This window comes from Peromyscus leucopus, chromosome 6 (genome assembly GCF_004664715.2).
Source record: "Peromyscus leucopus breed LL Stock chromosome 6, UCI_PerLeu_2.1, whole genome shotgun sequence".
NCBI classification, from domain to species: domain Eukaryota; kingdom Metazoa; phylum Chordata; class Mammalia; order Rodentia; family Cricetidae; genus Peromyscus; species Peromyscus leucopus.
Window position 1 is genome coordinate 37,850,950 of NC_051068.1, and position 72,089 is coordinate 37,923,038.

The 72,089-nt window shown below is 37.9% G+C and overlaps 1 protein-coding gene across 3 annotated transcripts; it reads left to right on the forward strand.

Moving 5' to 3' along the window:
• The first annotated feature begins 5,463 nt into the window (after window positions 1-5,463).
• Window positions 5,464-56,790, forward strand: Tsc22d2 (TSC22 domain family member 2). 3 transcript variants are annotated; one of them, XM_028882161.2, is made up of 4 exons: window positions 5,470-7,703; window positions 19,508-19,579; window positions 49,223-49,274; window positions 49,902-56,790. In XM_028882161.2, exons 1-4 carry the CDS (start codon window positions 5,746-5,748, stop codon window positions 50,160-50,162), a joined length of 2,343 nt encoding a protein of 780 aa, XP_028737994.1. In that variant the 5' UTR covers window positions 5,470-5,745; the 3' UTR covers window positions 50,163-56,790. The 3 variants fall into 3 exon arrangements, with proteins under 3 accessions (XP_028737997.1, XP_028737994.1, XP_028737995.1); XM_028882162.2 differs by lacking the exon at window positions 19,508-19,579; XM_028882164.2 differs by lacking the exons at window positions 19,508-19,579; window positions 49,223-49,274; window positions 49,902-56,790 and adding an exon at window positions 28,559-28,686 and having other exon boundaries at window positions 5,464-7,703.
• The last annotated feature ends 15,299 nt before the right edge of the window (window positions 56,791-72,089 follow it).

The window sequence follows — 72,089 nt, forward strand, 5'->3', positions numbered from 1 at the left end:
TTCTTTCTTTTGTTAGTGTGTATGAATATATGTAAGTCTGTGCATCCTGTGCATGCAGTGCCCAAAGCAGCCAGAAGCGGGTGTCCAATGCCCTGGGACTTGGAGTTACAGAAGTTTGTGGGTCACCATGTGGGTGCTGGGAATGGAACCTGGGTCATCTGGAAGAGCAGAAAGTGCTCTTATCCACTGAGCTACCTCCCTACCCCTACTGCTTTCTTCTTCTTAATTATTATTATTATTAATTATTATTATTGTTGTTGTTGATATTGAAAATGCTACTGCCAATAGCAGCCTTCCGAGATGGTGCTGTCATTTCTTCCAGTGTGTCCAAGCATTGTCTTGTTGTCTTATTCTATACATTCTTTTATTGTTTTCTGTAGTGTATGTAACTCTTTGCTCCTAGGCTATTTCTCCTCAGAATAGGGAAACTAAGTGATTAAGAGGTTTATCAGCAATAATAAAATAATTTCATAGCAAAACTGAACTTATTCCTGGTCTCTCAATCAGGTAATGTGGCTGTTATTCATGTTATGGCCTGTGGCCACATGTATCATAAAAGAATAAAGTAATCTAGTCATTAATAACTCTTTCTCCTCATGCTGCTTCTCTGGAGTATTTAAGCTAAATGGTAGAGCCATAGAAATAACATTTTAATTCATTAAGATCATACATAAAATTCAGTAATGAACTAAAGCATGCTAGGACTAGAACATTACATTTATTAATTCAAAATACAAACCGCTACATTTTACCTTAACTTCGAAGATATTTGGAGTTTTTCAAGGAGCTTTTTACCATTACAAAATGAATAGAGATCATCATTATTTCACAGTGTATCACATCCTAGGCAAGTCTAAGAGTAACTTTAAGTAAGAATTTGTATACTTCAGTAAGAATGAGTTTTTCTTTACAATAGGAGCCAGGGATTTCCATTAGCCTTAGCCTTCTCTCGCTGTATTTTTTCCTCCTTTTGGGATATTTTCACACAATGGACTCACTCTGCAGATATATTAATGTGATACTGCTTCAGAAATGCAGCACCAGGATAACCAGAGTAATGAACCAATGACTGCTTGTTTAGACAACTGTTTATTTTTTGATGAATTGCTTTTTTTTTTTTTTTTTTTTTTTTGGTTTTTCGAGACAGGGTTTCTCTGTGTAGCTTTGTGCCTTTCCTGGGACTCACTTGGTAGTCCAGGCTGGCCTGGAACTCACAGAGATCCGCCTGTCTCTGCCTCCCGAGTGCTGGGATTAAAGGCATGCGCCACTACCGCCCGGCGATGGATTGCTTTTAAAAAGCCGAAAAACAGTCCTTTGTTTTGTATTTTTTAATAATTTTGTGATTAAAAGCATAGAAGACAAATATGAGCATCTTCTTAATCCCAGAATAACTTTGATGGCTGGAATATAGGCTATCCAATGTACAATAGATGTCACTAGTTTAGGCATCATTACTAATCAGTTATTTTCCTTAGCTACAGTTGCTTAATCTCTACTGACAGTATTATACTTTTTCTGAGTCTCTAATGTGTCATTATTCACTGGGGGATGAAGATGTCAAGTTTTCTTGAGAACCTGTTGCTCATATTCTATTGCCTGATGATTATGAAATGATTTGTCATTGCACTGATATATAAGACAACGGCCTAACAGAAGTGTGCTGTTTGCAAATAATGAAAAGCTCGTGTTGAAAAGCTCATGTTGAAGCAGTTTTTTTCATCAGTGAAAGGGGGCCTTAGTTTTTAGGGTTGCTATTCCCTTACATTGTTCTTTCTAAATGTACTTCCCATACACAGCTGAAAATTGAAGTCTTTGGGGGAAGTACCAGATGTAAGGCAAATGGTCAAGTTGGGGGCTAAGAAAGCAGTAATCAAGGACTCCCACAACCTCCACTGCATGGTTTGTGGGTACGGGCATGAAGCCAGGATAACTGCATTAAAGCCTTTAAGTCTGGCTCTCCAGGGACCTCTCCAGTTCCAATGAACTAGGGCTGCCATGTTATTTATTAACAACTTTCTACACACTAGCGAAGGTACTGGCATGCATACACTGCATTCTGTCTTTTGTTTGTTTGTTACTTGTAGACTTTTTTGTTTGTTTTGTTTTGTTTTTTGAGACAGGGTTTCTCTGTGCAGCTTTGGAGGATATCATGGATCTTGCTCTGTAGACCAGGCTGGCCTTGAACTCACAGAGATATGCCTGGCTCTGCCTCCCAAGTGCTGGGATTAAAGGCGTGTACCACCACCACCACCACCACCACCACCACCACCACCACCACCACCACCAGACATACTTGTAGACTTGTAATTCTTTGTGGATCAACTATGAATTACATACTTTTTTGTAGTTTGGGGATAGTTTATTTTTTCCTCTGTTGAGTGATTTAAAAATTCCTTAAAACAACTAGAATTCTTTTCATTTGTTTCTAATCTCTCTCAACCTAGGGATTGCTTGTTTGTTAAAAGACAGGAATTTGATGAGGTAGTGAGGAGACTGGCCTGAAACTCCTGAGCTCAAGTGATCCACCTGTCTCAGCTTCATGAGTTCTACATTTTTTTTTTTTTTTTTTTTTTTTTTTTTTTTTTTTTTGGTTTTTCGAGACAGGGTTTCTCTGTGTAGCTTTGCACCTTTCCTGAATCTCGCTCTGTAGACTAGGCTGGCCTTGAACTCACAAAGATCCGCCTGGCTCTGCCTCCTGAGTGCTGGGATTAAAGGCGTGCGCCACCACCGCCCATCTGGCATGGGCTTTTAATCCCAGCACTCCAGAGGCAGAGGCAGGAGGATCTCTGTGAGTTCGAGGCCAGCCTGGTCTACAGAGTGAGTTCCAGGACAGCCAGAACTACACAAAGTAACTCTGTCTCAAAAAAAAAGAAAAGAAAGAATCCTAATTTTTTTTTAACATCTTCTACTCTCTTTGTACCAGAAATGTTATCATTTCTTCAAAATAATTTTATCTTTACTTTCATTTTATAGTAAATAGGAAGGAATACTTACAGATTACTTTTTCCTCTTTAAATATGTGCCTGAAGAATATCATAACTAATAACTAAGAAGTTTATACAATAAGATAATGTGATGGCATGATCAGGCATATGCTTTTTATTTTTCCAAAAGTCATATGGTTAACAATACCCACTGATAACTAATTTTAATATCAAAATTAAAATAAGCTATTATAAATTCACATTGGATTTAATAATTCAATTCTTTCTACCTTATCGATAGAAACTGTCTTGAGAAATCACTGAAATTATAGATCTAGAAATGAAGCATTCCATCAGCTATCTTTGCCACAATACCAACATAACACTTTCTTTACTCTCCTGCCCCGTCAAGGAACAGGGATGTTATTATGAGGTATTGGTTCATATACTGACCTCCATGAAGGACAGTTTCTACTGAGTTTAAAAGAGCTATCTCCATGAACTACAGCTAAGTACCTTAAAAAGTTCTATACAAATTGTAATTCTCAACCCATTTTTGGATAAAAGAGTACTTATGTTCTTTGAAGTTTAGAGAACTGAGTAAACTAATTTAAATATGTCACCCTGATATGATCTCTAAAAGCAGCAATAAATCTGGTCTCTTCATTTCCAGCAAAACTTCTCAGATTTTAGCTAACTGAGGGTTGTTTTCGTATGTCAGAGCTCAAGAGTGGCCAGTGTTTAAAAATAACATCCTTGTCCTCCCAAAGAGGTAGCACATGCCCAGCACTTGGGAGGCAGAGGCAGGAAGCTCTGCCTCAAGGCCTCTTTGGTTCAAGAGAACAAGTTCAAGGCCACTTTGGTTTAAGCAGGGAGCTGGGGCTATACTGGTCTTAAAGAAAAAAAAAAAGAATGATCTTATGATTTTTGGTTGTAAAGTAGCTACAAGATGGTAAATTCAATGGCACTTTCAGAGCCACTGACCTACTCCAGGAAGAGGTATTTACTCACTCACTGTACATGGTCCAAAGCAAACCAAGTAACAGCATGGCTCTAATAAGAGCCTTAGAACACTCAAAAGAGCTACACATATTTAACACAGTAGGCTCTACATCTTCGGAACCCATCAGCTGATTTCACGTTCCATGTCTCAAAAGTTTAAATGAACTCTTCCAGCCTTGAACCACAGCAAATTCAGGACAACTTGGAGTATGTTATTAATTCCTAACCTCGTCTAAAAACCGACTTTACTCTGGACAAGTAACCATCCCTGATGCTGCTGTTGAAGACAGAATTTCCGTCTTAAAGATCATCTTTCTAATTCAATCTGGCTTGCTGTCCAGTGTTAGTCAGTCACTCTCGTTTCTCTTAAATTTCACTGTTGTGACTATAGTGGCCAACATGTATTTTCAAGGCTTTTAACGTGATTCGTTTTCTCCAGTCACACACCTCTTCTGACGCTGGATCGCCCTAGTTTTCTCCCCTATCGCCCTGGTTCCATTAAGACTCTGCTAAACGTTAGACACAGCACATGACCTCCAGTCATCCAGGATTTCCACACACCGGTACTGAACCGTGCGAATTCTCCAGGCTTGCGATTGAAAACCGTCCTTTGGCTTCTCAACTCCTACCGAACCTGCAGCGTGAAATTTAAATTTGAAAAAAATTTTGAAATCCAGAACCCGCTCCCCTTTCTCTCACCCGTAGCCCCGCCCACGAACCCTCTTCCCCCCCCCACCCCTTCAAGCCTCCACGCGAAACTGCAGGAAACCGGAGGGGGCGGGGCCGGGCGGGCGGTGACGTCACGACGCCGGCGCGTCACGGAACGGCGGCGGCTGCGGCGCTGGCGGTGGCTGCGGCAGCGGCGGCATTTTAGTCTGCGGCGGCGGCGGCTGCGGGGCTGCTGCTCCTCCTCCCAGCATCCCTGGCGCGGCCATTTCAGCCCCATCTTGGCCGAGGGGAGGGAGCTGCAGCCGCTGCTTCAGCAGTTTGAATTTCAGTTTCTCCGGGCTGGACGGAGCCGGCCGCGCCGAGGAGAAGCGGAAGGCGCCGCCACCGGTCCCCCCCACGCCGCCGAGCGCCTCCGCCCGCCCGCCGTTCCTTCACGCCGCCGCCGCCCCTCACACGCCTGAGCTGCGAGGAGGCCGGGCCCGCCGCCGCGGGTGGCTCCCCGAGGGAGGCCAGACGGCCGGCCTTCCCCGCCCCCGAGCGGGCTTCCGCTGCCACCGCCGGCATGGCCCCCGGGCTGCGCTCTGGCTAGAGCCGGGGACGGAGGGCTGCCTCCCACCGCGGACCTCCTCCAGCCCCGTCCGTCGGGAAGCGCCGCTCCCGGCCTCGCCGCTCCGCCTTCTTCCTCCGCGTCGCCGCGCGGGAGCAGCCGCGGGCCCCGGCCAGAGGAGCCCGAGCGGGGCAGGCAGAACCGCCCCTCACGCCGCCGCCGCCGCCGCCTCCTGCGCCCTGCGCTCCACCCCCAGCCGGGCCTGCTGACCGCGCCGAGCGCCGGGCTGAACTGACCGCGGCGGCTGAGCCTGGCGAGCAGCCGGCCCGCCCCTGAACCACGCTCGAGCAGTCGCGGACGGCTTGAATTGATTGAGGCGCCGCGGCCGCGGGAGGTGAGAGGAAGGAGGAGGAGAAGGAGGAGGAGGATGTCGCGCCGAGAGGCCGGCGCCCAGAGCAGCCCGTGACTTGGCGGCGCGGGCCGTGGTAGACCCAGGCGCGAACTCGGACTTTGTCTTTGGGGGCCCCGTGCTCCGGCCGGCCCTTCTTCCCGGTTTCCGGTGGGGATCCCAGAGGAGCCTCTGTCCCTCCAGCCTTCTCCACCATGTCCAAGATGCCGGCCAAGAAGAAGAGCTGCTTCCAGATCACCAGTGTCACCACGGCTCAGGTGGCCACGAGCATCACCGAGGACACAGAGAGCTTGGACGACCCGGACGAGTCGCGCACGGAGGACGTGTCCTCCGAGATCTTCGACGTCTCCCGGGCCACGGATTACGGCCCCGAGGAGGTGTGCGAGCGCAGCTCCTCGGAAGAGACGCTCAACAATGTCGGGGATGCGGAAACCCCCGGGACCGTGTCCCCGAACCTCATCCTCGATGGGCAGCTGGCAGCCGCCTCGGCTGCGCCCGCCAACGGAGGCGGCGGCGGCGGCGGCGGCGGCGTGTCGGCCCGGAGCGTGGCGGGGGCGCTCGCCCAGACCTTGGCGGCGGCGGCGGCCGCGGCCACCACGTCGGTGCCCACTCCGGGGCCGAGTAGTGCCACTCCACCTCAGCCCCCCGCCACTTGTAGTTCCCGTTTCCGCGTGATCAAGCTCGACCACGGGAGCGGAGAGCCGTATCGGCGCGGCCGATGGACGTGTATGGAATACTACGAGAGGGATTCGGATAGCAGCGTCCTCACTCGGTCCGGGGATTGCATTAGGCACAGCAATACTTTGGAGCAGACTGCGGAGCGGGACAGCGGCCTGGGCGCCACCGGAGGGTCTGTGGTGGTGGTGGTGGCCTCCATGCAGGGGGCGCACGGGCTGGACTCGGGCACTGACAGCTCCTTGACTGCTGTGTCACAGCTACCCCCGTCGGAGAAAATGAGCCAGCCCACTCTCGCCCAGCCGCAGAGTTTCAGCGTTGGGCAGCCGCAGCCTCCGCCGCCCGTAGGTGGGGCTGTGGCTCCGAGTTCGGCGTCGCTGCCGCCGTTCCCGGGAGCCGCGACCGGGCCGCAGCCCATGACGGCAGCCGCTCAGCCAGCCCAGCTCCAGGGAGCCGTGGCCGGCGGCGGCGCCCTCCCGGGGCCTATTGGCCAGGGTCTGCCACCGACGAATGTCAACCTGGCGCAGCCTGTGGCCCTGGGGACTCAGCCGGGCCCGGCGGTCGGCACTTCGCTGCCGCAGCATCCCCAGCAGTTCGCGTATCCCCAGCCTCAGCTACCACCCGGGCATTTGTTGCCCGTTCAGCCCTCCGGCCAGAGTGAGTACCTGCAGCCGCACGTGGCCCTGCAGCCGCCAAGCCCTGCGCAGCCCTTGGCCACCAGCGCTGGCGCGACCTCTGCTTCTGCGGCCAGCTTTCCTTTGGGCTCTGGCCAGAGCGTCTCCTCCTTGGGTGCGCAGATGATGGGCCCCTCTTCCCAGCCCAGTGAAGCTGTGGCTCCGGGTCCGGTTCCTGGCGTCCAGGCCGCTCCTTGTCAGCCGGCGGGAGTGGCTCCAGCTGCTATAGGAGGCGTGGTGCAGCCAGGCTCGGGGCTTACCGGAGCTGGGCAGCCCCAGACCGTGCAGCCTCCTCCGCAGATGGGTGGCAGTGGTCAGCTGTCAGCCGTGCCTGGTGGTCCTCACACCGTGGTGCCCGGAGTTCCAAACGTGCCTGCAGCGGTACCCGCTCCAAGCGTGCCTAGTGTGCCCACCACTTCTGTTACTATGCCAAATGTACCCGCGTCTCTGGGCCAGTCTCAGCAGCTGAGCAGCCATACGCCAGTCAGCAGGAGCAGCAGCATCATCCAACAAGTTGGGCCGCCCTTAGCGCAAGGCACACACAGTGCACCAACAAGTCTACCACAGTCTGACCTAAGCCAGTTTCAGACTCAGACCCAGCCTTTAGTCGGGCCAGTTGACGATACTAGAAGAAAATCAGAACCCCTACCTCAGCCACCGCTCTCTCTCATTGCTGAAAATAAGCCTGTTGTGAAGCCTCCAGTTGCAGATGCCCTGGCAAACCCCCTTCAGTTAACACCTATGAACAGTTTGGCCACCTCTGTATTCAGCATAGCTATTCCTGTTGATGGGGATGAAGACAGGTATGGAAATTTTTATTTTAAATATCTGCTAGGATTGCTTGGCCCAAATAGCCTAGGATACAGTTTTGGAAGATTTTTTTCATTTGAGGCCTTTATTTTTCTTTTCAGTCTAGTAAAGTCAATACAGAGTTTTGAAGTAGAGGTGTAAGGAGACATGGTCAACGTTTTGGGGGGGTTTGTTTGTTTTTAAGCATTTAAATGAATAGTGATTTCGTTGATGTATTTCAGCTTAACAGTTTAAAGATGAGAGCTTTTATGCCCCCCATCAGTACTTTTGTCCCTTTCTAAGGTACTAATTACTTTTGAGTGCTTATGGCAGAGTTTGCCAGAGTTAGTTTTGAAACTGAGACTGAAAAACCAGAATTCTAGGTGGGGCAGGGGAATAGGGAATAGAAGCAGTCTCCATCAGTAGATTTGGGAAGACTGGAGAGAGAATGGTAAAATAAAATGAAATCTAGCTTTGACTATCTTAAGTCAGACTTTTAACAAAAGGGAGTCTTGAGGGTTCCCAATAATACTGGAAAGATAGTTGTTCTCTTATCATCAATCTTTAGGGAAGGGAAGTGTGAAGTGCTTACCCAGTAGTAAAAACTATAGTTTTTGCAATGTATAAATGTCAGTAACCAATGCCCTCTACCTAGAGTGTAAGGAATGCTTTTTTTAATAGTTTAGATAAAAGTCAGTGTATTGCTATACTGTTCTATAGCAATTTATGTTTGGCTATGGCCTAATTAGGAATTTTAGTCTTTTTTAGGAGCTGTCGTGTAGACCTTTGACATTATATAATTCCAACCTTATTAAAAACTTTAATTGCAACATTTTAACACTACATTAAAAATTACAGAAAAGGAGTGGGGTATCGTCTTACACTTGAAGATATTTGAGAGAGGTTAATTTTAGTTGCTAAAAGGATCAAAACGTGGTATGAGTTTGTAGAATCATTGGATATATAGAAGACTACCATGAAATAGTAATGCTTTTTTATACATTAATCCCTCGCAGTCTTAGCTTTTTACTTCTAATTATCCCTGTTTTATTTTATATATTATTCTGCTAGTTTAAAAATGTTTATTGGAATTCATTCATCTCTGTTTTTCTAATTCAAAGTTCATGATTTTTGTAGCCAGGTTGTGGGAAGTCTTTGTTGCATTTGAGAACTCAGTGTCCATAGTGAGGTAGTCAGCTAGCTAGTCATTGACAAATTTAATTTGGGTTGGATTACTAAGTTTAAAAACAAAATTTAAAAAAAGATTTCTGAAGCAACTGTAAAAGCAAAAATCCTCTGTTTTTTTAGTTGCTCCTGTTTTCACTGGTAAGGCCACATTTGAGAAGCAGATGGAGTTTCCCTAAGTTGGATGGTGACTAGTACCTTACCTTTTCTAGCAGCCAAGAACCTCTATTTTCTAAGTTGGTAAATTACCTTTTACTTACCCTCTCTGATCTATGCACTGCCCTATATCTCCTCGATAAATGACTTTTTCCCAACTTATTTCACACATAAAACCTATGATTGAAGAATACATCTTCTTTCCTCTTCACACACTTTGCAGTTTATAACATATGCCTCAGAAATAAAAGGATAATAATATATTATTGAAACAGAAATCTGTTGACAGATGGAAACTCTGAAACATACTCCTTTTGAATATGTGCTACAGATGCATATATTTTACCTTACTATAGTAAAAGTAATCTCAGAAATCGTATTTCCTAATATGAGTGTTTTAACTACGGATGGTGCTATATCATTGTTCTTAGCTGCATCAGTCAATCCTTTCCAGGGTTTGATTGTGTGTAGCCCCACTTTAAAGGTGCCACTTCTTTCCTTTACAAACCCAGTCTTCAATTCTGCATTGCAGACAATCAGTTTTACCATTGATTTTTAACATGCTGGTTTCCAAGATGTAATCTTACACATTTGATATTTTGTCACTGGACCAACACACCTGGTGAAGGAATGAATCCATTAATTAGAAATAGGGTTTTGTTTTATTTCTTATTTTTTGTTTTTTTAAAAGGAAAGTCTTTATAAAAGAGGGCATTCTAAAGTTTTGCACTTGAGAATAACGGTTTTCCAGGCACACAAATTCAAATTAACCAGATGAATATCTTTTAAGGAATAGTACTTACTAGAAATATTACTTTTAGTATGATTTGAGGTTACTTTCTCAAAATCTGCAGTATTATTTATGATCCATTAAATATGATATAAATTGGGAAGGTCTTGAAGAATTATGTCTTAAACTTCGTGAATAGGTTAATGCATTTATATCATAAGGAAATACTTGTAAATATTCATTCTTTTGTTTAAATTCCAAATTTAGTAAACAATTTTTGTTCTTTTGTTTTTAAACAAAAGAAGGGAATTTGGAGGTTAACAAAATGTGGGTTTTAGGTTCATATATTTGAAGCCCTGTCATGGTTTTGGTTCCATACAAGGTCCTATATTGAATCAATTTTGAGATCATTTATATTACACAACTACTATGACACCTTTGAAAGGGCTGATACAAAGTGTTCTCAGTTACCTGCCTGCTGACCTTACATTATTAAGTATTAAGTTGTGAGATTCTTCCAGCCATTTTGAGTAGAAAAAATTATGATTACACATTGACTTGTCAGATTGAATTAATATAAAGTGGTGGTTATAATGATGATTGATAAAGAATTGTATAGCCACTTTTACAGTGAACATTACAAAATTTGCTTAAACTGCCTGTACATTTAACAGACCCCTTTACTGTAAATGAGAGGAGATATAAACTATTACTGGCCCTAAATGGAGCACAGTACAGATTGTTTTCCCAAAATAACTGACCAGTGTGAACTCTGAAGGTAGCATTCCAGGAACTCATGAATGGCTATAATTGTGAACTGTCAACTGTCACTGACAGTTGAAAACCTGATTATTGTAAGGATCCCTTAGTAGTGTATACCTCTGTGTCTTGTTTAATTTGAATAATTTGCTAATGACTAGTAATGCTAACTGGCATGTTTTGGTATGTGCTATAAATACAAATTTGTTCATATATATATTTAATGGATTTTATGTATATTTAATGTCCATATCTATACATATATGTATGTACTTTTTAATGGACTTCTCCCTTTTTTAACTTGAAGTTTAAGTGAGAGGATTTATTTAAATACATACCAGGAACAACATTATCCTCTTCTCTTGGTGTAAAACCTACAGACCCCTTTTTTTAAGAGTTATGTTACAGAAAGGCCTCACTGGGCTCCCTGCACATGAGTTTAAAAATATGAAAGCTCCTTACTTGAATCCTTTTCTTTGTACTTTTCTTTTTAATCTATTGCATCATGGAGGAAATTTTGATCTTCCAACTTTACAATTAATGAGTAAATCACGAGCAAGATACTGTCTTATTCCTAAGACTTGGGGAATGCATTCCTACCAAGGAATAGGTAGTCAAAGTGTAAATAAAATCAGTGAGGGTGGCACACACCTTTAATCCCAGCAGTTGGGAGGCAGAGGCAGGCCGATCTCTGAGTAACAAGGACAGCCAGGGCTATACAGAGAAACCTTGTCTCAAAAAAATAAAACAAACAAAAAAAGTATAAAATCAAATGTATACATGACATTATTTAGTATAAAAACTGATGATATATTCATTAGAAATATCTAACTACTAAAATATACATTAGTTGTAAACATGGATCTAAATAAAAGAAATTCTGAATTAACAGAAAGGCTGATTTTCCAAAGAAGCTGAAATTCCTATAGCTATATCAATAAGAGTTTGACCTTTTATAGTCACAGGGACACCTTTTTTTAAATCGAGAACTAATTAATTTGGGCCAAATGTTTATTATTAAAGAAAATAAACGTGTATAGGGATGAAACATATTTCAAGTAACTTTTTTTTTAAGATTTATTTATATTTATTATGTATACAGAAGAGGGCGCCAGATCTCATTACAGATGGTTGTGAGCCACCATGTGGGTACTGGGAATTGAACTCAGGACCTCTGGAAGAGCAAGCGGTGCTCTTAGCCTCTGAGCCATTTCTCCAGCCCCCAAGTAACTATTTTATTACAGATTTTTTTCATGTAGGTGAAAGAAGCATATGGGATCATAAATCTATGAGATCATCTTTGTGATAAGTCATTTTACATAATTATTTAATAAGTACCCCTGAGAATAAATGCATTATCAATACATTTGTTCTTTAAGGCTCTGACAGAATTTACTTGGAAATGGTATGATACTAGGATTATGCATCTGATTCTTGAGACTGTGGACTAGGGTATCATTTTTGTGCTGGGGGGGGAAGTTAGATGAAGTAAGTGTCCTTCGATGACAAATAGCAATCCATTAAGCAGATGCTCCCACCTCCCAATATTATTCTTAATAGAGAGAATGAATGTTAGCAGAGTAGGAAAGAGATTTTGATTTTTTATTTTTCATGATGGCCTGAGTCTCAGGGTAGGGAAGTATTGTACTGAGTGATGGCAGATAACAAAGATGAAAGAAAATATAGTAGAATAACATCTGTTTTGTCTTAGAAGAAGTAAACTTGACAATAAAGAGGACTAGTTGTCTCGTTTTTTGTAACTTTTTACTTTTGGATAATTGTTTTAGACCATTTTGTATCTACTTTTCAGAAGAGATACTGTTTACTAATTGTATTACTCTTTAATAAATATAAAGAGGGGCTTTATAAAAGCCAGTCTGTCTAGTTAAGTGTACCCTAAATGTTGACCCCTTACTAGATGCTTATGAAAAAAAGGCCAGATTTTTAAAAAATCTTAATTTTTAGTATTGTTTGTGGGGTATTATGCAGCAAAGCTCGTGTATTGGAATAAACCTTTAAGCTTGTGGGTTTTTTCTTTATACTCAACCAGTGGTTTAAGCTATTATTTTAGATAGCATAATACTGGTGGGTAAATCTACAAAGAATGTGCATACATAAATTATTGATCTTTCCCACAGCAAATGAAGAACATACTAATTATTCAATATTATATTCTTAGCCTGGCATTGTTTAAAGCAAAAGTTAGTTAGTTGCCTTTTTGGGAGGCAGGGGCAGATTGGTCTCTGAGTTCAAGGCCAACCTGATTTGCATAATGAATTCCAGGCTAGCCAGGGCTACATAAGAGACACTGTCTCAAAAAACAAAATTATATGCCTCCCATAAAGATTTACCAGCTTGCCTTATCATTCCATGTCACTAATAAATACACTTCAGTGTGTATACTTCAAACTTGAATGGTAATATTGAAGAAAGATATATAAATTGAAGGTACATATAAAAATATTTATCCCTATAAATATTTGCTTAACGAGTCAGATGGATGAAATTTCATGTATGTCGCTCTGAATTTTTCAAATTAAACAAATTTAGATTAGCTTTATATGTATGAATGCCTTGCCTACATGTATGTATGTGCACCATGTATGTGTTTGCTGGGTGCCATTGGAGACCAGAAGAGGGCATTGAATGCCTTGGAAGTGGAGTAACAAATAGTATGAACTGCTAAGTGGGTTCTGGGAGTCAAACCCACTCCTCTGCTAAATTAATACTGAACCACTGGGTCATCTCTCCAGCCCCCTTATCTTTCAAATTTAAAACTCCAAATCAGACTTAAATAACCTTATTTCTGTAAGTTGTGCTAATTGTTTTTAAAGAGATACAGCTATATTTCTTACACTCTAAGAAAACGTTATATATATAGTTTATATGTGTATGTGTGTATGAAGTGAAAATTCTGCAGATAATTAAGTTACTAATTTTATTGCTGTCTACCTCAGATATTTACTATTTGTCAGAGTAGGCAGAGTAAACAAGTGAAATCTGAATGTTCGTTTAAGTTACCTCAATCTCTTTTTCTGTAAGTATTCACTAAAATTTGGCTGGAGTTTCACACTATAGAAGATAAATTTTCTGGCACATATGTCAGTTATAAAGAACATAAAAGAATATTTTATTTTAAGTTTTTTTTGGGGGGGGGCTGAGGATCGAACCCAGGGCCTTGCGCTTGCTAGGCAAGCGCTCTACCACTGAGCTAAATCCCCAACCCTGTAATGGACTTTAAACCAGTAACTTAGCTCTGTAAATTTTGTTTCTTTATGTGAAAAATGAGGATACCTACCTTTGATAGTTCTCAACCTTCCCAATGCTGCAACCTTTTAAAACAGTTCCTCGTGTTGTGGCAACCCCCAACCATAAAAATTATTTTCTTTGCTGCTTCATAGCTGTAATTTTGCTACTGTTATCAATCATCTGATATATCTGTAATATATCTGACATGCAACCCACCCCAAAGGGGTCTTGACCCACATGTTGAGAAGTACTGGTTAAAAGTATTAAATTTTATGTGAGTAATTTATAACATAAAATAGTATGGTGGCAAGTATACATTACAGAAATTGGAGCAAATATTTCCAGCTCCAAACTCTGCAGATTATCCCTTGAAATGGTACAAATTTTACAAGTCCGACTCTCCTCAGTTTTGATGTGCAAGCAAACGACTGATATGGATGGGTGTTTTGCCTGTGTTTGTGTGCCTGCTGGTGCCCATGGAAAAGGAGAATAATACTACTTTAGTCCTGATATAGTAAGGATTATAGCAAATTGTGTCCTAATCTTGATTCTTCCAGCTACTCTGCTGATTTAATTGATCAAGTCATTTAATTCCCCTTAGTTCTCCCCACCTCTCCCCCCACATTGGTAAAGTTAGCATTTTGGACTTGGTCATATTTTAAGGTTGTATCTGGTCCTATTGAACCCATACTTTTAGATGAGGTTGGGACAAACCTTTCTTTGGTCACAATCCCCCCTTTTTTGCCACTACCACTGTATGACTGATTGATTGATTGATTGATTGATTGATAGGAAGAAAGAAAATGAAGCTTACTTCTTTACTTAAATACTCAAATACTCGACAAGTAAATTGAATGCAAAGTAAACAGCTAAAGGAACAACACACCAGACATTCAGTTGTTGTAGTGTTTGTTCTCCAAGTAGTTTAGGGTACAGAAATGAGATTCTCTTTCTTCCGAGGTGGTAGTCTACATGATTAGGTTATAGTTGTTATATGTGTTAGTCTTTGATGGAGTAGATAGTAAGTGCTCGTGGGAAACAGTCTTTAAGAAATTTGACTTCATAATGTAGACTGACTTCTGTTCAGACACTGTCTTTGCATATGCATGGATGTATATAGTTCAGAACTCAGAATGTCCAACCTGGACAAATTGAAGACTTCTTACCTCTGCTCTCCAGCCACCCAGTTCCTGTCTTCAGATCAATCCATTATTTGTGCATTCCTCTGAGGCTGACTTTTTTTTTTTTAATTTTATTTATTTTATTTTACAATACCATTCAGTTCTACATATCAGCCACGGGTTCCCCTATTCTCCCCCTCCCCTTACCCCCAGCCCACCCCCCATTCCCACCTCCTCCAGGGCAAATCCTCCCCCGAGGACTGCCATCAACCTGGTAGACTCAGTCCAGGCAGGTCCAGTCCCTTCCTTCCAGACTGAGAGGCTGACTTTTGAACTGGGTTTTAATTAAAAGGGCCATTCACATTAGATCACTGATAGGAGAAATACCTTGCTAAGTTCAGAGAAGTGGCAGCTTGTATAATGAAACTGAAGAGGGAGACTCTGTCATACTTGGGAAATTATTTGATTAACTTGACAGGAAGCAGAGTGAAGGGCTTAATACCACAGTAAATTTAAATTCTTACATTAACTTTATAGTTGCTACTTAAAAGCTTTTCTTGAAGCTCTTATTGCTAAAGTAGTGTGTGTCTTACAACTTACTTCAGTACTCATTTTGGTGATTATTGTATTATACATTAAAGTGTGATCAAGTTGTATTTTGAGTTGGGGTTGCACTGAGGCCCAAAAGTCAGAATTGCTACTTGGTAGAATGTACTAAAAGATTTGGTACACCTAGCTCTAAATTTAAGTATTCCCTTTGCTTCAACAGTACCGTGGTGGCAATGAGATACTTGATACATGTTAAGATTCTCTACCAAAAGTTGGATTTTGTACAACATAAAATTAAGCTTAATTATGTCAAAGCCTATATAAACATAATCCCATTTGTGTACTGTACACAAGTATTTTATTCTCTTTTATGGATTGAGGAAACATGACAAAACAGACACTTAGGTCTGCCACTCCAAAGTACTCTTTTACTTTATTACTTAGCAAACATTGAATGGTGTGGAAAGAAAGGAAAATTACTGTAAGCTCTGATAGGTTATGTTGTGACCTTTTGCCTGAAGGATACTCACAAATACTTAAAATCCACACATAAATTTGGAATGGCCCTTGTTGAGTTTTTGTCTGATTTCTATTTAAATCTTAAAAGTTGCGTTTTGACATATAGGAAAGAGAAGGTTTTTGTTGAGTTGAGGGTCACATACCTTTCCCTTTAAACTTCACCAGCATTTTAGCTTTATTTTGAGATGTAGAATATGCATATGTGTTTTGTCTTCCTACTATAGTTACCCTACAAATAGAATGTCTCGCTAAAGCAAGTGGATATGTGTTATATATCTGGTATACTGTTTTCATGTCCTGGGAATTAATGTGACAGACTAGTATATGAAGCCAGGGAATAGAGAAGGAAAAAGCCATTTGTAAATACCAGTGCACACAGTTAACAATTACTTTAGAATGACATAAAAATTGAAAGTACTAAGGTCTCAGGGAAACCTCTGTTAATAAGATCATTTCAATGCTAAATGAAACTTGATAGCACAAAATTGTAACTGACATAATATTAAACTTTTGTACATTTTGACCATATATTCTTTTCTGCAAGAAAGTACATTTGAAACCAGTTTTCAGACAACTTACTTGAAGTGAATATAAACTACTACTCTAAGTAAAGCAATTCTTAGAAGAATAAAATGTAGTTTATTTTGAATTTATTGCAACCATCTAAATTAAAATGCTCTTTTCTTGTTCGTAGACATTTTTCAAAACCACTAAATAAAATATATCCTTTTCTCCCCTTATTGTACTTTATTTCATACATCTTTTTTTAAGATTTATTTATTTATTATGTATGCAGTGTTCTGTCTGCACATATTCCTGCAGGCCAGAAGAGGGCACCAGATCTCATTACAGGTGGTGGTAAGCCACCATGTGGTTGCTGGGAATTGAACTCAGGACCTTTGGAAGAGCGAGCGGTGCTCTTAACCTCTGAGCCATCATAGATCCTTTTCATACCCTGAGGTTTACTATTAACTGTAGATAATTTTTATTTTATATTTGATTTATAAGGAACATTGTATCATTACATTGAAAAAAATGGTGCATTTCATAACATAAGACTTCATTATGAGCCAATTTGTTTAGCAGATGAATTTGCTTCAAATTAAATATAGATATTTCCAAATTCAAAATATCTGAAGTTCTTTTTATAATGTCATCCCTCTGAATATATTTAATTTTAAATGCTCTTTATAAAGAATTTGTAATTCCAAACTGGAGACTAACTTCTAAGTTTACTCTACTAGTCTCCTCCTCCTGTCTTCTTTGAGTCATTCCATTAAAGTTGAAGTTTCTAAACAATATAAGGAATAGCAATCCAGTTCTCATATGGTCCTGGGCAATCCTAATTTGGTGGGAGGATCCAAATTAGGGTTTCAGTTCATTTGCCTTTTATCTTACTTGGCTGGGATGAAGTACAGTGGAAAAAAGAGCCTAACAAGTTAGATGTTAGTATCCTCTTAAACTTTGTTGTTGGCAGATGCACTCTGTGCTTTTGATTGCCTTAGACCTAGTTAAGAAAAGGGCTCAGAGAATAGAAAGGAAATAGAATAAGGAAAGCAGTAAAAACTACACATTGTTAAAAAGTCCTAATTAATCCAACAGCTACTTTGGTGATTCTCTGTTATGCAGTATCTGTGCTTTTTCTGCTTTATCAAAAGTGGTATCTACTGGTTAAAATCTAAAATGCCATATAAAAAATGGTTGTGCTTACAACATAGCTTGATTCAATTGAGGTTTTTGAAGTCAGGATTCTATTGTTTTTATTTGATTGTTGATATTTGGTTGCTGTTGCAGTCAACTTTGTAAATAGTGTTAAGGTTTTGTTTTTTGCTTTTTCATTTACTTGTATACACATGTGTTTTATGTGAATCTTTGCTATGTGTCTGCCAGTGCTGGTGGAGGCCACAAGAGAGTGTTGGATCTCCTGGTGCTGGAGTTCAGTGAGTTGTGAGCCTGACATCTGTGCTAGGAATTGAATTTGAGTGTTCTTCAGGAACAAGAAGTGTTCTTAACTGCTGAGCCAATCATCTCTCCAGCCCCAGAAACAGTTTTCTTACTTCACTGTAATCCAGAAACCTTGCACTTACCTACTAAGGTTTCAGAAAAGCATCTGAAGATTATTGTTTAGTAACATAATAGCAATTGAGCATTGGCTGTACCCAGAAGATTTATTTAGATATGGTCACAGGTCTTCAACTATTGGACAAGGTTCAATAAAACAATAGTATTATTTAATCATAATGTTTAATTATTTAATAACAATGTTATTTAAAAGAAGATAGAGCTAGAGAAGTCAGGTTTTAACTCTGATTGATATGCTTAATATAGTGGTTAAAAGCATAAAATTAGGCCACCTACTCTGACATTTGGGAAGTTACCTTTTACCCCTTTAGGTAGGGCTGTTGTAGAAATTGAGTCAATAAGTATAAAGTAGTTTGAATAGCACTGGGTATAAGTATGTTCTTTGCTGCTGTTCTTATACTATAGCATGAATCAAAAGATTTGATTTTTTTTTTTCTTGTGGCCTCAGAGAAGAAAGATTGATTGAGTGAGTGGATGATTGATTTGGCATCAGATTCCGTGGAGTTGGAGTCCTAGGCAGTTATAAGTGAGTACTAGGAACTAAACTTGGGTCCTCAGCAAGAGTAGATGTGCTCTCAACTACTGAGCCACCATCTTCAGTCCTGAGTCAAGGATTTTTAAAGTGATATGACAGGTACATGTTAGCCCCCCTAAATTACAGGTGGATGGTGAGGAAGACATTAGAATTATGCTTAATGAGTAAAAACTGTTAGGAACCCAGGTTAGTCAAAAACTTTGTTCCTTGAGTAATTATTTCCTGACATACAGGGTCAGTTGTACTTACTGGAGTTGGCCTACATGAGCTTATCAGCTGTTCTGTGGTGTTGGCCCTAGGGAATGTGTTCCTAGGGATAGTGGGAATGAGTGATACAATTGATAGGTTTTTTTTTCCCTTTAAAGGGGGCATTATACTCATACAAGAAATTAGAATGCTTCCATACAATTGCATTGCTTTCCCCTTTACTAGTCCAGAGAAACTACACACAGATAAACTTAAAGTGGAAATGTATCGTGTCCAACCAAGGAAGGACTCTTCATTATTCATCATTAACCCTTCTCACTTTAAACAAATCCTAGAAAGCTATAGCTTAGTGTTGTATGTGGATATGCTACTGGAGAACAACAGCTAGAACCATAGATGGCCTCGTTAAGGCATCTGATACAACATGGTCTTGATAGTCTCTGTACTGGTTACATTTATGTGTATATGCACACAATTGAATGCTAGTATTTATCTGTTATTTATTCTTCTTTAGAACTTTGATCCTGAATTACTGTGGGTTCTGAATTTTGTGTGCTTTATAATTTCTTCCAAAGTACTGTTTTAAACAATCTCAACATTTTCTTTTTCCTTTTTCAAATTTAAGTGGTTACACTGTATGAGAATCTAAAATCTTCCATTTTTTATAAGTACTGAATATACTGTACATTCTCAACTTCATTTCCATTTGATTCTTGGGTCTCACAGGAATCCTTCAACAGCTTTCTACCAAGCGTTCCATTTGAACACGTTTCAGGAATCAAAGAGCCTCTGGGATAGGTATGATTACTTGATATGGAATGCATACATGCAAAAGTGTATGCATGAATTGCTTTGCATAAAACTGATTTTTTGTTAAAGGGGATTTTTGTTAAAGGGGGGAAATCACATGATATATCTAGCATGGGACAAAGAAGCAAAATAAACCAAAAAGACTATTTTCTTATAATATAAATGTGCTTTTTATTTTACTACATTCTGTGCATGTTATATCTATTTTTAAGCATTTACATATTCCATTGTCTTGAGAGAGTCACTTACTTCATGTATTTTAATGAAAAACATTTTTTTCTATTAAATCAGTCTTGATTTTTGTGCTGTTTTATAGGATTTATAATAAAACAAAATATTTCAAAAATTAAAAACTGGAAGAGGGACAAGACCTGGATAACAAAATTATCATTAATTTTGACACAAAATTGCTACCCACGTTTGCTTGCTAGAATTTCATATATCTATATAACAATTTATAAGCCCCCAAAACATTGCTTATACTGTTTATACTGTTTAGGTCTTATTTTTCACTTTAAAAAAAAAAAAAAAAAAAAAACCTCTTTGACTTCACATTTGGCAAAAGATACTTTGGTTTATCTTTCTGCTTAACATACATTTTTAAATAGTATATGCTTTGTTCAGTTATTTGGCTGAATATTTATTAGCAATCCATCATTCTGTGTTTAATTAATAGGAGTTGAGCACAGTGTTTTTTAAATTCCCACAAAGCTTATTAGATTCTTTTAACTCTGCCTGGCAACGCATTTGTGTCTTCTGGCATATTTTTTGGATAACACTCATGGACTCAACTCTACTACCTCTTTTCATTAGAAAAGAGAGTTGCTAAGTGCATGTACATGTCATATTAAGACATGGTCTGCATTGCCATTAATAGTAAATAAGTAAAACTTTCTTTTAATTTTTAGGCTTGATTTGTTTGTGTGTATAACTATAAAGGTATTTTCTAATACTTTATACTTTATATCTTTTAAATGGCTTGTTCCTTACTTAACCAAAAAATATTTTAAAGTTTTTGAACAGGAAGTTTTAAATTTTGTAATACACTGTATATAATCAAGTTTTAATTAGTTTTGCTCTAACAGTATAAAGTATTATAAGGAAACACATAAGTAGATTATAGTATGAAACAGATGAAGTTTTAATCTTTCAAGTAGTACTTGAGGTATACCTTATACTTTTCCTGAATACAAAGGAGATGTACTCTATTTGAATACGATAAGTATTCAAATGCAGTTTAATTATTTGTAATACCTAGCTTTCATAAGCTGTCATGTCAGTATGAATGATGTATTATTTTCATTAATACATTGTGGAAAGGTTGATCTTTATTTTCTATACTTTTGATCTAAATATTAAAATGGTCCTTTGATTTTATTGTAAGACAACCACAGAAATTACTTGCTCATAATTTGTTGTTACAGCTTAAATACTTGTTCTTTTTAGTAGATAACAGATACTTTTAGCATCTTAGAAATGAGGCAAGTTCTGTATCTTTATAGTTTTTTATAGGTTAAAATGTATTTCTGGGTGGGAAAAAGACAGTAGACCTGAACTTAGATCCTTATCACCCATGTACAAAAAGATCCAGATGTGGCAGTTCAGACACTAGAAGGTGGCAATAGGCCAATCCCAGGGTCTCACTGGCCTGCTAGTCTTCCCAGTCTAGCCAATCAGCAGGGTCCAGCATCAGTGAGAGGCCTTGCCTTGATAAATAAGATGGGGAAAGTGATAGAGCAAGACACCTGACATCGACCTCTGGTCTGAATGCATGCTTGCACATACCATACACACACACACACACACACACACACACACACACACATACATACACACAAACTAAAGTGAGAAGTGACTGGCTTTAATTAGTTCTAACAGAACAGTCTTTATCCAACTTTATTTGGCAAATACCTACGATTTGTTAACTGACACTGAGAAAAGCATTGTGGTTCTATTTATTCATAGCAAACAGGATGAAGATTTTTGTAATACTAGGTTTAAAACATTAATTATAACTTTTGTAATGTGTTTTTGTTTGTTTGATTGATTTTTTTTTAAATTAAATTGCCAAATAAGTATTTTACAGAGGTAACTCTGTTGTTAAATAGAACCATTCAAGAATTTAGGACAGTGGTTCTCAACTTTCCTAACCCTCATGTTGTAGTGCCTCTCAACCATAAAATTATTTTGTTGCTACTTCATAACTTCATAACATAATTTTGCCACTGTTAATAATCTGACATGCAACCCCAAAGGGGTTGTAACCCACAGGTTGAGAACCACTGGTTTTAGGGGGCCATAAGTCCTATATATGATCTATCTGTGTTATGTACATATTTTTGAAGCATAAATTTGCCCATCAGTGGGGATAGCCTTTTTAAGACTTATTTTTAGGGGGGCAGGGGCGGGTAATGCTGCTTAGTGTGTAGATACCTACGGAAGCCAGAAAAGGGCATCCAGTTACCTGGATGTTAGGAGCCAAACTTGGGTCCTCTGGAATAGCTGGAAGCACTCTTAACCATTGAGCCCTCTCTCCATGCCTATTGATAGCTTTTAATCCAGCTTTCATTAATCAAGCCTGAGTATCTGAAGGTCCATACTTGTACCCAATTTTAAGGACTGAAACCTTTTTCTCCTGCCAGAATACTTTAAATTTATCAAGTGTCTTTACACTCAAACTATGAATAACTACTAATATGCTGTTCCTCTTTAGCTTACCAGTTCTCCTTTGTTTCTTTCTATATTTAAATTAAAATTAATAATTGGAGAGGTTTTTCAATAGCCAGATTGCCTTTGTCTATATTCAGATAACCTTGTGTTTTCCTCGCTTATGTACTGAAATTTGAAGCCACTCTCAAGCTTTTTAGGTACCATCGTAGTTTTTGTGTTCCTCATTTGTCAGTTGCAGAGTCCTTGGGAAAACAATCAGTGGAAGTACTTACAGATGTGAGGAGAGTGATACTGATAGCTCAAAGAAAACCCAGCCCATTCTTAAGCTCTTTTCATTAAAATAAATAATATGTATTATATAATGAACTTTCTAAGGGGTTATATTATTGTGAAGTCAAATTTTTGTGGTATCCTGACATACTAGCATTTAGTGATGCTAAATTTTGACTATCTTTGAAAAATTGTGTTCATTCTTGATTTTCTTAAATCTAAAGAATTAGTTTAGAAACCTGTCTCAGTAATCACTGGGAATCAAACATCATTAAGAGTTTTTGTCTATGAAAACTTAATGTAAGAATTACAGCAGTTAGTTTTACCATGTCTTAAATGTCATGTCAGTAAGATAAGGAAGCATTAGAGAGAAGATAAAAGGGAGGAAAACAGACTGCTTATAAGTATTTGCTTTATGGATAAACACTTGGAGTGTTTTGTCTTCATGAAGAAATCGGTTAAATTTAGTCAATAAGTGGTAAGCAGTTACAAGAGATACATGATTTCCTTGAATTAGCTTGTCCTTATGGTAGCAGCAATATTTAAATGTAAATTAGTAAGGAAAGTGGTTAGATGCCACTATTTGACACAAATTTATTGATTCCTGTAATATCAGGAAAAGCAAAATTATAAAATTCAATACCTACTTTTTTTTAAGATTTATTTATTGTATGTATATGGTGTTCTGTCTGCATATGCACCTGCATTGCCAGAAGAGGGCATCAGATCCCATTATAGATGGCTGTAAGCTGCCATGTGGTTGCTGGGAATTGAACTCAGGACTTCTGGAAGAGCTGCCAGTGCCTTAACTGCTGAGCCATCTCTTCAGCCTCTCAACAACTATTTCTAATGAGCTTGGTCTTACTTTGGGAAAAGAGAGAGAGAATCATTATCACATAATTGAAAATAATGGCCCTTTATAATATCCAAGCACTTTCTACTTCACAAGGAAAGTTGGAGTGATTGGTCAAAGCTGTTTCAGGAGATAACTTTCTTAGTTGAGTGTGGGTAGAGTTTGGTATTTCAGAGCTAGAAAACTGAGGAAAAGAAGCAATCCAGTGAGAGGAATGGTACTGTGGATCACTCCTGAAAGTATAGGACTTACATATATGTATGGGTAAGCATAAGAAAAATAGTTGGATTTGATTTATGTATAATATAAAGTCAACAGAGAAGAAAAATGTGAATGAACAAAGAAAAAGTATCATTGTCAAAAAGTAGGAATTAGTAAGATTTTACAACTCATGGACCATAAGGAAGCACTCAAATGACTCCAGAGTGTTGAAAACCCAATTGACTGAGAGAACGCTCACTAGTAAAAAGAATTCGTTTGAACAGATATATAAATGAGGTTTATGGTTTTAGCTGTTCTGTGAATTAGTTAACAGACTGATAGAAATATCCAGGTATGCAACTGGGTAGAGAAGTGAGGTACTGAAGAAATTTTTTTCTCTGTATTTAGAGTTCAAACTTTAGAACAGGCTAAGATTCTAAGAAAGAGAGTAGGGTAAGAGAGGGTCAAGCCAGAACCATAAGCAATACCACCTAACATTGAGATCAGAAGAGGAGATAATACAAAACTTATGTTTTAAAAATGGGAACATTCTGGGGGATATTGCTTCCTAACCAAAAGAAGAGAAAATGTTTGCATCTGCTCTTAGACGATTGTCTGCTGCCACAGTTTTAATCATAAATTTTAACCTTATTCTTTGCAGTACTGTTTCATTAGTTCCTAAACATTTCTTCTCTTAGTTTTTCTGTAGTTCAACTAGAACACCTGACATTGGTATCTATATTCTGCACACTGATAGACTTTAGAATTGGCAATGAGAAATTGTTTAGCTGTTTACCAGTCTACGTGATTCTGTTCCATTGTATACCACCTTTCTTTATTGCTTGAGTTACTCAACCTAAGTCACCCACCCATCCTATTTTCAGGGTCATGGTAATTATTTTCAGGGTGAAATTTATTATTTATTTATATCTCTCACCATATTTTAAGAAAACCAAATCTTTAAATAGTACAAAATTGTGTAAATCAATTCACTAAGCTATTTTACAAAATCTTGGACGTGATAGCAAAGATTTGTTAGGAAAAGCTTATCATTGGACTTGCTCAGACTAAAAGAAAATTTAAATACACCCTAAAATTACTGAACTAGAACAAATATATCTTTCTTTTGTTATTGTTTTGTTTTTCCATTGTATTCCTAGACAGTTTAAAAACTTAGGTTCATACTTCTTCAGTGTATTTAAACTCATGTGTACATAAGTTTATAAGCCTTTTGGGAAGAAATATTAGATGAAATTTTATTTTATTTTTTTAAGATTTGGAGTAGTGGGAGAGATATATACGGCTGACTTAAACTGTAGATGGCATTCTTTAGGTGCCTGCACACACATTCTCAAACTAATACCGCAAATAAGTCTTTGAATATTTTGGTTTTGGTAATTGATAAGAGAACTTGTAAATGCTGTGGATTATCAAAAATTAGCTTCTGTGTTTGGACTGTAGTTGGCTGTTTCTAAAATATTTGTTATATTTGGAAGACACAAAGTTTAATAGATGAAAATAATTACAGTTTTTTATCTTTTGCTAAATATCCTTTAAAAATAGCATTTTCCTGTTCAGAATTTGAAGATTCATTATTATAAATAGTAAAAACTTTAGAAGACGCTGCTATTTTTTTTCAGCTTTTTAATTCTATAGTATTTGGACCAGAAATGGTGGTATCCTCCATTTCTGTGCTTTAAAGTATGTGTGCAGGCCGTATGGCTGTCACTGCCTGCAGTTACTTAATGTATACTGTGTCAGGCATAGTAGTAGCACAGGCTTTTTTAAAATAACAGAACTCAGGCAGAGACAGAGGCAGATGGTTCTGAATTTGAGGTCAACCTGAATTTGAGGTCAACCTGGTCTACATAGCAACTTCCAGGGCAGGCAAAGCTACACAGAGGAACCCTCTCTCAAAGAAAATCAACTCAGAGTAAAATATATAGTTTCCTGTTAAAGTATATAGATTTTTTTTATTATATATACTTGAGAAGTATTTAACTGGTCTCCATTTACTTTGTTACTCCATTATATCTTCTACCTCCAATTTCATTTTTTTTTTTAATTTTCTGTTATATCCTTTAGAAATTTAGAAATTTACATAGGGCTGAGGGATGTGGCTTAGTGGTAATGCTAAGTTTGTGTCTAGTGTATGTGAGACCCTGGCCCCAAGCCTCAGCACTTAAAAAGAAAAAAAGGAGGATGAGCAAGGGAAATGACTCAGTGGGTAAAGTGCTTGCCATACAAGCATGAGACCTTAGATTGATTCCCAATGCACACATTTGTGGGGGTGGGGGTGGGGAGCCAGGAATAGCAACACATATCTGTTAGTCCTGCACTGGAGAGGATCCCTGGGATTTAATGGTCAGCCAATGAGAAGGCCCTGTTTCAAAATCTGAGGTCGAGAAGTGAGTGAGGAAGACATTTGATGTAGATTTCTGGTCTCCATATCCACTCCCACATACATGAACACACAAAAATAAAAATTACATATCAGCATGTAGGAGCTTTTTGGTTATTGTCATAATATATTAGACCAGTAATGGCATATTTATTGTAGTTTCTGTGTTAATTTCTGAGAACATGTGGTCTTCCCATGTTTTTATTCCATCAGGAATATTTGGACTAAATGCTTATCTTAGATATTTCTAAGTTCATTTTCCTAATGCGTAATATATGGAACAACTATGTGTAGTGAACTTTTTTGAACAGCAGTGAAATTATGTCTACATATTCATGGGTAGTCTTACAGAATCTTTAGAATATTTTAAAAGAAATATGGTTTATACTTGAAAATGGAGTTGTATATGACTCCAAAGATATGCATTCAAATAGGAAACAGCAAGCTGGGAATATAGCTCTTAGTGGTAGTGCATCCACCAACTTGAAATCCTGGGTTTAACCCCTAGTATTGCAAGGAATTTCCCCAAAAAGTTTTTTGGGGAAATCTTACAGGCTTGTTATTCAGTGTCTATCACTTTTCAAATTAATACTTGGAAATTTTAAGTCATTCATCCTTGCTCTCCTGCTCTTGTTTTGTTCTTGTTTTTTGTTTTGTTTTGTTTCTTTTTCCACAAAGGAAGGTGAAATAAGTGGTGGTAAGCATAAACCTAGTTCTTAACTAAAAACCTTCAACAGCACATTGTCAGCTAGTGGGATTTTTCTTCCTAACAATAGATATATTGTTAGATTATGGTTAACAAACCTTTCTAGGTACTCATAAAAGGAATTTCTAATGTTAACATTTCAAAGGCTGATTAATCTTTATTCATCTATAAGTACTTCAGCTACCTAGATTCATTTTCGAATAAGACTTTTCAAATATGACCCTGTCCTATGTAATAACTAGTTTCTTAAAATGTGTGCTCAATTTTTAAAATTGAAATAGAAGTTTTGTATTTCTTAAACATAGTTTTTAAACTCTGAGATTATTATGTTTGCATAATATCCATATATTTTTTTCTATAAGCTTATCAGTAAAATAACAGAATTTGCTTTATATATGACTAGTTTAATTCTGTTTTCCAAAGGCTTCCTAGGCATTTACTGTAATGCTATGTGTAAGCAAGCCCTTTAACAAAGAGTCAAGCAGACTACTCTTTAAATGGCCAGTTCATTCAAGCCTTCCAGACAAGGAAATTACCAGTGTTATCAATACACATTTCAGGAAGCATTTAGTTCATTAAATAGGACTATATATGTTAGCTTTTTGTGGGATTTTCCCCATAACAGAGTAAATCATCAAAATTAGATATTTTGAAAATATCAAGTGAGTATTTTGACATAAAATTTTTCATGGACATTTGGTGATAATACAGTGATCACAGCTTTGGATAAATAATGGATTTTTGCCTTCACCAGGTGATTTCATTCTAAGCTTACACTTTGGGGAAAAAAATCCAGTTCATATAATTTTAATGACATCAAATGTGTTGTGAGATTACATTTGGAAAGATTGTATTTGTAAATAACCATGTGTGATAGAAAAGTTCCATTCAAAGGTAAAGTCTGTGGCAGCATAATGCACCATATACATTTAAGTCAGATATCCTAAGATAGCTGCAGAGTTTCCTTTTCAAAACTGTCTGGAGTTTTAAACATACTGTTCTTCCTCAATAATGGGTCTCTTTCTTTTTCCCTCCTCTTTGCCCTTCTACCTGTTAAATCATTTTATTTAGAGTGTTAATTTAGGTAAAACTATATCCACAGTTGTTGCCTTTGCTGTGGATCACTGGCAACTAAAAATAAAAATTGGATTATCAGACAGGAGATGTTTTTAATAATGTCATTCTTTAGGGATTGAAATAGGTGCTCAGTAGGAAACTTTCTGGCAAAAAATTAATAATTTAAGAAGATAACTTGTAACAAAGTAGTTTTGGCCATTTTAAAATCTTTACCCAGTTTTTTCAACACCCTTACCAAGATAGTTTCCAGGACCACTGTTGAATAATTCAGGATATACTATTTCTGTACATAAAGCATGGGATAAAGTTTGTTCTTACCAACATGTCTACTTTAATAATTTGGGAGGAGTATAGACAGACAGAGATGTCGGAATAAAAATGGAATGCTTTCTTAAGCGTTGAAGTGATCCATGCAGATTTTTATGATCCTGCCAGTTGCACTAGAGTTTAGAAACATACGTGGATATGGACCAGAGAGTAGTGCTCCAGTGTCATTCTTTAGGGTTAAAACTGTCTATATCAGGTTGATGATGTTAAATCAGAATTTCTGGATCATGATCTTGAACTTTTAATTGGTTCCATTTCTGTTTGACTCTTCACTGATAAGTATCCTGGTGGCCTGAAAGTCCGTGTTGGAATTTTAAGTTTTAAGAATCCAAATCAAATATTTCAAATTATTTTACATCTAAAAATATCAGTTGTGTAATCATGGTAAAACATAAACCTTTGCTATAAACGATTTTAAAGGCTATTTGATTAAAGCACTTATTTACTTAAACTCTTTGCTAGAATTTTTTTTAGAATTCAGCATCGGAGGAGGAATGTGACATAATAATGATCGAAAGCCGAAAGTTTAAAAGTTGTGATGCCCTCACATGGTTGGAGGGTTATTCTAGCTTCTAAGGACTGAATGTTGTCCACAAGAGTGTCTCATCAGGTCATAAATTGGTAAGACTTAATGGATTAGATTTTATGTACTATACCTGATGTTATTGTATTGAGATGACTATATGAACAAAATGAGCACGTTGTATAAATAATAGTATAAAATATAAGTTGAAACTTGGAATTTTAAATACTTGGATTATGTAATCATTTCGGAGTCTCACAAAGCTCAAGACCCTATCTCTGTAGTAGTATTTAATAAATACATTAGTTTAAAAAAGAAAGTGAAATCCTGTATGATAGTAACATTAAATATTTCTGTTGCATCTGTTATAGATGTTTACAGTGTAGTGAAAAGCCCAAAATATTTTGCAGCTGTTTTTCCAGGAAATACTTGAGAAGTAATTCTTTTTTTAAAAAAAGGAATATATCCATTTTTTCGTAAAATAATGTATAAATTAATTTTATTTCTTTGGAGGATTTTACTTTCTTCATAAAGGCCATCTTTAATTGTTTCTAAACACAGCCAAATTTTTCCCCAGTTTTTAATGTTGAGAATACTTAAAATGCCAGTGTCATATAAAAACAGTATATTAGATGTCAGTATATATTTTTGTATATCCTGAAAATTAAATTCTTTCAGAATTCTCTGCTTAGAAAAACAACTTGTTTTATTTACTTTGGTTTGTTTTGTAGAGCTGTGTTTTGATGAAGTGGGCTCTTAGTAAGATTTAACTCAGGATAAGATCTTAAAATTTTTAATCTAAAATTTGTACTTTGAAAATGAAAAAAAGTATGGACTAAGTTATATGTCCATAATTATGTCATTATAGAATTAATGCTCTTATTAAGGTATATTACACATACACTACAAAGCTTATCAAGAACTATTTGGAGTTCTTTCTAAGAAAGCTAAAAGGTGTGGATTGATAGCAACTGAGCCAGCCACTGTAGCGTTTCAGCTTTGTCCTCAGGCAGACATAGATCTTTGTCCACTATCTCCTTATCCATACTCTTGCCTACTCTGTCTTTTGAGTAATATCCTGTTACTTCCAGTGCAGTTTTCTGTAACTTCTCTATAAACTTAAATTCCTTCAAGTAGTAATTGTGAGTCTGGAAAGAAAACAAACCAGTAAGTTCTTTTTTATTCTATATACTTCCTGTTCTTTTTCTATAACAAATTTTTACAACTCAATCAAAAATGATTTCTAATTTCTCTAATGTATATTTAATAGTTAAAGGCTTCAGAAAATTGCAAGTTTTAGGAATTTGAAGTACAAGTATGTGTGCAGTCTTATGTAAAAAGTTAAGAGCATTTGTCCTATCTCAAGAATAGTTAATACCAATAGTGAAAGTCTTGGGTGGGGGCTTAGTGGCACCCGCCTTTAATCCTAGCATTCTGGAGGCCCAGTTTGAGACCATCCTGGTCTAACATAGCAAGTTCCAGGACAGCTGGGACTACATAGTGAGACAGACCCTCTTTGAAAAATAATAAGCAAACAAAGTGAATGTTTTGTGTTTTAAAGGCAAGCCTGGTTTGTCACCCAAGTGTATGATCTACAAGAGGAGTTTTTAACAAATGCATTGATCCTATTGATTTTCACTAATGATAAACCCGATAGATAGAACAAATCAGAGCATAGCTGCTTTAGTTTAAAAAATCTCATACAGCTGGGTTTGGTGGCATGTGCCTTTAATCCCAGCACTTGGGAGGCAGAGGAAGGGGGAATCTCTGAGTTTGAGGCAGCCTTGTCTACAGAGCCAGGATGGCACAGAGAATCCTTGCCTAGGGGTGAGGAGTGGGGGGAATCCCATACTGTAAATCCTTGTTCAAGTGTTGATTGGATTTCTCTATAAATTAGTTGTGCTTTTGCTGCTACTGTACTCGGTGTTCTTGGTACGTTACTCATTTAATTTTTCTAACTCATAATTATATAGATGCCATCTATTGATATCCCTGATGGGGACTTTTGCTGTTTTGTTTGGATGTTTGGTTTGAAGCAGGGTCTCACTATGCAGCCCTGACTGGCCTGGAACTTGATATGTAGACAGGGTAGCCTTGAACTCACAAAGATTTTCCTTCTTTCTACCTCCAGGATGCTATTATTAAAGGTATGCATGACCATGCCTATCAGATTTTGTTGTTTTGCAGAGAAGGAATTGAGGCATAGAGAGATGGAATAATTGTCATATAACCATTAAATGATGGTACTAGGAGTCAAGTTTATCTCTCATTGGAATATGTATAGATTCTCATTCCATATCAGTATGCTTACATGGAGAGTAACACTAGATAACTTGGTACATAAGTTTATATTATACAAAGACATGAATACATAAATTTAATTCATATTGAACTTGTGTGCAATGTGTCATTCTCTTACAAAATCATCTTTTAAACCATAAAGTATTTACAAAATACATGTTGTGAGTTGTATAGTGTTTAAAATTGTTTTTGCATTAGAAAACATTCTGTCCAAGTTTAATGTTTATGATTATAAGCAAATAAATGTGTATTACAATTTTTTTTAAAAAAAGTCTTGAGCCTGCAAGTTTAGACAGTTTAGAGGCAAAGGTGCTTAACACCAAGCCCAGTGACCTGAGTTTGATCCCCATGATTGTAAAAGTGGAAGGAAAGAACCAACACTTACAAACTGTCCTCTGACTTCCATGTTCACACCATGGTATCTTCATGTGTGTGCACATACACAAACACATCCTAAATTAAATAATGTGAACATTAAAGTCTTAGTACCTATTAGAATAGTATTAAATGAAATTATTAAGAAATTCACCCTTGCCAGGCAGTAGTGGCACATACCTTTAATCCCAGCACTTGGGAGACAGAGGCAAGCTGTGTGTTCGAGGACAGCCTGGTCTACAGAGTGAGTCCTAGGACAGCCAGAGCTGTTAGACAGAGAAACCCTATCTCAAAAAACAGAAGAAGAAACTCACCCTTTAATAATGAAGTCTTATAAATAGCAAACATTAAGGAGACTCTTCTAAAAGCTCTAATTGCATTTATTTCCTCAGATAGTGGGAAATATATGTAAAACTCTGCTAAATGCTTCATAAGAATTTCTTATTTTGTGAATTTTTCACTTTGTTGTAAATAATTCTATTGAAAAAACTTTTATACATTTTTAAACATTTATAAAGCAAAATTTCTTTTAGGTACATAAACCTTTAATCCTTGTGTGTGCTTTAAACATACCTGTTTGGTTTTGATTTTATATCTCATTGAGCTCTAAACCTTATAACCTTTTCTCTATCTTTTAAATATAGAAAACTATTAAATGTTTTAAAGTTCTGTGTGTCTGAATATTTCTTAAAGCCAGGCATGGTGGTACACACCACTAATCCTAGCACTTAGAGTGGAGGCAGGAGAATTGAAGAGTTTGAAAGTATACAGACAACTTGATATCTAATCAGAATATGCAAATCTTATCTTTAAACTATTTTTTAGAATACATTTATTCCTCACCTTTTTTAGTAATAACACATTTGTGTTTTCAAAACGTGATCTCTACTGAGCTGGCTCTGTTCATTGCCTATGGCTTTCCTTGGCAAATATTTCATGTTTTTGTCATCTCTGAATTTCCAGAGTCTCCATGTCAGCTTAAAGATGACTCTTACAGCTTCACATAATTGTCCTTTCAAGGGCTTCCCACAGGGAATCTAATTTTGCCACACATTACCTGGCTTTCAAGCCTTCCTTTGGATATCAGTGGAAGTTCCCATAGCCACTCAATGCTTAAATTCTGCATGGTTGCAAAGCCAGCATCAAGTAATACCAAAAAGATGATTACTGCCACATAATATATGTATAAGAGAATATTAGCTGCACTTCAAATTCTATGAAAATACTGAAGAAGGTGCATTGTCTAGTTTCTGTTTTGTAAATAGAGGCTTCAGTTCATAATCATTTAAGTTATAGTAGTACTAATAAAAACATAGTTCTGAAATGGTGAGGAGGCATGGCTTAATAGAAATCACAAGATGTCTTCTCTTTAATTATTGATTGTATTGTGCCCAAATCCAATGCAAAAGGAATGAAGTGTTGGAATTTCACCAGGCGGTGGTGGCACACACCTTTAATCCCAGCACTCAGGAGGCAAGAGGCAGGTGAATCTCTGAATTAGAGGCCAGCCTTGTCTATAGAGTGAGCTCCAGGACAGCAAGGCAACACACAGAAACTCTGTCTTGAAAAAAAGTGTTGGAATTTCTTCATGCTCCCAAATCTCATTTCCTAAGAAGTCCTACTTGTTGACAAGGCATCTTTGAAAGGCATTATGAACTATCTTTATATCATCTAACTAAATCTTCACATCTTTGTCCTGCTCTGCTCACTTGGTTTCTTTTACTTTCTCTTAGACTCATTTCTGATTGAATTGTCAAAGAGATTGAGTTGGAGGCCAACCTTGTCTGTAGTTGAGAGAACTCATGGATAGGCATTTATGAAATGATTATGCAACTCAGAATCTGTGATTATAATTTGTAAAGTCTTTAAAAATTTTTATCTGAAAGATTAGGAGTTTTGAAAGTCAACCTTGTTTTCCATGAAATGATGAATTTCACTGGCATATACATCATTCAGTTGCCTGTGGCATATAGAAACTGCTATCTATTCCTTTTCTCAATGAATAAAACCAAATGCAAAGAACATTTTAAAAAGGGGTATGCCATTAAAGGCCAGGCTCACAACCGAACAGAGTATGGAGAGCTGTAATTATTGACTTGACTTCCACTAATTTTAGTAGGGAGAGAAGCTTCTTGAGGGCTGCCTGTTTTTAACTGTGCCTAGGAGACTCTTCTAGTCCTTTCTAGTAGTTCAAATACCTGATTAGTTTCTTACATCTTTGTCCGACCAACCTCCGCATGCCGCCAATTCAAACTGAACTTTACAAGTGTAATTAGATAATATATTAAATATTACAAGTTGTGTTTCATAGTTTTCTTTGAGAAATATGTTGAATATTAGTCATAGGCAGCATATGTAATAACACCCCTGAGATGGGTAGTTCCTGCTGTTGAGATTTAATTTAAGAGGGAACATTTGATAGAGACAACAAACAAAATTGTCTGTTGAAGAATCAGAAGTAAAGACTATTGACAAGACTAATGAAGGCCTGAATTAAAGGCTTCATCTCAGATACTTATCTCTTTTATCTCAATTAATATAACAAATTTCAGATCATGATAGAAATTTAGAATTCATCTTAAAGACTTTACAGGAAACTGGGGCCACCAAGATGATTCAGTGGATAAAGGCACCTGCCACCACATTTGATATCCTGAGTTCAGTTCTTGGGATCCACATAGTTAGAGAGAACCAACCAAATCTAAGTCATCTGACTTCCATACAGACATACCCCACACAGAAATAATGTATAATAAAGTTTTTAAGCATTCTACATAAGCTGATATGAACTGCTATTATGAAATTCTGCTGTGTGATACATCTAAATTTTACTGTTATCTCCTTATCATTTCAGAAACTTGGATCCAGTTTTAACTGAGAAAAAAGTTGTTTGTAGTTAAAAGCTGACCATGTACTACTTTGAGTACAATTCTCCTTGAATGAAAAAAAAAAAAAAAACCCAACTTGAAACCCTTTGTATTTTCCTAGTGCTGGGCCAGACTCTTATATGCAAGTCTAAAGCAATAAATGACTAGGATCATAAATGGTTTAAGCAAAGTAGCACTGTATCTCAATGTTACTGGGTATTTTTTTTTCTTTTAGTAATTTATTGTTGAAATTTCACACAACACTAAAGGAAGATCTGGACAATTTTTTAATTACACTTTTAGCACATTTTATGTTGAATTAAATGAATCTGATATATTTCAGTGGCCATTAGTGATTTCTTTCCACAGAAATTATATTTTATACAGTAAAATTCTGACAGTCTAGGGATTAGAGTTTTATTAATGTTTAGTCTACACAAATGCTGTTTCATAAGCCTTAATATAAATTTCAATCTCAAGTTAATTTTATTAGAATATATTTTGGAATTGCATGAAGTCTTAACATTTGGCTACAAGAAATCAAAGTAAATCTAGTAGGCTATAATTAGTATTGTTTAAAATTCTTTCGGATAACAGTAAAACATGCTTTTTAATAACTAATCATAATTAATACTTTTATTATACTTTGTGGCCTCAGGAGCTTAGTTCTTACTTTGTAGTTTAAGACAAATTAAGAAAATTGACCTTACAGTGTCAGAAGAATAAAGTAACTGTTTCAAACAGTGGAAGAAACTAATTGAAGTTTGTGGAGTTTTCTGTTGTTGTTGTTTTTAATCATAAGTCCCCTTGATAGGCTTCCTTTAAAATAGTGCAGCTGTGACCCCACTTTACAAATGTGGCTGGTCATAGTATGTTAAGTCCCTAGGATCCACCCCTCTAGTAAATGGGTAGAATTGAAATTTAAAAACACCTGGAGGCTGAGACAGGAGGATCCTGAATTTGAAGTTAACCTGGGTTATATAGCAAGATTCTGTCTAAAACAAAAGCATCTTTTTTCTAATTCAAAAGTCTATGCTCTTGAAAATGAATATTCTTTTGAATTCAATTTTTTACTTACACAACAGATGAGAGATAAGCTGTTTTACTTCCATTCCCATAATGGCTACCCCACCATGAGCTAGAGAACAAAGAGGACTTTAGTAGTAGTGAAATGATGACTTGGATAGCATTATGCTTAATCTGTGCTGTCTTTTATTAAGTCCATGTAGTTTTTAAACATCTCAACTGTAAAACATTGGTTGGTTTATTAAAAGACAAATAAAGAGCACAGTGTGTTGATATATACCAGAAATCACCACACTCTAGAAGCTCCAGGAGTAGGATTGCAAGTTTGAGACCAGCCTGGGCTACCTGAAAATCCTAAGCCAATAGAGATCAGATACTTTTCCCCAGTAAAGAATACTGTTCATTTCCTTAGGGAATAATGGCTTTGTTTGGTGGTGTCTTTTTAATCCAAAAGAAACAAGCAATTACATATTCAGAAATTTCAAGCTATTCTCTTATTCTTCTGGGTTTAACTCAGTTGAAACAATCCCTTGACAACCTTCATTTTATGTATTACTGCCCTGGACTTTGGGGGTAGATTATCAATGAAGGGACATAATAGCAAGGAAAAATGAGTGATCTAAAAACAAATGTTTTAGTTGTGCAATCTTAATCTTAAAACTCTTATTTTTGTCATCTATTATCCATGGAATTAGAATTTTTCTAGAAGGTGGGTTTAAATATCTTTTGTGTCAAGAAGTTGGCATAAATGAAAATAATAACTATAAAATAGATAAAAATTATGTACTCTTCACTGTTATTTGAATTTTACTTTAGTTTACAAAGGAATGGTCTCATTTTCATTTTGATCAAGCCTTGATCGAGAGGATCTATTCAAAAATGGCTGTTCAGCTGTTAGGCTCTTGACAAAGAGGAGATAGTTTGAGGCTATTGAATAAATAATACTCCTAAGAACTATATATGCTTTCCCACACCCATCTTATTCCATAACTTTTTCTGTCTTCTATAGTGTATTTGCTATTTTATCTTAGCTTTAAGCATGCTCATTTTCTACCACAGTTGAGCTAGCTACCATTCTTACAAGTCTCAGATCTAGAGCTCTCAGACTGAGTCTCTTCTGGAGTTTATATACCTAATCCCTATAGTCTTCTTTCTGTATCTCTCTTCCAGGCTCTACATTTTAAAACTAAATTACCCTCTTCCCTGCCTTACCTACAAATCTAGTTGCCTTCATCATGACACTACCATTGCCCTATTCCTGACAATTCTCCTGGGCTTTGTCCCCGTCATCCTTTGCATTTCTTCACAGTTGAGTCCCTTTCCCTCTTCCATCTGTTTGATCTCTCCTAGTCTCTATGCTTCAATTGTGAAAACTCTTCAGTACACAGCACTGTTTCATACCTGTGAATATCCTGCTATCTGCATCTGCTTCTCTCTTCTTTTAACTTTTTCTACCATTCGATTACCAATTTCTACACAGAGAAGGGAAGAAAGAATATTTATGTGGATATACAATTTCATAAAACTCTGAAACCAATTGATGAAGGACTATATATCTGATAAGAGTAATTTGCCAAAGGATAAATGACGATGTGAAGTCAGGCTACACTGTATTTACTAATACCATATTTAGTGATCCTGCCACTCTTCAGTGCTGTCAAAATTTCCTTCTAGCCATTGTTCATTGACTGGCATCCTTGATATAGAACAGGTAGAGTATGTAAATGTTATCTAGAAAGATATAAATGCTGATGTGAGGCTTTATAGAAAATAGGAAGTGAAGTTTGTTTATGATTTATAACTTATTACAATGGATTTGGATTATCTAAATTTATATATTAGATACTTGACTGGAAGAACATAAAATAGGGCTGCCTAGATGGCTCAGTGGTTTGTAAAAGTACTTATTTGCCAAGCCAGACAAACCTGAGCTAGATCCCAGGACCTTTGTTATGGAAAGAGAAAACTGACTCCCAGAAGTTGTCTTTTCACCTTGAACATGAACCATTGTGCTCTTCTCACAGGCACAAAATAAGCAAATCAAATGTAATTAAAGTGTGTGTGTGTGTGTGTGTGTGTGTGTGTGTGTGTGTGTGTGTGTACACGTACATACATACACACACTTTGTGTGGTATGTATATATGTATGTATTTATTTGTTATATGTATGGATGTTTTGATTTCATGTCTGTATGTGCACCACATGCATGCCTGATGACCATGGAGGTCAGAAGACATTGAATCCCCTGGAACTAGAGTTACAGACAGTTGTGAGCTGCCATGTGGGTGCTGGGAATCAAACCTAGGTCCTCTACAAGAGCAGCTCATGCTTTTAACCACTGAAGCCATCTCTCCAGCTCCCCCCCCCCGTAAGATATACTTATTTTTATATTGTGTATGAGTGTTTGTATGTGTGTTTATATGAAGAAATCAGTGCAACTTAAAAAAATGGCAATTATTTATCTTCAAACTAAAAATGAGGAATGAGATTAAGGACTATTTCTGCATTCATTTGTTTTGAGTGTAAATTGGTAGTATTGTCAATGTCCAATGTCTAGGAAGAAATACTATAAAGAAAGTTATACAGGAAACAGTTTGGGAAGTGATGTAAAATTTTGTAGAGAAAGAGGCCTTAGAAAATCAGTGCAGCAAGTGACACAGAATTCAAATATACTAATTGTTAAGGTTAGAGACAACTTTAACTTTACAGAAGAGAAAAGTTGAGCTGAGAGCAATAAAAGAATGATAGAATTACCACAGAAGACAGCTTTAGCTCTGAACAGACAGATAGATAGATCAATAATGAGTAAAGAAACCTTGGAGGGTTTAATGAAGTTAAAGATTTCCAATGTAAAATTTGGGCAGGTATTTGAAATGGGGTAAGGAAAGAACATAAGGACTACATGTGGTAAAAATTCTAGCACTCTAGAATTGGAAGTGGAAGCAGGGGAATCAAGAGAATTGAAGGCCCAGGGGCTGAAGAGAGAGCACACTGGTAAAGAACAGTGGTTGCTCTTCCAGAGGACTAGACTTCCAATGCCAGCACCCACGTAGTGGCTTAAACCATCTCTAACTCTGGTTCCAAGGGATCTGGCACCCTCCTCTAACCTCCTTGGGCACTGCATGCATGTGATACACAGACATACATGTAGACAAAACACCCATAGATATAAAATTCAAAATTTTAACTTAAAAGTTCAAGGCTGGGATAATGAGAAGACTCTGTAGGTAAAGGCCAAGCCAAATGACCTGAGTTCTATATCCCAGTATTACGTAGTAGGAAAGAGTCAGTGCCCACAAGTTGTCCTTTTGACCTCAGCATGAACATAAAAGAGGTCAAAGCTAGCCTGTACTAGTGAGCCACTACCCCAAAAACAAAAGAAAACAAAACAAGAATATAAAAAGGTACCATTTGAAATAAATATAAAGGACTTCCATCAGTAAGCTAATTCCTTTTGCAAGGAGAGGAGGCATCTTTTGTTATTGCTGAGAATTTCTAAGTTAATGTTAGGTGAATGTAGCTATTTCCAGAAGATTATTTTTATGCCCCACTACTGATTGAAAATGTATTCTGTCCATGGTTTCCAAAATGGAACACAAATCTTAATGAAGTTTTACATTTGTGTTTTTATTTCTACAGATACTCTTTTCTGCCATGGTTTTTCTTAGGTTGTAATCATTTTTACAGATTTATACCATGAACACCGCCCATGAACCTTAAATAATGAAAAAAAAAATGCTACCATTTCCTCTTAGTTAAGGGAAAAAAATGTTGTTAACCTATTACAGGAGGACTGATCTCTACTCTAAAATGCCTGGCTCTGAATATTTTTTCCTTTCGTAACCCAGCTGAAATCTTTTTAACTCTTTAAATGTTTAAGTATTGAACTTTGTAGGTTTTGTTTGGTTTTTTTATTTTAAGGTTTACTGACATTCTTAGAAGCCAGCTGATCACCAACTTCTATCCCAGTAAACTAAAGGATGGTTTTTTTTTAGAATGTGAATATATAGAACTGCTCTTCAATTGATTCTTTTTCAGCATAATTCAATTATTTCAAGTTTTATCTGATGTTAAGGATCCAGTAAGTGTAGACAATTGTCAGTCAATCGCTCTTTTCTCCTTCTCCAGGAAATAATTTTAAGTACTCAGCACTATGGTATCAATTTTTTATTTGGATCTAAGCCTGTAATATTCACTCCTCAGTAATGTATCGTCAAATGATCTAATTGCTGCTGTGCAAACACTAAAATGAAATCTCTTTCAAGAAAACCTTTTTAAATGTAAGCACTTCAGCATTAGTGAAAATGCCACTCTTCTCCTACCTCTTTCTCACACCCTTCCTTGTTCTAGTCTGACTCAGAAGGAAGAAGTAAGTTTTAAGTCTTGTCAGATCTTAGCCTAATGTTAGTGGGATAAGAAGCAAGTAGAGGGCTGGGGAAGTGGTTCAGAAGGCAGGGTGCTTGCTGGAGTTCTGAGCTCAGTACCTGGCATGATAGAATCAACTGGCATGATGGTGCGTGTTGTGTAATCCCAGCACCTAGGAGGTGGGAAGTCAAAGCCATCCTCAGCTATACATAGAAAGAAAGGAAATGGAGTTGGGGAGTAAGTTAGTAAATAACATCATTCCTCTTGAGTAGATATCCCAAGTTCTTATAACATTAAATTATTTAACTTCGAGTAATAGGATATTAATCCTTTTTCACTGATTTGGATACAGTACTACTCAAGTTTTACTTTGTATCCATCTTCAGTTTTTCCAGGCAAAATTCACATGTACTCTATTTTCAACATTTTAATAGAAAAAAATGTTCCACTAGCTTGTTTGTTTACATTTATTTAGTTTGTGTGTGAATGCACGTGTGCCATGGTACACCTGTGGAGGCCAGAGAACAATTTGTAGGAGTTGATTCTGCCCTTCACTCACTCGTCTAGAGCAACTCCACAGAACTATTTCAGAACCTTACTGACAGATACTAGGGTGACCCCCTCACACACACACACTCTCCAGTATCATATTTAGAAATGGAGAAGGATACAGAAAAAGAAGATACTGTTAATCCTGGTTTTATCGTCTTCACAATTCAGCTGTTGTCATGTTTTCATTAAGTTTGTAGACTGAACAAATAGCGCTAACAGTCATAAGCAGTGTTCTTAAATAGGATCAATTCTCCCTAAATTAAGGTCCTAAGTTTTGCAAATCATAGATGTCACAGTAAGTTCTGTTTCGTATATTTAATAAAATGCCTTATTCTGGACCAGTGAGATGGCTCAGTGGGTACAAGTGTTTGCCATGTAAGCCTGACAACTTCAGTTTCATCCCTATAACCCACCCAGTGGAAGGAGAGTCTCAGAAGTTGTCTTCTGCCTCCATGTGCATGCTGTAGCACATGTATGTCTGCACTCACACAGAATAATAATAAATACAATTTTAAATGCCTGATTTTCAGTCAGCAAGATAGCAGTGACTCAGCGGATAAGGGTGCTGCTGCCAAACCTAAGAACCTAAGTTCAGTCCCTGGGAACCACATGGCAAAAAGAGGGAACCTACTTTCTTAAGTTGTCCTCGGACTGGCTTTTAGGCATCATGGCATGTGCGCGCGTGCACGCGCACACACACACACACACACACACACTTTTTTTTTTAAGTGGAAAAGTAAAAAAAGAACAGCCCTATTTTGCAGGATGAAATAATCCCTAGAGACAGTGGTGTCAGTACCTCCTCCTTTCCTTCCCCTTTTCCCGTTCCCTGTTAATTTTCCTGCAGCCATGGGCTCATGTCTTGAGTTTATGCTGCCCAAGGAAATAACTTCTTAAGTCACATTGGAATGTGTTTCTCCTATATTCTCCAACATATAGTGAAGTTAGCCTTCTGTCTCTGGTTTCCATTTGCCTACCTTTCCAAACAGCTACTGTGTGTGAGTGTGAGTATGAGAGTGTGTGTGTGTGTGTGTGTGTGTGTGTGTTTGGTTTCTTTGTACACATACAGAAGCAGATGCAATATATTCCTTTGTATGATAATATATTGTGTACACAATGTGTCTTTAGTTTTAAAGATGTTCTGTACATTGTCCCCTCCTCAGTAAATAGAAAGGGCACCCCCATCCCAGAGATGTGTACTGTTCAGTTAAATACATGGCTACGCCATGAAAAAAAACTCTTCATGTTGGCATTTTTAGAGATGCATGTCATTCAGTTAAATAGATAGCCATGATTTAACCAGTTTTCCATTGATAGAAGCCTTGCTGTTAAAACAGTACTGTAGTGGCTGGAGAGGCGGCTCAGTGGTTAAGAGCACTTGCTGCTCTTCCAGAGAACGCTGATTTAATTCCCAGAACCCACATGGCACCTCACACATGCAACATCTGTAACTCCAGTCCCTGGGGTCTGTCGGCCTGCATGGGCACTGTACTCACATGGAACACAGGCATACATTCAGGAAAAATACCCATATAGATAAAATAGAAGTAAATAAAATCTCAAAAAAATGTAAATAAAACAGTGCTATAATGAGTAGCCTTGTTAAAGTGGATTTCTGTGAGTGTGTGCATGAGAAATAAATTTTCAGATACAGGATTGCTAGTTCAAAGAATGAATAAATAAGGGAGAAGGAAAATTGGGTGGAGAGTCTGAATGAAAGATGTTATTATGTTGTAGTTTTAATTTGTATTTTTATTATGATTAAAATAATATTTTTCATATCTTCTTTGTTTGGTTTTGTTTGGAGGACAAAGTCTCACTGTGTAAACCAGTCTGGCCTTTTAAAATATTATGTGAGTGGTCAGTATGAATTTTTCTGTTTTTCTATTGGACTCAGAGTCTTTCAGATTTCTAAAAGTACTTTATATAGAGAAAAATTATAGAAGACATTTTTTGCTTTTCTATATTTTTCAGACATAATTAGGCCTTTCTCATTCTTAAAGATATTCTGAATGAGTGTTTTTGAACCCACTAATACAAATTACATGGTTGACTTTTAGACAAAGGGAAGTTTAAGTTAGGAAAGAAACATTGAATGATTGCATATTTTTTATGTATATGCCTCGAATTTATTTTCTTATGTGAATATGTTTTTTAATTTTTTTTAAATATAAGAAATTTCACAAACATATATACATATAAATAGGGGACGCATGAACTCATCAACAGTGTCTCCCATGGATAATCTTCTGTGACTGTACCTAACAGTATCTAAATTATGTGCCCTGACATGGGTACATAAAATCCACATGTATCCTTGCCTCCTTTTAAACATTTGTTGTCCTGGCCAGGAATTTGACCTAAAATTGGCTGACGAATTTTCCAAAAAAATTTGAGGGATTAGTGAACAAGATTTTCTTAGAAAATGCTAACTATGAACATCAAGCTTTGCATAAATTTTTACCTCAGTTTTTAATAGTTCCTTGTGCACAGTTTGTACACCCTTGTTAACTCTAGTTACTTGAGAAAATAATAACACCTAAATCTTTTTTTTTTTTTTTTTTTTTTTGGTTTTATCGAGACAGGGTTTCTCTGTGTAGTTTTGTGCCTCTCCTGGAACTCACTTGGTAGCCCAGGCTGGCCTCGAACTCACAGAGATCCGCCTGACTCTGCCTCCCGAGTGCTGGGATTAAAGGCGTACGGCAACACCTAAATCTTGTAATAGCTTTATGCCTGATTGCTCGAGATAAATAATAACTATAAAAATCACTTGTGATCCAGGCACAGGATCACATGCTTGTACCCCCAGTATTTACTTAATAAGACTGAGGGAAGAGGATTATAAGTTTAAAGTCAGTCTGGGATGCATAGTGAGACCGTTTCAAACCCCCTTACCCCTTTACTTATTTTAGGTTACTACTAATGAAAATTCTCCATTGAGCATTTTTCTGGCAGTTCTTTTAATCATTAAATTGAGCACATTATTTGTTTTATATTAGTAGAATTTATGGTCAGTTTTTAAAATATATAAAATTTTGAATGCTCAGTTTAATTTTACCTCTCTATATGTATGTGTTTTCCTAGGAATAGAACCAAAGACTTTACATAGGCTGAGCAAGAACTATATTTATAATCATTTAGCTGTATTTTCTTCTTAACCCAGAAATTTGGATTTGCATTTGTCTGGAGATTAGTTCTACATGAATTTTACTTTTTTGGACTCCTTTCAGGGGGGAATTAACTGTTAAACTGTGCATTTTAGGCTGCTGTGAGCTGGAGAAATAGTCTTCCCTAGGAAGAGCCCACCAGTTGATTATCCACCACCAAATAGCCTTGAAAACATACATCCAAGTAAAAACATATAGACTGAGCAAGTTGTACTTAGAGTATCATGTGTATGTGTGCATGTATGTAACACCCAGCACTTAGACAGAGGCAGGCAGATCTCAAGGTAAGGCCAGCCTGATCTACAGAGTGAATGCCAGGATAGCCAGAGCTACACACAGAAACCCTGTCTTGAAAAACAACAACAAAAATAAAAAGAGGCCATGAATTTGAAAGAGAGCAAGGAGGAGTGGGAATACAGGAGGCTTTGGAGGGATCAAATGGAAGGAGGAAATGGTATACAAGTATATTTAACCTTCAGTCTTGTTGAATTGTAGGTTAATTAGACTTACTCTTTTGCAATCAGCACCTTATAATTGTGTTTTTTGTCTTAATAACTGTGCATTTCTTAAAAAACAGGCAAAATGCTTTCTGGGTTTGAATTAATGTTTTAGTGTTACTATTATTGTATCTCTTCTATTAAGAAATGGTGGGAATAAAGTCAGTAAAAAGAAAGTAGATGACTTATTTTCATCATATGACTTCTGAGTGGTATAGGACTTAGCTCCTAACAGCTAGCTTCCTCCTGTCATGATTGGTGAAGAGTCACTTTTACCTGATTTGCAGAAGAAAGCTTGGGCACAAAGAATCAGGATGGCCAACTCAAAGGAATTAATTCTAATTACAGAAGATTTGATTCTGTAATTTCAAGAATTCCTTTACTGTATTTGTCACTGTGAATGTGACTCCACAGAAAATTAGAAGGATCTTTGAGTAAAAGCAAGGTAACTTTTCTACAGTTTCCTTTTTACAGATACATAGAATTTTAACATATTAACTCTGACAGACCAGAACATTTTAGTTCTTATCAAATAGGCAGACTATGCTGCCTGTCCAAAGATCACTGAGCAAATGCCCTTTCTAAGAAGTTTCCTCCCTTATTCTGAGAGCGGAACTACTTCTGGGAATGTGCTAGATAAGATAAATTACATGTTACAAACACTGTTTAATCTTTGGATCCATGCTCACAGTTTCACAGCTAACATTTGGTGTTTATTTAAAGCACTCTTTAACATACACAGCTCAGGATTTATTTAGGTCACTATAGATAGGTGCTTTCTTTCACACGGAAAGAAAAGTCATGTATTTTGACAATAGGTCCAGGTTTGAAATCTACCATTATAAGTTACCTGGCCTTGGTTCCCTCATTTATAGAATGAGGGTGTTACCCAGGCTTATTGATAATTATAGGCCTGCTATAAATTAAATTGTCATAAACATTCTTTCCTCTGCTTTATCATTTTGTTCACTGCACTTAAATAGAAAAAAGACCGGAGACTGAATAGTAAAACTATGTTCACTTGAAGAAATACTTTTGCACTGCTCTTTTATTGTTTCTGTTCTTAGTTTAGACAAGTAACTGTACCGTGCCAGTCTGCTTTATTATAGATAAAGCAAAAGGTACTTCTCATGATGTTTGAAAAAGTGAAATCAAGTTAGATGACCTTGTCTTCACTGATTTCACTTGTAAAGTCCAGGTTCTTTCTGCCCTCTTATCTTCTCCATGAAGCTACACGTTCTTAATCATGACCACTTGCTAAAGAGTAAGGACACCTGGGAAGAAAAGTAGCTGGTAGGAGTCAGCTGGCATGAATTAGAATGACATGAAAAGCCACACTACCTATTGTAGCATGGTTACATTCAAGTGACTCCTGCCTTTTCTGTGACTAAAACTATAATTAGCTTTATTTGAACACTGAATTCAGGGCTAAGCATGTAGCTGGTAATTCTTATCTTTCCTCGGACCTATATTTTTGTTTATTGCCTCTGTGTCTAGAACTTTCAACTTATTGATAAATGCTGATCAAGATTTTTTTCCCTAAAAGACTTTGCCCGGCCGGGCGGTGGTGGTGCATGCCTTTAATCCCAGCACTCGGGAGGCAGAGCCAGGCGGATCTCTGTGAGTTCGAGGCCAGCCTGGTCTACCAAGTGAGCTCCAGGAAAGGCGCAAAGCTACACAGAGAAACCCTGTCTCGAAAAACCAACAAAAAAAAAAAAAAAAAAAAAAAAAAAAAAGACTTTGCCCATAATTGAAAATTATCCTTTGGCTTTATTTTGCACTTCTAGTTTATAATAATAAGATTCTGAGCGCTTCATTTCTTCAATATTTCTGGCAATGATTATGGTACTTGGTTTAAACAGACTTACTTCAGTTTGAGAGAGAGAGAGAGAAAAAAAAAAAAAAAGAGAGAGAACATGTGTGCACCACTCCCAGTCTAAAATGGTACCTAATTGTATAATGGGTAGACAAACTATATGAACAGACTGCAAAAAAGACAGAAGAGCTTTCTTTGAGGAGCTTAAAATTTGAAACTGATTAAATATCAAAATATGATATGGTGAATGTAATAATAAAAAAATCAAAGTACAAATCAACATTAAATGAAGAAAAGTTAAAGGGAGATATATCCTGCTTCATTGATCAGTCATAATTTTAAGGAAAGTGAATCTCTGGGCTGAACACCACAGAAAACATTACCTTCTTTGGAACTGTACTTAAGGCAACAGTATTAGTATCTTCATTAAAAATCTGACTACTTAACTGGTGGTTCCCAAAACCTAAGTTTTTATCAGAGGGGTTATTAAGATATATTAACTGTCCTCATTCCAAGAGTGTCTAATTCAGTAGTTCTTAGGCAGATCCAGATATATCCATTTCTAGGAAGTTCCCAGGTAGTGTTGCTACATCTGGTTAAAAAGAACTTCACTTGGAAAACTAGTTGATCTAAATTCAAAGAATTTTAATGGCTTCCTAATACAAGCCATTAGCTGTTTGAAATCAGATTACTGCCATTTCTATTTACTGTCAGAATGCATTTGAGCTCTTACGTATCAGGCACTGTTTACTTCTCTAAAGATAATGGAACGTCCCTCAATAAGCTTAATCTAATAGAATCTAATAGTAGTATTAGGATAGTAAAAATAATCATTACCTTGCATTGACCATTCAGTGTGCCAGGAACTATGCCAAATAGTATGTAAACTCATTTAATCTTCTGAGGATTGGGACATAAAATGCTTATTTGAGGTGGAAAAAAAAAAAGTCAAGAAACTAATTTCCAGGATTCACAATGAGTAAGTAAGTATATTGAGGAACTAGAATTTGCTCTAGTGCTATAGTACCTTCTACACCATCTAAAATTAAAAGTGCATATATTGCAGGACCAGAGGGGAATAGAATAACTGACTTTACTCTAGGACAGCAAAGATACCACAAAATACATGGCCCTGAGTGCCATAAAGGACAAGGGAAAGCCACATGAATTGGAACTACAGATATCTCCATCTGGGGCAGCAGTGTCTGCAAAGCCAAAGAAACCTGAAAAAACATGTAACAGATTACAAATATTACATAAGACTAAAATACATTTTTTTAAAAAGGATAAGAAACCATCTACAGCAAAACTCAAAGTCATGAAGAGTAACAACATTGGGGAGCCAGAGGCCAGCCCTGGGCCACATAGTTTCAGGCCAGCTGGGGTTACATTTTGATACCCTGCATTTAAAAAAAAAAATAGAATTAGGGTTTTGATTGGGGTCTTGTGTTGTTTATTCTTTCTCCTGTAATTTTCATTCACTCTAAGCCAGTGGTTCTCAAGACAGGGTCAGGCAGCAGAATCAGCATTTTCTGGGCACTTATTAGAAGTTCCATTTAGAGCCCAGCAATCTGTTTTTACTAGACCTCCAGATGACTGGTGCATTCTGGTTTGAGAATACTGTACTTGGTATTGAATTGTTGAGTATTATTTAAATAGTTGTAATTGTGTCTATGATTGAAACAGAATTAAAATGTTAATACCTGACGGAATACTTTTCTTCAACATGATCCTTCTATAGCTTACAAATCTATATCTTCTGTTGCTGCAAAGAGACCAGTCAAGACAAGGGTTTGTTAGGTCAGCATTCAAAATGTAGCATGCCCATTAGTCCTTAGCTGTAGTAATGACTTGTAAACTTACTGACTGATTTTAATTAACAAGAAAAGGAAGTTTAAAAAAAAAAAACTCCTTTCATAACTTTTAAACTTTTAATGTTATAAAACTGGTATTAACACTTTAAAGTACTCTTCTTAAACCACATGTATCAAGGAATAAGATGTATTCACACCATGAAATGACTTAAAGTAACTCTTTCTTGGTTGAAGTAATAATCCAGAAAGTATAAACTAGGATTCTCAAGCAAGTACTTGTCTAAATGCCTATCTCCATCTTTATTTGTGATTTTTTTTACTATTTTAGACTAAATAAATCCTTATATATTATATAGTTGGTCAGTAATTTAGTTTCACATAATCTTACTTTACTTTGCACATAACTCTCTAGGAACTGAAAACCCAGCTTATAGACAGTTTTGAGATCTTAAGTATACAGAGCCCTTTGATCTTAGCATCAGCAAAAAGCTAAATAGTACACTATGACCAATGTTGTTAGTGCTCAAATAGACAGCATTTTCTGTGTGTTGGCTGCAAGTACCAAAGGGTTAGAAAAGGCAAGTCCAATGAAGCTTAGACACTGACCCCATTCATTTTACAGATGGGGAATTAAGGTATAAGAACATTAAATTAATGAGTGAATGAGTAGTAGAACCTGGCATGATAGCCTGACCTACGTGGATTAGAATCTAAAAGGCGCAACTACATGGAAAAGAGTGTTTCTGAGCCTCAACCTGGCATAATACCAACAGCCCATACCATTCAAAGTAAAGTATTCTTCAGATACTGTAAATACCAAATTCTTCTCGGGTGTAGTGTGCTCTGTAAATAGTATTTAGTAATGTTTTATTCAAAAATTATTTTTAAAGACCTTTTTTGTGTTGATTCAAGGAAGCATCAGATTTTCTTTTACAACACTAGTTTAAAAACAAAACATTTCTTCCGTCTTTTAAAAATCTAATAAAATATAAACGAGTGTATAGTTTCTTGATACTTTTACTACTTAAAAGATGGGGGAAGCCGGGCGTGGTGGCACACGCCTTTAATCTCAGCACTGGGAGGCAGAGGCAGGCAGATATCTGTGAGTTCAAGGACAGCCTGATCTACAGAGTAAGTTCCAGGATAGGCTCCAAAGCTACACAGAGAAACCCTGGGGGGGGCGGGGAGATGAGTAAATATAAACTATTAATTATTTAATCTTCTGTGTCACTTTATAAATGCCCAGGTAGTATTTGAACTTGTGATGTATACTTAGTAGCTAGACAACTTTGAATTATTTTCAAGAAAAACACATACTTTCTTAGGTGAATTTTGCCAGCAAGTAATTTATAATCAAAGTACCTACATGGGTCTACCAGAATGTTGAGTTCCATTTTAACCAGCCCTTCCAAAATTCTCTGAATTCTCTTTAGAAGCTCTTCCTACACACTTAAAAAACAGATATTTAAAATATAGAATTGATAGAAATAGTCATCATCTGAATTTTAATGTATTAAGACCACCAAAAAGAAAACTCCTAATTGAAATTCAGAGTAAGTTTTAAAGTGGCATATGTATGTCATAACACAAATTATGAATATTGGGATTATAAGGATTTTTAGAAGTCAGCCATGCACCAAAATCCTCATGTAAAAAAGTTGAATCTCTGAGTACTGAATTGCAAAAATATACTTGATAAGTTATTTTTAAATTATCACATTTGATATTGAGTAAAACACAAATGTCTTTTACATTATTCTAAGATTTGGAAGGATGGTTAAATTTTTAAGGATAATTTAATGAAATATTCTAATTTTTTCCAGTGCATCTGGGGGCGGTGTTGTAGCCATTGACAACAAAATAGAACAAGCAATGGTAAGTAGGTTCACAGTTGTCCTTTCACTTCACTATTGGTCAAGTCCAGATCACAGAAACCTAATTTCTTTAAGCCAAAAATTACCTTCTTTGATATCAAGATTTAGAAGATGCTAGAACATTGAAAATTTGTAGTCCACAAGTACTAATTGCGTAAATTGTCCTTCCATCTGATCACGTCATACTTTGTGTGTCACTGTGGGACGGGAGCATACGTAAGTCAGTACAGTATGTATTCATCTAAAAAGCATCAGCCTTTGGTCCATTTAAAGTGTTGGCTTTATGGCACTTAAGTCTCTAAAATAGCCCTGTGACTAGTTTATTAGCAAGCAGCTTTCCGTTGGAATATTACTCCTCTGTTTCTATCCAGCATCTTAAATGCTCATTCTAAACTTTGGGATGAAAGAGTACTTGCTATATATATTAGTTGGGAAAGAGACTATTTCCACCCCATCTCCCACAGGCCCAGTCAAGATATAGTGGAAACATTAAAAGCATGAGGAGAAAATTGCTTTTAAAAAACAAAAATAAAAAAGCCATTTAGTGTTTATAAGGTACCCAGTCTAGAACTAAGTAGCTCCTTGTTTCTCATAAGTCTTTTGACATTCCTAATTTTGTTTTTCACAGGATCTGGTGAAAAGCCATTTGATGTATGCAGTAAGAGAAGAAGTGGAAGTTCTAAAGGAGCAAATAAAAGAATTAGTGGAAAGAAACTCTTTACTTGAACGAGAAAATGCACTGTTAAAATCTCTTTCAAACAATGATCAGTTGTCCCAACTCCCAGCCCCACAGGCCAATCCTGGTAGCACTTCTCAACAACAAGCAATGATAGCACAGCCGCCTCAGCCAACGCAACCTCCACAGCAGCCGAATGTCTCCTCAGCATAAAGCTTTCCTAAGCCTCAGTAAGGAAAAACTGAAAGCAATCTTTCCTTGTGTGCCACTGGTGTTCTTTCCACTTTCTAGAAAGCAAGTAGCCATGCTTGCTTCGGCTGTGTGCTTGGCCTTTTCAGTATTAGACAATCGTTCTCCAGGAGCTTTCCCTCTCTAAGATGTCCTGCCGCACTGTTGATGTCCACTTGTATGCCATCAGTACAGAGGAGAATAATAGACGGGGTTTATTAAAGAAAGCGAGCAGTCTTCACGCTACATGTACACATGAGTGGGATCTTTAAAAGTTTGGGTGGCTCTCCCATGTCTCTTATCACCCGTGGATTTACCTTGAGCCTTCCTGTCACATTATAAATAACAGTTCATCTAAAGAGCCACTTTTCTTTCAATATCAGTAACATTTGCCTACGTAAGTTTTCATTTATTTTGTGTTTTATTTATTACAGGGCTGCTATTTTCATAATGTACATGAACAATGTCACAGAACTTTTTTAATTTTTTTGAATAATTATAAGTATGAGTAAAGGAATTGAAAGACAGGATTACATTTAATAAATAAAACGTTTAGGCAATAATTGAACAAAAGAATCCTGGCACATTTCTAACACTAATGGCAATTTACCGTTGGTATTTATTTTCACTAGTAAAGATCCAGCTTGAATGTAAATTTTGTATAGTGTAAGTATGAAAAACACAGTGCACCTGTACAGGTAGTCACCAGTTATTGTGATATAATAAATAATTGGGCTATTTTCATGAAGAAAACTTTGTTCATTTGTTTCTACTTTCTAATAGAAATTGCCACGATTCCTCTGCTTTTCAACATTTCGTATGACCTTTTTTTTTTTTTTTTTTTTTTTTTTGGGTGGGAATAAAAAAGCTGTGAAATTGTTCAACCTACTTTGTAACCAAAGAAGCAAAGCTGTGTAATGGAGTTTTGTTTTGTTTTATAATGCACATTCTTTATGTATTTTTATTTAGTGTTTTCTTGGTCACAATTTTCTTTGCTGTCTAGCATGATCTGCATGGCCTGTAATCTCTGAACCACTTTCGTACCTCATGTTTTTATCCAGCACTCTTATTGTACTGTGTACTAGTCTGTGAACAATGTCAAATAAAAAGAACGAACAGGTCGTATGGTGGAACTGAGCTAGTGTACAATGCACCAGTTGTACAAAAACAAAAATGAAGTGAGCCATCTTTTGTTCATTTAAAATGGTGTTTTGAATTTCATATGCAGAAAACGTTTTGTTACATTGCAGATTTTAATGTATTTAATAAATGCAACATGCAGATTAAGTGCAGTGTATACTGAGTATTTAAATTAAAATGTACATTTCATAAATACAGTTTCAAGAGAAAGCATCATTTTGTGTATACTAACACATTAAGTGTATGTCAGAAATTGATGTAAAAATATATATTTTAACACATTTTCTGAAATTAAACTACAGTTTTGTTCAAATATTTGGCTCTATATGTGTTCAGAATTTGACTAGATTTGTATTTTCACAGTTTAAAATAATTCCTTAAATGAAAACCCATGATGTTATTAATGACAATGGTAGTTCTTAAATTTTCAAAGTGAAGTAATTTAAAGAACACAAGAATGGTGAGCAATATTTGTACTCAATATTCATATTATGTTAACAATATAAATAGGAAATCCTCGTCTACCAAAACTTTTACTTGAATTCAGAAAGGTGCCTGTAGAAATTAACATGTCCTGTATCAGTAGCCCACTAGCTAATTCAGTCTTAATGAGAAACAGTAGTTAGCTCTCCATGTTAGAAGAGGTTAAATGTTCTGTATCTATTTGAATCATTCTAGCTTCAAACGAAAGTCATAAAATTGAAACATACATGAGATTACCAAATATTTTGTATTCTAGTTGTGCTATAGGAAATAATGCTCAGTAAGCAAAATTTTCATGTTAATTAGTAACATTAGAAATACTTAAAAGAACTAGATAAGTGTAAACTTGAGTATGTAATAACCCTAAAGATGCAAAGTGAGATTCTCATAGAGCCACCGTGGGCAAGATAGGATGTGAAACTGCTTTTGGAATGTGAACCTGAAGATTCTCTTGGTGCCCTTCCAGTGCTAATAGTGTGGTACTTCATTCAAAGAAGAATTGGCACTAGGAAAAGGTTGCAGGAGGAGACAGTTAAATGGCAGACTGCTGCCCAAGAATGCACAAGATCTTCCTGGCACTGGAAAAAAAAAAAAAATTAGTGTGATTTTTGTGATGATAAGAAACGTTTTTTATTCTAGGGCTAGAAAAACACAAAATGTAATAGTCACCAAGGAAATAATTGGTATTTTATGGTTTAAAATGGTAACAGCAATTGCCACTACTACTATTCTTTAAGGGGGGGGGGGTCTTAGAAAATGGTTAACAAAAAATAAAATTGGTTCCAAAAGGATTAACCTCTAGTAAACTAAAAAATAGAAATTTTAATCAGTTATTACATCTTTTAAATAGCAGGAGTTAATGTAGAAAGTAAAGTGGGCTTTCCTGTGTTCTCCAGGATGGAATTTGGCAATGTATATTAAGAACTTTAAATAATAAACTAGCTCAGTGGCATGATGCTTAACTCAAGGTGCAGTGTTCAAAAAATGCAAGCATGTGCCTGTCCTGTGTGTCCACTCCTAACCTTGGAACTCAAAAGTTTTATTGATCACCTACCCTGTCCCCTACTTAAAGTTGTCCAATTAAGTTTACATATAAATCTGTTCCCATTTCCATGAGGCACATTGAACTCGAGAGACAGGAACAAAGGTGGGCCAAGTATTGTGCTTTTGTTTGGAAATAATTGAATTTGAATTATTTCTCCCTAATTGGTTTGTTTAGGATCTTCATTTGGATTAGATCTCTGTTGGGGTTAAAGTCTCCAAATATGTAGAACATCAAATAGTTGAAATTCCAATTTGGGGCAAGTCTTACAGGAATGTCATCCACCTTTAATTTTTTCAGTCTCAGCGTATAGACCAGGTGCTACTACATAAGCTTTATGTTGGCTTAATTTTCTGATAGGGTAACGCATGTACAATTGGAACCCAACTTTGCCCAGAGAAAATTATTTTTAGGTAGTCCTAATGTAATCTTAAGATGTATCCAACAAAACAAAAATGTGTAGGGAGTTGGAGAATCAAGCATTCGGCTTTTTTAGCTGTTAGATGAAGCTGTTTGGCCCTCATGACAGGTCCTTTCAGGATGGATATGTTTAAATTCTCTTCAGTGATTCTGTTGAAAGGGGAAGCCCTATCAGAATTCACAATTAAATTGAGGCTACACAAACCAACCAATACAGTGAGACAAATCCAGTCAAGGGTGGATTGCATAGAGGTTTCCTGAAATGAGTCTTGAAGGTCACAAGAGCCAAGAGGAAGAAGGGTGTTCCACACACAAGAAAAGCCTGCTCAAAGTTCTCAAAACATAAACAGGGCTCCTAAAGAGCACAGAACTTTGTGGGAGAGAAACAAATAACTGCCCCATCAGTGTTGGTAGTTTGGCACCATTTGAAAACAAGAATGACTTGTTGGATGATGGCTAGTGGGATGTGCTCAGTTCAGTTCAATGGTAGAGTGGTGAGTGGAAACTGGAAGCAAATAATTTAGAAAAAAAGTAATCCAGAAAAGTGAGAGCATTCCATGGGAAAATTGAAGTTTATTGAAGTTGAGTATTCCTCTACCCCTTTTCAGTGAATATTCTACTCCGTGTCAGCACTTTGCTTTGTTCTCTTGTTTCTTTGAGGAAACATCTCAGCCAATACTGGGAAGTTCAGTCAGTCTTATGTCCAGTAACCAATGCATCTCTGCAAAATTAATGTCTTTGTTTCCCATTGAAGGAATTGCAAGAATTTGACAAAAGAGTGGGGCAAACAGAGGAACTTGGTCACTCTGTGCCTCTGTAAACTCAGCCCAATGGTAAACAGTCCTCTGATGACGGGTGTCACCATAATTCCATAGCCTCTTGCTCTCTGAAGAGATAGTATGAATTCTGACTCCAGTGCAGGTACTGACATGTAAGGATAGGTTTTCCTTTAGCTTTGCCTTTCATTCTCTAACATAGGTCAAACCCACAGCCTTCACGTCCATACTCTGTTGATGTAATAACAGACTTTCTCTCCCTCCCCCCTGCTTTAAGCCCCTAATAATTCATGTTTCTGTTTTCTATGCTAATCACTTCTGGTGTTTATTTGTACCAGTTGGCAAACTGACATTCCAAGGTACATCTCTGTCTAATTTTCATACCAGGTTACGAATTTCTCCATCTAAATCTCTAAATGCACGTCTTTTCTATTTAAGTGAAGGGTTATACAAGTGTGCTCTTGGACTATCATTGGTCTGCCATGTTCAAATGTAGAAATTGCTGAAAAGTACTATAGAAAGCAATGTAACGTTCACAGACCTGTACTTTGTCTTTCTTCTGTGTTTTAATGTATTTGTGAGAAAAATCGGCAGTCGTTTAGGATTGGTGGTTGGTGATAGCAAGATAAGCTGTTATTTCACACTGGCACAGTCCACTTGGACACTAAATTTGTTCAACATGATTGGGTAGTGAGTTAGCTTTGGTTTTCCTTTTCTTACCAGGGGAACTGATAAAGTAGGCAGTTTGGAGTGTTTTCTGACTGCCCAGTGTCATGGATCCAGAGTCCCTGTGTTTACAGACTAGAACTTGCCCACAGAAGCCATAATGTTCCTCTGAAAGAAGGAAGGAAAGGAGATGTGCTAACTTTAGAAAAATGATTGAAGTTTCAGACAAGCCAAATGACACACTTCACCTTCTTTATAATGAAAGTTGAGGTCACTTGTAGTTCCAACTGTTTGCATGCTTTCATTATTTCCATAAAACAACTGTAAAGTGCTCTTGCCCACTGCAATCCAAAATGTCTTCCAGATCACAGTTTCTATTGCTATTTCACAAGCAATCAGCTCATCTATAACTAGATAAACCTGAAGACGGCAGACGAGGGAGCATCTCCCACCCATGGCATGTGTGATGCTAGGCCAGCGTCTAGTTCTAGCTCACTGAGAAATAAAATTTGCAAATCTCTTGATAAGGTTGTAGTCTTTCTTACATAGACAAATATACATGCTGACGTTTTGGGAAATAATTTGGGCTTTATTTCTTAGAAACATTGGAAAGCAATTCGATTCTATCTCAGCTTAGGTGCTTACCCCTATACTGAATGTTTGAGAACAGAAAGCTGTGTAGGGCATGATCTGTGCCCCCCAAGAGCTCATCATCCAATGAAAAGTAGAAGCTGCTGTACCATGTTGCTTCTCCAGAATAAATACAGTTTATAGACCTTGTGTCCTTCGTTAGATGAAAGTAGTAATGTGCTGTGTCATGTGAAACCCCTTGCCATTGCCAGGAAATAACTAAGTCACCAAAAAGCTTTAGCAAAATTAATCCTGGAAGAGGAGACCAGGCAAAAGGAGACTTTCCACACCGATACTGAGCCTGGGAGTTGCCCCTAAAAAAGAACTAATCTGAGAGAAGTTTACACATTTTTAATACTCTCAGTTTGTAGATAATGGATCTAATTTAACCTAATGACTAGAATTTACATGTCATGAATTATATTGTGTCTTGTCTCACGAATAAATGCATTTTTGGCTGTCTTAACCAGCTATCATTCAATGAATGAAGTTAATAACTCAGGTACCTGATGCCAAAAATAAATCTCTAATAGAACTGAGAATTCAGAGATAAATACAAGGCTATGTGTTAAGTAAGTGATAAGCCTTACATTTCCCATCAGGGCGGGAAGAATGGCTTAGTCAACAGGTAGTATTGAGACAGTGTAACCTTTGACCAAAAAAAAAAAAGGTAAGCTTAGCTCTCTCACAAAAATTAAAACTTCCAGCTACACGAGAAGTGAGTCTTCTGCTTTGTGAAATTCAAAGCCTTCATAATGCATGAAAGTGAGTAATTTTACAAATAAGTTATGAAGAGCTGCTCAGCCCTGGCAAAGCAAAGCGCACATGAAACACACTATCTCAGATCCAGTTGGTGAGCATTAGACACATAGGATTAAGAGCTGACAAGTCTGGGAAAACAGGAATCCATACAAGTTTGCACAGCCACTTTTAAAGGCAGCTGGGGAATTGAACTTTTAGATGCCCTGTGACCCAATGGTTCCAATTTCTAATATCTACCCTAAAAAACACACACATGTTCACAAGGCAGCTTGTAAGAGCATACAGTTGGAAAAATCAAAATCCACCAAGATAATGGAATATGCTCGATGCTATAAAATATTAGGTATCAGAAAAAGAATGAAGAAGTAGAAATGTGTGCTGACAGTAGATCTCTAGGATGCAATGTTAAATTTGTTAAAAAGTTTGGGGGGGAAATACATGTAATACACATGATACTGTTGATGTTTAAAAATAAAAAAAACATGCCATACACAATACTGTATAGTGTACTTCTGCAAATCCCTATCTGTGTACAATATAAATATAGAGAGAAGGTTTGGAAGGGTACTAACCAAGCTGTTTACAGTAGTTTGGTGGTGTGCGTTAGCTTAAACTGTAATATTTGATGTTTTTGAATCTGCATTCATGTACTGTTTGTGTAATGACAAATTAATAAATTAGAAATAAAATGAAATAGAAAGTGTTTTCCTCTTCTCTCCAGCTAATAATACCTCCCCCAATGTCCTGGGTCTTATGTTCAGCCTCCCTCCTTGACTGCTGTCCCAGGAACATTTTTCCACCCCTCACCTCCCCCACACACTGCTTTCATATCACACTCTCCTCTGGATTACTCATGTAAGTATATAATAAGTGATAAATAATAAGTAACACTCCTCCCCTAACCAAGTCCCCTCCCCTAACCAAGTCCATTCCTCCCCCCTCCCCCCATCCCGCTTCTTCCTTTGCCTCCCCTGCTCTACTGAGCTGCCATGGCCGTGCCGTCCGACCTCAGCTCCTCAGCACCACTGAAGCTGTTCTTGTCCAGAGGCCACCAATGCTCCTTTGATGCTGTCAACCCCAGTGTTCTTACTGGAGTACTGTGCCTAATTCCTGATTATCATTTCATTGACACAGGATATCATTTCTATTTCTTTTACTTTTCCTCATTATTAAGTCCTCTCTTATTTTTTTTAGGGGTGTCTCTTTTAAAGCATATAGCCTATTTTTTTAAAAATGTTTTTAACCCAATTTGTCTTTTAACAAGTGAATTTAATCCATTCCCATGTATCATCATTGCTGGCATGCCTCGAGTATTTTTGCCATCTAATTTTTGTGTGTGTGTGTTTCTCTTTAAAAAAAAAAAAAAAAAAAACCTTCTGAGACCTTCCTCACTTTCCCCTCTCTTGGCTTATTCAACTGATATTTTTTATTAATTTCTTCTTCCTTTTATTGCTGGAAAGTTATACATCCCGTGTCCACTCACCCTAGTGGTTATTTTACATTTTCTTTATCACTGAATTGGGGAGATCCCCAATCATATGCAAAAGTAGTCGAGTAAATGCCCATGTACCCACCACCCAGTTTAAACTGTATCTGCTCAGGGCCAATCATATCTACTAATGTTTCTATCTACTTCATCTATGATGTTCTGGATTATTTTGAAGAGAGCCTAAGATACCCTAGGCTTCACATTTACTTCAGACAAAGCCTTTGTAACCATATCATTGCACTACTCAAAATGAACAATCCATTTGTCTCACAGGAAATTAGCCAGTGTTCACATTTCCCTGCTTGCCACTTTTTTTTTTTATAGTTTATTTGTTTGGATCTGTATCAAAGGAAGGAATGACTGCACATGGTAAGTGGTTGTCTTGCCTCTAAATCTTTTCATCGGGAGGGTCCATGCCCCCTCCCCTCAAATCCTCTAATAATCTGCGTTATTTTCCTGTGGCTATTCCTGAAGCTTGAGTTTCCCTGGTAGCATTTTTGTTGAGTCCTCTGTCCCCTGTAATTCTCAATCAGATCTTAAAGCTTAAACAGATTCAAATTTATATTTTGTCAGAATTTATTCAAATATAATACTTGCTGTATGCTTATGCCTGGTTGCCTCTTCTGTGATATAGGCATCACTGATAGTTGTTCCCTGTGCCTGTGAGTCCTGTTATGCTTTCTCTCACACTAGTGGGACACTCCTCAAGAGAGAAACTTGTCCTCTTTATATATGGGTTGGATGAGATGTCCCCCAACATCTCATCCAACCCATATATATAGTCTCGGGCATTTGAATGCTTGGTCCCCAGTTGATGGCACTATTTGGGGAGGCTTAGGAAATATGGCCTTGCTGAAGGAAGTACACTAAGGGCAGGCTTTGAGGTTTCAAAAGTGTGGTTCTGAGACGTGAGCTCTCAGCTGTTCCTACCACCATGCCTTCCTGCATGCCATCATATTGTCATAGTGATGGGCTCTTATCCCTCTGGAACCCTAATCCCAAAGTAAAACAGTTTTTCCTTTTAGGAGTTGCCTGGCTCATGGTGTTTTGCCACAGCAATAGAAAAGTAACTAAGACACAATGGGAAGCTCACATCTGGGCACAACTGGCACTGCTTGAAGAGGAACAGCAGCAGATAGAAACAAAGCAGTGGAAGCTGTCCAAGATGCCAGGGAGTCACTACACAGACAAGCAGTCCTCTTTTACATGCTCACCCTCTGCCATGGTGACTGCACATACTTCCTTACCAGCTCATGAGCCAGAAAGCTCACTAAGACAGACAGCAAGGGGCGAATGACCTTCAATGTGTGCAAACTATTTCCAATCAAGGCAACTCGTGCTCAGCAACATTGGTACCCTTGGGTTCTGTTGCCTTAGTTAAGCAGGCCTTCACCAAGACCAATTTATCATCCTTTTGGACTTTCTCCAGGTAAAGGGAAAGGACTCAGTGTCGGGGCATTAGTTTAATAATCTAGATTGTACAAGAACCTAGGTCTGTGTGGTCTTCTTCTCATCCACTTTTCTTAGCTGGCATTGGCTCCCTTTTTCTCAACTCTTCCATCCTGCTCCTAGTAGCCAACTACTCTTAAAACAGTCACTGAGAAAATGTGAAAAGGAGTCTATTTTCAGAATGAAAATGGGTGCCTTATAAACGGCCCTGTCTTATTCTCTAGAGAGAGTGAACAGTGGCATTCCAAACCTGTGAGTCTTGGTTTGTTCGCTACTGACCTAACTTCCAGAACCTACCCCAGTTCAGCATTCAGTAATCGCTATGATGCCAGCTGACTCATTTAGAAATGAGGCTTCCTGGAGGCATTCTCCTCTCAGATAATCACACCCTCAAACAAGCTTCTACCACGTCAGTCCTGACTGCCAGCTTGGGGTGGGGAGTCCAGGCACAGGAGACTTGGCGTCATGCCTGAGACCTACGGATACTTGAAGAGCTTTGGGACCTGTGGGCAGGAGAGCATCAATATGGGAAGGCAGAAGCTTAACAGTATGAGGTTAAACAGAAAGTGCCCTTTGTCCTTTGATAGCCCTCCATAGCACATGGGCCTCAGAGCTGCATTCTCTGAGATCTACTTTCGTATTTACAGTCGTATATCCTGGCACTGAGTACTCATATTAATGAATGAGTGAAGATTCACATGAACCTTACACATTTTTTTTTAATTCTTAAGTTTTCTGATCCTTAAGTATAGAGGTAATAACTGACTCATGGTCTTGCTGTAGGGATTGAACAAGGTAAAACATATAAATCACTTAACTGGGACATTGGCCCCTCATGGCCACTCTTGCTTTTCATTTTACCACTTTTCTGGTTAAAGCCATGATCTTTTTCCTTGTTTTTGTTTTTGTTTTTTTTTTTGTGTGTGTGTTTTTGTTTTTGTTTTTTTTGTTGTTGTTTTGTTTTTTTTTTTTTTTTTTTTAGTTTTTTTTTTTTTTTTTTTTTTTTTTTTTTTTTTTTGATGGGAGGCTCTGGAGAAAGACTGGGCAATTTACAATCCTTTTCACAAAATCTTTCCCTCTTACCACTTAGAGCCTCACCACTACCCCAAGGCTTGGGACAGCAAGTATTTGCTCATTTGACAAGTGTGGAGACATGTTTAAAGAGTCTAGAGAGCTCGTCATCTGCCCAAGATCCAGATTCCAAGGGACCTGGGATGCCGTTCTTCTCCCCATTGTGCTTGAGTGGGTTCAGACTCGAAGGAAGGAAAGCATGTTTTCTAAAGCAAGCCTGCTGAAGCTGGACCTGGTTCCTGCTCTTGACATCGATGAATCTTGGGGTCTGTAGTTAAGAACTGGCCATTCAGGATGAGCAGAATACAGGTAAGACAGGACAACACAGCCTGCATCCAAGCAGACTGCAGTCAGTTCTCCGAAATCAGTGCTGATTGCTTATTCGTCAGGAATGTGGGTTTTCAAGCCAAGTGTGGTAACTCACACCTATAATCTCGTCACTTGGGTGCCGAGACAGGATGTGAAGTTGAGGCCAGGTTGGTCTATCTAGTGAGTCTATGCCAGCCTGAGCTATATAATGAGACCCTGTCTTAAAAAGAAAAGATTTTTAAGATACTTATTTTTTTAAACAGTAGGGTATACTTTTTTTTTTAACACGACAGTTTCTTTACTATGTGTTGTTGGCTGTTTTTCACTCTTTTAGCTATTTGGCTCTTTGGGAGCCCGCCACCCACTCCCAAGTAAACACACATGGAGGCTTATTATTACTTACGAATGCCTGGCCTTAGCTTGGCTTGTTTCTAGCCAGCTTTTCTTAAATTAGCCATCTACCTTGTGCCTCTGGGCTTTTTCCTTTTCTTACTTCTGCAATCTTACTTTTACTCTGTGGCTGGCTGTGTGGCTGGGTAGCTGTCCCCTTCTTTTCTCCTCTCCTTGTTCTCTTGCTCTTTCTTCTTTTCCTCCCAGATTTCTCCTTCTATTTATTCTCTCTACCTGCCAGCCCTGCCTATCCTTTCTCCTGTCATTCAGCTCTTTAGACAGGCACAGTAACACAGCTTCACAGAGTTAACAAATGCAACATAAAAGAATGCAACACATCTTCATGTCATTAAACAAATGTTCCACAGCATAAACAAATGTAATACATCTTAAAATAATAGTCTGCAATACTTATGAAGACTCATAAATACACCAAATAACAGAGAACAGGCTCTTGGGCCCTACCAGTCAGTGATTTGGGTTAGGATAAATGAAGTCGTCCACACATTACTTGTGAATTGGCAATTGCAAGGCTGGTAGCTACTTTATACAAGTTAAAAATAACAATTTACACCTTTTTCATAGACAAAACACCTGACTTTTTTTTTTTTTTTAAAGATTTATTTATTTATTATGTATACAGCATATATGACTGCAGGCCAGAAGAGGGCACCAGATCTCATTACAGATGGTTGTGAGCCACCATGTGGTTGCTGGGAATTGAACTCAGGACCTCTGGAAGAGCAGTCAGTGCTCTTAACCTCTGAGCCATCTCTCCAGCCCCACACCTGACTTTTAAAAAAATATTAAGGGAAATTTTTACTTATTCTTTCTTCCTTCAAGGGATTGTGTGGAGTTTTATACTAGATCTAAAAAAGAAAATTGGTTCATGTTGCTAAGCTAAAAGACAGCAAATAAACAAGATATACTCATTAAATTGCTAAGAAATCTGTGACAGAAAGATGAAATCTTTGGATAAGACCAAGTCTGTGTAAAAAAAAAAAAAAGTAGATTTGCTACTCAACGAAGGTGAAGGGACCCACTGTAACATACAGAAATAACCCCCAGGTCTTTCATAAGGACACATAAAGACTGGCCTGGTGGCATAGGTCTGTAACCCAGCTACTGAAGAGGCTAGGACAGGGGGCCACAGCTTCAAGGCCTTCTTGGGCTACAGAGAAAATTCAAAGCCAGCCTGGACATCTTAGCCAGACCTTATGTCAAGATAAAAAAGGATAAAGAGAGCTTGGGATGTACCTCAGTGGTAAGCCCCTGGGTTCTATCCCAGGTAACACACACACACACACACACACACACACACACACACACACACACACTCTGCTTAAGCTCCATGGTAGCATCTATAGTACTAATCTACCAAACGACTCTCCTCTATTTATGCTGTGGACCTCTGCCCAGACCTCACATATAAAAATGAGGTCATCCAGCACTTCCTCCCTATTCTGCAGAGGCATGTCTGCAGGGCAACCACCTTCTCCTGGGTCCCCTTTCCACTTCAGAGCTACTGCCAAGGAGTCTCAGGGCCACAGCTCCATGTCTCCCTACCCCCCTCCCCTGTCCTCCCTTGCCCCTCCCCCAGCCCCTTGCGCTCTCCCTCCCTCTGCAGGTGTTTCTCTTCCACCTCAGCCCCAGACTGGCTTGCCTCCTTCTCAGGTGCTTCTGTTTGTGGGCCGGCCACAGATTGCTGCTCCTTAACAGCCTGCTGCCTGACCTGCAGCAGCTGCTGGACACCCACACACACTGAATGGTGAGTGCTGGAGCCAGTGCCCTTTCATTATTGTGGTGGCTCACGTGTGTGTAATATGGGGCAGGGTGTTCCCCATGGGGTTTCTACATTCATAAACTAGGAGGAATACATCAACTGTCAATTAGCTTCCTTTCTTATCTAGATGTATGTAGCTAACTCATTAATGCTATCTCCTTTATCACACCGCTGAGAACCTTAGCAGAATGTTGACTAAAAGAGAAAGAGTGCACCTCATTGTCTTGTTTAGTCTCTCGGCATTAAGCACATTGTTTGGGCTTCTACTAAGGAACCCTCTATCACAGGGGGTAAGTAAACTCCTTCTATTTCTGGTCATGAGCTATGGGACACCTACCTGGACGCTAAAAGAAGCAGGGAACAAATTTTGCCTCCAGTCTTGGAGGAGATACAGGTCTACTGATACCTTGGTTTTTGGACTCTTAGAACTGAGACAGGATAATCCATAGAAACTAATAGGCATTTTCATTTTACTTTATTTATTTGCTGAATTATTGTCAAGAAAACCCCAGCTTCCCAACTCAAATGCTACTCTCCCCTGGCTCTCTTTCCCTCCCTCCCTCCATGTTTTATGTGTTTGTTTGTTTGAGCTAGAGTCTTGCTATGTAACCCAGACTGATTTCCAACTCTCGGCAACCATCCTGCCTCCACCTCCCAAGTGCTAGGATTACAGGTGTGACCACAGCGCTCCGCTTTATCTAAGCTTTTCTTCTCCCACCCATGCCCTTTTACCTATAAACAGGGGTTATTTCTAGAGACTGCCTTAAATTCTCCCTCTACCTTTTCAGCCAGAAGCCTGGCTCTACTTCACAGCAGTAGACACACAATATCGAGTTGTTGTTTAACCATGTCTGATAAGGCCTGCCTTACAAATAAATGACTTAATCCCTTCTTAAGAGCAATTTTTTTTTTTTTTTTACATTTTATTTATTTTGTGTGGACATGGGGTGGGGCTTGCAGCACGCTGCTGCAGTGTGCTCATGGAGGTCAGAGGTCCTTCCTGCCTGGGGAAAGGATTTGTTACCCACACAGTTAGCCTAAGCTGATGTTTTAAACCATCCCTGTGCTTGAGCCTCGGGGTAGGTTTGCACAGTAAGATCAGGATGGGGAGAGGGGGAGAAAGGAAGACTGCCTTCTGGTGCAGATGTATGTCGGGAAGGCTGTTTGTCTTAGAGGATCCTTGCTTGGCTCCCTTTGTGAAGCCCCTGCATTTGAATACCATAAATATAAAATTACCTCTTAAAATACATTCATGTAAAACACAAAAACCAAAGATGAGACTATTTTAAAAAGGTATCTTGACTCCTGCCAACGAAGCTGACTCCAGATAGTCACCTCTCCTGCTCCTAAAGATCCAATCCCCCAGTCTCATCCCCAGCTCTGCAGCAGAACACCTTCTGTGCTCTCCTCTTCCTCTCTGACCCCATCCCCAATGGATCACAAAGATCTTCTCCAACTTCCTTCCCCCAACTCACCCCATGACATTAGCAGGCATTCTCTGGGAACACTCCAGCTGAGCAGATCAGTGGGGGAAGGCAAGCTAATTGAAGACCTTCACCACTCCCTCCTCCCCTCCAAATCCAACCCCCAAGTCTCATCCCCAGCACTGCAACAGAACACCTGACGCAGTCTTCCTCTCCCTGCCCCCCAGTCTATGTCTCCTGTGGATCCCACAGACCTTCTCCTAACCTCCCTCTCCCCACTCATTACCCCAGCCCCCAACTCCAGGAGGCACTCCCTGCTAGCCCACAGGCCACTCCTGCCAGGGAAGTAGGGAGGCTGAGTGCAGCTCTTCACCTCTGTTCCTCCAGACCCATCCCCCGGGCTCATCCCCAGGTCTATGACAGACCTTTTGGAGTGAACTCTCTTCACTCTTCCTGATTGCAAGCTGCAGATCCTGATGGAACGCTCTGCTTTCCTCCCTCCTGTGAACCCCATCACACCAACAGCCTCTCTGTATTCCTAAGTGTCAGCTCCCAATCATCAGAAACATGTTCTACCTGGAACCCCCAAGGGCCACACCTATCTGGTCCACAGAAGAATTTCCTACCAGGCAACACACAGTCACCACATCCTCTTAAGAATCAGAGAGGTGCCAGGCGGTGGTGGCACAAGCCTTTAATCCCAGCACTTGGGAGGCAGAGGCAGGCGGATCTCTGTGAGTTCGAGGCCAACCTGGGCTACCAAGTGAGTTCCAGGAAAGTCGCAAAGCTACACAGAGAAACCCTGTCTCGAAAAACCAAAAAAAAAAAAAGAAGAATCAGAGAGGAAATAGAAACCAAGGAACAAAGCACCCACCCAACAAAGACAAGGCCAGATAGCAACAGCTAGAATTACAATCTTCTCAATCTGAGATGCCTAGACACCAGCATATAAACACCATCATTAACAGTCAGGAAAACATGTCTCCACGAGAAGCCAGGAACCTTACCAGAGCAGGCCCTGAATATGCCAAAACAGTGGAGGCACAAGAGAAAGACCTTAAAACAGGCTTTCTGAATATGATGGAGGTCCTTAAAAAGGAATAAGGAAAAATGAGTAAATACCATAAAGATATCTATGAAAACACAAACAGTGGAAGGAGATGAATAAAACTGTTCAAGACCTGAAAATGGAAATATAATCAATAAAGAAAACCCAAACTGAGAGAATTCTGGAAATGAAAAATTTAGGAATTCAAACAGGAACTACAGAGGCAAACTTCACCAACAGAATACAAGAGATGGAAGAGAGAATCCCAGGCATTGAAGACACACCAGAAGACATGGACATATCAGTAAAATTTAAAAAATGGAGCCAAAAATCTCCTGGTACAAAATCATCCAGAAAATCTGGGAACCTATGAAAAGATCAAATCTAAGAATAATAGGACTAGTGGAAGGAGAACAAACCCAGGTCAAAGGCACAGAAAATATTTTCAACAAAATCATAGAAGAAAATTACCCTAACCTAAAGAAGAAGATACCTATAAAGGTACAAAAAGTATACAGAACACCAAATAGACTGGACCAGAAAAGAAAATTCCTTCAAGCATACAATATTCAAAACACTAAATGTACTAAACAAAGAAAGAACACTAAAAGCTGCAAAACAACAACAACAATAAAAAACAAACAAACAAACAAAACACCAAGTAACATATAAAGGTAGACCTATTAGAATTACAGTTGGCTTCTCAATGGAGACTCAACAACCCAGAAGGACCTGGACAGATGTGCTAGAGACTCTGAGACCACAAATGCCAGCCCAGACTAGTATACCCAGAAAAACTTTCAATCACCATAAATGGAGGATATAAAACATTCCATTATAAAACCAAATTAAATCAATATCTACAAATCCAACCCTACAAAAGGTACTAGAAGGAAAACTAAAACATAAAAAGTTAACTACAACCATGAAAATAGAGGTAATAAATAATCTCAGACAAGCAAAGTCAAAAGAAGGGAAATACAAACACATGCACACCACCACCACCACCACCAACAACAACAACAACAACAACAAAATAACAGAAATCAATTATCGTTGGTCATTAATAACCCTCAATATCAGTGATCTCAATTCCACAGTAAAAAAAAAAAAAGACACAGACTAATAGAATGGATGCAAAAACATCATCTATCCTTCTGCTGCATCTAAGAAACACACCTCCACATCGAGTATGGATATTACCTCAGAGGTAAGGATTGGAAAAAAATATTACAAGAAAATGGATATAAAAAACAACCTGGTTAAAAAAAATAAAAAAATAAAAATAAAATGGAGTATAAAAAAAACCAACCTGGTGTAGTCATTTTAATATCTAACAAAATAGACTTCGAACTCACACTAATCAGAAGACACAGGCAAGGACACTACATACTCATCAAATGAAAAATACGCCAAGATGACATTTCTATTCTTTTTTGTTTGTTTGTTTGTTTTGTTTGTTTGTTTGTTTTGTTTTTTGAGACAGGGTTTCTCTGTGTAGCTTTGGAGGCTATCATGGATCTCGCTCTGTAGACCAGGCTGGCCTCGAACTCACAGAGATCCGCCTGCTTCTGCCTCCGAGTGCTGGAATTAAAGGCGTGCACCACCACCGCCCCGCTGACATTTCTATTCTTAATGTCTATTCCCGAAGCACAAGGGCAACCAAACTTGTCAATGAAATGCTACTACAGCTGAAATCACATCCTGACCTTCATACACTGCTAGTGGAGACTTGAATACCTCACTCTCACCAACACACAGATCATCCAGACAAAAACCGAACAGAGATATGCAGGTGCAAACATAGTATAAACCAAAAGGACCTAACAGATATTTACGGAACATTTCCCCCAAACACAAAAGGATAATCCTCGTTCTCTATACCTCATGGTACTTTCTCCAAAATTGACCACATACTCAGTTACAAAGCAAATCTCAACAGGTTCAAACAAATTAAAATATACCCTGCATCCTATCAGACCATGATGATTTAAAGCTACATATCAACAACAACAGAAAGCTTACAGACTCATAGAAACTGTTCATGAATGAAAAATGGGTCAAGACAGAAATTAAGAAAAAAAAATGGACTTTCTAGAATTGAATGAAAATAAATACACAACATACCCAAACTTATAGGACACAAGGAGAGCAGTTCTAAAAGGCAAGTTCATAGCACTGAGTGCCAAAAAACAAAAACAAAAACAAACAAACAAAAAAACTAGAGAAATCTCATACTAGCAATGTAACTGCACACCTGAAAGCTCTAGAACAAAAAGAAATCACACCCAAAGGGAATAATTGGCAAGAAATAATCAAATTCAGGGATGAAATCAATAAAATAGAAACAAAAACAATACAAAGACTCAATGAAACAAAAAAGTTAGTTCTTGGAGAAAATCAGTAAGATTGACAAACCCTTATCCAAATTAACTAAAAGGCAGAGAAAGAATATCCAAATTAACAAAATTAGAAATGAAAAAGAGACATAACATCAGACATTGAGGAAATCCAGAGAATCATAAGGACATACTTTAAAAACTTGTACTCCACCAAACTGGAAAATCTAAAAGAAATGGATCATTTTCTAGATAGGTACCACCCAAATCAAGATCAGACAAGCATTTTAAGGAGACCCATAATGCCTAGTGAAATAGAACAGTCATTAAAAGTCTCCCAAAGACAGCCCAGGACAGGAGCTGGAGAGTTGACTCAGCAGTAAGAGCACTGACAACTCTTCCAGGGGTCTGGGGTTCAATTCCCAGCATCTATATGGTGGCTCACAACCATCTGTAACTCCAGTTCCAGGGGATCTGATATGTTCTTCTGGCCTCCTCAGGCACCAAGCCAGGCACACAAACACTCATACACATAAAATAAATAATAAATAGTTACAAAAAAAAAAGAAAGAAAGAAAGAAAGAAAAAAGGGCCAGGGCCACATGGTTTTAGCACAGAATTTTACCAGACTTTCAAAGAATTAATGCCATACTCCTCAAATTATTCCACAAAATAGAAACAGAAGAAACATGCCCAATTCATTTTATGAAGCCACACTTACCCTAATACCAAAAACCTCAAAAAGACTCAACAAATAAAGAGAATTACAGACCAGTTTCCCTTATGAACATCGATGTAAAAAATACTCAATAAAATATATGCAAACCAAATTCAAGAACACATCAAAATGATCATCTACCATGATCAAGTAGGCTTCATCCAAGAGATGAAGGGATGGTTAAATACATGAAAATTCACCATATAAACAAACTAAAAGACAAAAATGGCATCATCATCTCATTAGATGCAGAAAAGGCCTTTGACAAAATCCAACACCTCTTCATGATTAAAGTTCTGGAGAGATTAGATATACAAGGCACATACCTCAACATAATAAAGACAGCTTAAAACAAGCTCATAGCCTATATCAACATAAATGAGAGAGACTCAAAGAAATTCCACTAAAATCAGGAACAAGACAAGGTTGCTCACTCTTTCCATACCTTCAATATAGTACTTAAAGTTCTAGCTAGAGCAATAAGACAACTGAAGGAGATCAAGGGGCAAGTTAAAAAATCTTTATTTGCAGATGATATGATAGTATACATAAGTAACCCTAAAAATTCCACCAGAGAACTCCTACACCTGATAAACACTTTCAGCAAAGTAGCTGGATACAAAATTAACTCACAAAAATCAGTAGCCCTCCTATATACAAATGAAAAACAGACTGAGAAAGAAATCAGGGAAGCAACACCTTTCAGAATAGCACCAAATAATATAAAATATCTTAGGGTAACTCTAACCAAGAAAGTGAAAAACTTTTATGATAAAAACTTCAAGCCTTTGAAGAAAGGAATTGGAGAAGATATCAGAAGATAGAAAGATCTCCCATGCTCATGGATCAGTAGGATTAATGTAGTAGAAATGGCCATTTTATGAAAAACAATCCACAGAGTCAATGCAATCCCATCAAAATGCCAACACAATTTTTCACAGATCTTGAAAGGACAATTCTCAGCTTCACATGGAAACACACACACACACATACACACATCAAAACAAAACAAAACAAAAACAAAAACAAAAAACAAACAAAAAAGAACAGAAAAAAACCATATGATAGCTAAAATAACCAGAACAATAAAAGAACTGCTGGAGGTATCACTATTCCCAAATTCAGGTTGTAATACAAAAACCTATATAGTAATAAAAAACAACATGGTATTGGCATAAAAACAGACATGCTGATCAATGGAATCACATTGAAGATCCTGATAGAGACATAAATCCTCACACCTATGAATTCCTGATTTTTTATAAAGAAGCCAAAAATACACACTGAAAAGGAAGACAGCATGCCAAAACAATTAATAATAATAATAATAATAATAATAATAATAATAATAATAATGGTGCTGGCCAAACTGGAGGTCTGCATGTAGAAGATGCAAATAGACCCACACTTATCACCCTGCACAAAACTCAACTCCAGATGGTTCAAAGACCTCAACATAAAACCAGATACACCGAACCTGACAGAAGAGAAAGTAGGGAATAGCCTTGAACTCATTGGCACAGGAAAAGAATTTCTGATCAGAACATCATTAATATAGGCACTAAGATTAACAATTAATAAATGGGGCCTCATAAAACTGAGACACTTCTACATGGTAAAGGACATTGTTAGTCAGAAAAAGTGGCAGCCTACAGAATGGGAAAAGATTTTTTTATAAATTCTGTTCCCAATAGAGGAATAATATCCAAAATATATAAAGAAATCAAGAAACTAGATATCAAAAAAGCAAATAATCCAATTAAAATACGGGGTACAGATCTAAAGAGAGAATTCACAATAGAAGAAACTCAAATGGCTGAGAAACACTTAAAGAAATGTTCAACATCCTTAGCTATCAGGGAACTGCAAATCAAAACTACTTTGAGATTTCATCTTACACCTCTCAGAATGGCTAAGATCAACAACACAAATGAGAGCTCATGCTGGTGAGGATATGGAACAAGGGAACATTCATCCATTGCTCATGGAAGTGGAAATCAGTGTGATGGTTCCTCAGAAAGATGGGAATCATATACCCCAAGATCTAGCTATACCAGTCTTGGGCATATACCCCAAGGATGCTTCATCCAACCACAAGGACAGCTGCTCAACCATGTTCACTGTTGCTCTATTCATACTAGTCAGGAATTGGAAACAACCTAGCCATCCCTCAACAGAAGAATGTATAAAGAAAATGTGGTACATTTACACAATGGAGTATTATTCAGCTGTTAAAAAAATGACATCATGAACTTTGCAGGCACATGGATGGAACTAGAAAAAAGACCATCCTGAGTGGGGTAACCCAGACCCAGAAATATAAACACGGTATGTATCCGCCTATATGTGGATATTAGTCATTAAGTAAGTGATAAGGAAGCTACAGTCCATATAGCCAGAGAGGTTAGACACAGAGGAAGGGACTAGGGCAGACACATGGATCTCCCAGGAAGGGGAAAATAGAATAAATTTTTATGGGTGGACTGGGGGAGAGAGGTGGTGGTCTGAAATGAAAGGATCAGGTGGGGAAAGAAGAGATGGTTGAGGGAGGGAATGTGGGGAGACAGCTATAATTGAAGGGCATTTGAAGGGTGGTATGGAAATTCAGTGCAGTGAAAACTTCATAACATACATGAAGAAGGTCCCAATGAATTCTCCAAATAATGGGGAAGATGGAGTCCCAAATCTCTTGTCATCAAAGGAAGCCTCCCTTATGGGTCTGAGTTACATCCCACTGAGTTGCTGGCCAAAGTGATCTAGTGAAAATCCCCAAACAACCCAGGCTGTTGCCAAGACAATAAGGCCCTCCCTGCAAACTAACAGCAACATCCCATTGCTGAAGACGACACCCACACAACTCACTGAACATGGAGAAGTTGAGGCAGTGCCCACATAGAACCTTCATCTCAGTGGCCTTTGGTACAGGAAGGCCCTCTGCAGGCTGCCAAAAGAGAAACATAAACACCAACCCAGCCTTTGATCTACAATGTTGTCCTGCTTGCAAAATATGCCAAAGCAGTGGTGGCGTAAAGCTTGTGGGGGTAACCAACCAATGTCTGATTTGACGTAAGGTGCTCTCCAGAGATGGACCCCATACCTGACACTGCTGACACTGATGAAGTGTGCAGGGAAGGTGATAATTCAGAAGCTAGAAAGGAAACAGGTCCCCAATGCAAGTCTAGTCCAGGGGCATCCCCAAACAGGAAACAAACAAACAAACAGACAGACAAAAATGACCATGTTTTTTCAAACTGTGGACCAGCACAGCAGCAGAAATAGCCACGACCTGATTTACATTCACATGGTGTGCATTACATGCCAGAAATCTGTGCACAAAGCAGTTCACGCTAACCCAACAGGCTTCCTCTAAAATGCAGACCTCCTGCAGCCCATCACCATACACAAGTGGGTCTCTCATTATTTTCATGCCTGCTAGGCTTCTTGCAGGATACTAAATAAATTATCTTCTTTGTTCTCTGGCCTAAGGGGTGAATTCTTTCACTGACCTTAACACCCAATCCCCAAGCTCCAACCCATCCTTCAAATGGTCTTGGCTTCTTGCTATTTCACTCATGCCTCCCCTTCTTCCTTTAAAAAATGACTGACTGCTTAAAAACAAAACAAAACAATAACAACCCTATCAACCTAGATACTGTCACTGCCTTAGCTCCTAAGGTCCTCTCTTTCTCTGTTCAACCAATGCCTCTCACTGTCTTCCAGCTAATTAAATCAACACTTATGCCATTGCCTATATTGCTCCCAGTATTTGAGTTGCCCCTGACAGTCAACTCCTCCACCACACTGCTCCTAGTGGAACTAGACATGATGATGGACATGGACACCAAATAAGGGGATTTGAGATTGGCTACCTCTGCTTACTATAATGCAACTGTCCTGGTATAGCAATAATCAGCTTTCATGTGGCTCATCTCCTGGCCAGTGACTGATAGGTCCAACTCTCTTACCTCTTAAG

Bases quoted from the DNA above. Each gene is read 5' to 3' on its own strand.
- Tsc22d2 (XM_028882161.2), top strand. From the start codon at position 5,746: ATGTCCAAGATGCCGGCCAAGAAGAAGAGCTGCTTCCAGATCACCAGT. The intron at 19,580-49,222 runs GTATGATTACTT...AATTTTTTCCAG, and splicing joins TCAAAGAGCCTCTGGGATAG to TGCATCTGGGGGCGGTGTTG. The intron at 49,275-49,901 runs GTAAGTAGGTTC...TGTTTTTCACAG, and splicing joins ACAAAATAGAACAAGCAATG to GATCTGGTGAAAAGCCATTT.